The following is a 72,089-nucleotide window of genomic DNA, read 5'->3' on the forward strand; positions in this document are numbered from 1 at the left end:
ATGGCTTCCGTAAACATTTTTCATGTGAAACACAACTGGTTTCGTTTACACATTACCTTTTTGCGGCATTGGACAGTGGACTAATCATTGATTGTATATTCTTGGACTTCTCTAAAGCTTTTGATCTTGTTTCTCACCAGTTACTCTGTTTTAAGCTAAGTAAATTAAACATTGACCGCAATATATTAAGATGGATCGAATACTTTCCCGCTAACCGAACTCAGTTTGTCACCACCAACAATAACAATTCACAAGAGTCTCCTGTCACTTCTGGTGTTCCACAGGGGTCAGTTTTGGGCCCTCTTCTCTTTCTTGTTTACATCAATGACCTGCCTAATAATATTCTATCATCAATTAAATTATTTGCTGATGACTGTGTTATTTATAGAAATGCTTGCACTAATACTGACGCTAATTTCCTGCATCAAGATCTTAATGAAGTTTCTTCCTGGTGCACTAGATGGAAGATGCGACTTAACGCTAATAAATGCAAGGTAATGCGAGTTTCTCGCACCTCTAGTTCTATTGATGTTCCCGAATACCTAATTAACGATAGTGTTTTAGAAAGTGTTTCATGCTACAAGTATCTTGGAGTGAAATTTACCTCTAATCTCTCATGGCACACTCATGTCACCCACGTAACTAACAATGCCAATCGCACTCTTGGCTACCTACGAAGACACTTTTCAAGGGTACCTTCAGCCCTTAAACTCATACTATATAAAACCCTTGTTCGTCCTAAGCTCGAGTATGCAAGCGCTGTATGGGATCCCGGCACTAACACAATAGTTGAAACCTTAGAATCCGTCCAAAATCAGAGTGCACGTTTCATCCTCTCAGACTATGCACGCACATCTAGTGTATCATCTATGAAATCAGTTCTGGGCCTTCCACTTCTTTGTTCGCGCAGGAAAGTGTCTCGTCTTGTTCTTTTTTATAAAATTTACCACAATCCACAACTAAAACAAGACTTGTCAAAATGTACTTTTGGGCTAGTTGGTTCATAATCGTAGTAGAACAGCGCCGGCGAAAACAACAGACCAGACGAGGAGAGGGACACGTAACACGTGTCCCTCTCCTCGTCTGGTCTGTTGTTTTCGCCGGCGCTGTTCTACTACAACTAAAACAAGACCTTCTTTCCAAACCACACTACATGTCATATAGATGTGACCATCCCCACAAAGTACACATTCCTTTTTCACATACCAAGTTCTTTCACGATTCCTTTATTCCCACTACCTCGAACGAATGGAACCACCTACCCTCCTCTGTTGCCCAATTGACCGATGTCACTGCTTTTAAGGCTGCTGTTGAATGCGATGTTTACTCATGGCAGCATTTTTCTTTGTTCACTCTTATTTTTCCTATTACTATGTATACTCTTACCCACTCCCTTCTGTAACGCCTTCGGGCCCTATATATATATATATATATATATATATATATATATATATATATTGTAAAGGCGTTTATTAACGGCGCGATTGACGGTGACGATGCACAACGACGAAAGTCAAGACGGAGCGCAGACTCGCAGACTCTCACGAGCACGAGCACGAGGGGCGTGTTCTCCGAGAAGAGGCGAAGAGGGCGACCCACTAGAAGGCGCTCAAGAGGACGACCCATTACAGCGTTCCAAAGCTTCTCTACAATTACCCCGGGTACGAAAAGGGAGAGTCGCCGCACTCTGACGACCACGAATTGAGGGGCCCATTACTTCCGAGGAGCTTCGTCAGCGGCGATATGATAGTCACGAAGTTTCGGATGAAGCGCCGAAAGTAGGAACACAGTCCTACCAAACTGTGGAGTTCCTTGACGGACGTAGGTTTGGGGAACTCGGTCACGGCCAGAAGCTTGGCTGGATCGGGGAGAATACCGTCCTTGGACACGACGTAACCGAGTATTGCCAGCTGCCGTGCTGCAAATCGGCACTTCTTTTGATTCAGTTGCAGACCAGCGTCGCTCAAACGCGTCAAAACATGCCGTAGGCGTTGGAGATGCGTGGAGAATCCGGAGCGAAAACAACGACGTCGTCGAGGTAGCATAAGCATGTGTGCCATTTCAGGTTGCGCATAACGGTATCCATCATGCGCTCAAAGGTGGCGGGCGCATTACACAGCCCAAACGGCATGAAGTTGAATTCGTTCAAGCCGTCGGGCGTGAAAAGGCGGTCATCGGTCGAGCGTCATCAGCCATAGGTACTTACTACTTGCCAGTACCATGAGCGCAAATCGAGAGATGAAAATAATTCTGCTCCTTGCAGGCTGTCAATCGCGTCGTCTATTCGCGGTAGTGGCTACACGTCCTTACGAGTGATCTTGTTCAGTCGTCGGTTGTCCATACAGAACCGCACAGAACCGTCCTTCTTCGTAATAAGAACGACAGGAGACGTCCAGGGGCTGTTAGAAGGTCGAATAACATCGCGTCGGAGCATGTCGTCGACTCGCTCGTTGATTGCACGGCGTTCTGTGGGATATACGCGATATGGACATTGCCGCAGTGGCGGCTGGGCGCCAGTGTCGATGCGATACGTAACGGCGGACGTGCGGCCGAGAGAAGTTTGAGCGACATCGAAAGAAGAGCGAAATTCTTCCAACAGGCCCAAAAGCTGGGAACGCTAGATCGGCGTGAGGTTGTCAGCAGTGGAGGAACCAAATACATCAGCGGGTGGTGATCCAGCTGTCGAAACAGCACCGAGCGTACTGCAACTATGGCAGTGCATTGGCTGGATCGGGGAGAATACCGTCCTTTGAGCAAACGTCCATCATCACTCGCCATCATAATCAACGCACACGTGAGATTTCAGAGGCGTACCACATGGCTAAGTGCGATAGTGTTTGTATAAGTCAGCCATCAGTCTCATTATCGGAGCAAGAAATCCGTTTCATTGATCGAGTGTAATCTTGCGTGGCACGTGTGTTTCTGTATATATATATTTGTCTTTTCAAATAAAATCTTTCAGTTGAAGATCAGCGCTTGTCCCGTCCTCTTCTCTTGTGTCCTTGTCAATTTCGTGCGCTGCGCAAAGATGCATTTCATCTGGTTCGTCCATAACTTGTCCGTCTTCGAGGGGTTCCATACTGCCGAGACATTCCCCTCTCACCAACGGGACACTGTACGGGGATGGATTGATAACAAAAATAGAGGTGCTGCCCTGAGTGACTTGCACGGTCGCGAAAGGCACCAGCAAGCCTTTGGGTCCGGCGCACATGTCTAGTTGTAAGTTCAGCGTGGTGTTGGTGATTCCTTCCTTCGTGTGTGCGTCTTTTTTCGCTGGTTTTCTCATTATCATTAGTGAGCAATTCATAAAAGCCAGGATTGAAATGTCTCCTTTTTCCTGAAAATCTTCAGAGGTTGATGTGTAATTATTGTAAATACTGAAGTAACCCACAAACACCTAATTTAAACATGTGATTTATGCGCGTTTTTGACATGCAAAATTGTACTTTACAAATGTACCACTTATCACTTTCATTCATTGATTTTTTATGATAGTTTTTATCTAATTCCGAAACACCGAGTTCGGGACAGCTGATTTATTGACAGCAGGGGCTGGGCGAGAAGTTTAGTTCCCGGGGGGAGGGTGGGCATAGAGATACCGAACGCACCCCTGGCGACACCGCTGATTACAATCAAGGTACACGTGAGTAATAATTGCGGGAAATGTTTATTCATTGGTTTATGGGGTTTAATGTCCCAAAGCGACTCAGGCTATATGAGAGACACCGTACTGGAGGGCTCCGGATAATTTTTTTTCGGGAGGAGAGGAGGGGGGGGGGTTCAATCGTATTTTACGTATGTTTCTGCGTGTAATACACACAAGCAAAACTGAAAAATTTCGGGGTCTGAACCCCCCCCCCTGGCTACGCCAGTATTAACCACTGTTATCTCAGCGACTTCATTGAAGGGAAAGGTTAAAAATTGTAGGTCATAACGAAGAATGTGCTTTACGATGCAGTTGGGCATACTATGACAAGAAAAAAATTGGCCGCGTATCTGCGTGCTTCGCTGCAAATGTCGTGTAAAGACGATAGAAGAGGCGCTGCGTGAGATATGAACGCCATCTGGCAATACGTCGGGAAACGTGAGTGCTGTGTTGCGGGCTGTGTTGCGGGCTGTGTTGCGGGCAGGCAAGACCGGCGGTGACCAACGCGATCGGCGGGGACGCCAGCCAGCCCGAACACGCGGTTTGGCGCGAAGCGCCGAAGCAGAAGAAACGTCCGCACTCAACGAGTACTCTCCACACACTCTTTTATATTCACGTCGCCTGGGTAAAGCAGGAATGCCAGAGCGGCGCCCCATGGCACTCGTACAGTGCAATACTGAACTGAAACCGAAACACAACAATGAGCTCGCGCAGAGGGCACGGAGGAAGCCAAGTTTCGGCGCAGTCGCATTTTCAGCGCAGCTTAAGAAACTAGGGTCTCTAGAATTACGTATCTATGTATTTTCTATTAAAGGAACACACCACCTAATACTTGCCTAGTGATGTTGCGCCTCAGATATGCGTAATGTTTGCTTTTTGATCACCCATGTAGACAAGTATGAACCTAGTGAGCCGTTCACGATGGCTGGCCCTTGTGCAAGTGGTTCAACTTTGGCCGAGGGGCTGAATCGAGGGACGTGCCGACAAACAGAAAGACAGACAGACAGACAGACTGTACTGAACTGTTAGTAGCGTTCTGTGATGAAATAAACTTTTTCTAAACAGACAGACAGACCAAAATTTATGCGTTTAAGTTCCCCAAGAAAGACTATCGTCTTTAAAATCGCAGCATATCCACGGAGTGAATGATGAAGAGTGGGCGAAGCTGCGGAGGTTCATCGGTAAACCGTGAATCTTCCGTGAATTCTGCCCAGTACATTATCACCGACGTGAGATCGGGCGCGTGTATACTAAAGGTTCGATGAGAGTTATGACGACTTGCAGCTCACTTTAATTTTACATGTACGCTGTGAATTTTCATTGTTTAATCACGCACAGGAGCGATCGCACACACGCACTACCTTGGAGGTCAAAATCCAGTGCCTATATATACGGGGTGGTCAATGAACGGTTGTGCAGCGCGAGCGGTCGATTTTTTCAATCAAGACGCTGCCGCGACGCTGCCTCGCGACGCTGCCTGCGTCGGCGCCGCGAGGCAAGATGGGGGGGGGCGTAGGAGAGGAGAAAGAGGGGGAAGCGTTGGAGAGGAGAGGGTGATACATATCACGTACTGTGGCAGCGCATTGTTTTTAGGGAGCCTTCATGTGTGCACACGCCCTCCGTTTTTAAGACTGGTTATGGGAGAGGGGAAGTGGAGAGGGGAGAGGGAAAGGGGAGGGGGTAGGGGACATGGGGAATGGTGAGGGGGTGTGGAGAGGAGGTGTGTGGAGGGGGTATGCGCATGCGCAGTAAGGGTGGTCACGCCGCACACCACCACCACCGGACAGATACTGCCGTTTACTGCCGGCTGCCGGGAGATACGCCGGACAACGGAGACGTGACAAGGTTAGAATAAGAGGAGCTACGCCCCTAAAAAACAAAATTAGCTGAAAGGGTGTCGTTTCAAAACAGTAAAAATACAATTAAGCTAGAACATTGCGGTGTAATTTCAATGTTTAATGGTTTTATGAGAATGAAATTGTTTAAAAAGAAGAAAACACAGTAAACTAGAGCACGGAAATTTCACGAAAGTTTTTAAGAGTACTGATCGGGTCTGTTGGGGTTATGCCCCGCGTTGTAAGAGACGGCGCAGCTCTCACTGCGCCGTCTCTTACAACGAGCATCTCGGGTGCGCGCGCACCTGCTCGGTAGCCCCGCGCTCGTGGCTGCTGCAGTGACGAAATAATTTCAAAATTAACGTGTTCAGTGCCGGCGACACCTTTTTCGGTATCTGCTGGCCTTTTAATAAAAAGAAATTCAATCCTGCTTGCATTTTATACACTTGCTGGGCAAGAAGTCGGAATTGCCAATCCTTGCCTAAGGGTCTCATTGGAGGGGTCGTAACTATTAGTGCAACGACATTATGCAGCATGTTTTCAATGATTATGAAAGCTGATGTGGAGGAGAATGAGTGGACAAAGTTTAAGAAATATAAAAAATGGGTTTTTTTTTAAATGTCGTCAGAAGTTTCCATTGTCCGGTGTTTTCTTTAACTTAGCCCGATCATATCTCTTTACTGAAACGTTACATAAATGTAAGATACGGCAGTGTGGTAGATAAGCATGCGAAGAACGTAATGGGCAATTTTTGTCGCTCTGCTACAAGGATGTTTTGAGATAAAGACCTTCAAAGTAAAGAAAATAACGTTCCCTGGGCCAATTTTGAGGTTTTTTTTATAAAAACATCTACACTACACATCAAAACTAAAAATACCTGCGCAGAAGCAAAAACATGCATATATGTAGTTAAAGAAATTTCAGCTACCTAACTTTAATATATTTTGTGCAATTCAGAACGAAAGTTGGCCAAAACAGCAGAGCGGATGAGCGCTTCACTCCACCTCTTCGTCATTATTGATTTCCTGTGCTGCGAAAAAATTTTTGGCGGCAAAACAAATTGCGGATCTCTTCTTTCCACTCATCAGGCAATAATATATAAAATTGTGAAATAAATTTGAGAGGTCGACCAGCCATCGATTGTTCAATCTTACGTGGAATCACCCTGCTCACCGATGAGTGCCGGCGGGACATTCATGTCAAGTAGTAGCTCTCATGTCAGCGTTGTCTTGACGACGCTGACGCTTGGCCTCCGCTTCTCGAGCTCGAGGTTCTGCGTCATTTTGGCGTCGTTGATGCCTGTGATCGGCTTCCTGCGCTCGTAGTTGGGGATCCATATCACGGGGACGACGCTTCATTTCAGCTTCCCTTACTCTCAGCAAGGCATCTTCATGGCGTTTGACCTCCGCTTTCCGGGCATGACCACGTCGTGCGCGCGCGCGTGTGGGTCTGTGTGCGTGCGTGTGTGCGTGTGTGCGTGTGTGTGTGTGTGTGTGTGTGTGTGTGTGTGTGTGTGTGTGTGTGTGTGTGTGTGTGTGTGTGTGTGTGTGTGTGTGTAACAACATACATTAATAAGTATGCACTTAGTGGTTGAAGTGCGCACTAGGGGCCGGATTTCGCTATCGCGTTCAAGGTTCCCCCAATTTTTAAAGACGATAGTCTTTCTTGGGATACTTAAACGGAGAAATTTTGGTCTGTCTGTCTTTCTGTTTGTCGGCACGTCACTCGATTCAGCCACTCGGCCAAAGTTGAACCACTTGCCCAAGGGCCAGCCATCTTGAACGCCTGACTAGGTTCATACTTGTGTACATTGTGGATCAAAAAGCAAACATTACGCATATCTGAGGCGCAACATCACTAGGTAAGTATTAGGTGGTGTGCTCCTTTAATAGAAAATGCATACATACGTAATTCTAAAGACCCTAGTTTCTTAAGCTGCGCTGAAAATGCGACTGTGCTGAAACTTGCCTTCCTCCGTGCCTTCTGCACGAGCTCATTGTTGTGTTTCGGTTCTGTATTCCACTGTACGGATGCCATGGGGCGCCGCTCTGGCATTCCTGTTTTACCCAGGCGACGTGTAAATAAAAGAGTGTGTGGAGAGTACTCGTTGAGTGCGGACGTTTCTTCTGCTTCAGCGCTTCGCGCCAAACCGCGTGTTCGTCCTGGCTGGCGTCCCCGCCGGTCGCGTTGGTCACCGCCGGTCTTCGCCTGCTGTTGCGCCGGGACTACCAGCCCGCAACACAGCACTCATGTTTCCCGACGTATTGCCAGATGGCGTCCATATCTCACGCAGCGTCTCTTCTATCGTCTTTAGACGACATTTTTTGCAGCTTCTATTATAAACTTCATTAGTTCAACTCTATTAGCTGATAAAGCATTTGTGTTCTGAAAGAAAGGTTCCCCCTCACATGCTCTACACTGTAACGCCAGCCATCCATCTGCATTTGTTTACAAGACTGCAATGCTCTCTTATAAAAACCATTGTATGTAGCGCAACTAGACGGGATAACAGACACTGTTGTCCTGTCTAGTTGCGCTACTTACGATGGTATTTACTATGTCGAGACACTAACTCACCCAATATTCACGTCTTTTAAAATGCTCTCTTAACCTATCATTCCTGCAGTAGCCCATTTCCCGACATACTGCTTACCGCGTGAAAGAGGTATCTGATAAATGACAGCTTCTCTGCATTCCACAAACTGCGTCCTATGTCGTTTCTTGCAGGCAGTCGTCGTCTTTGGTGCTTGACTGTTGATTCTGCAAATCGATTTCAGCTTGCATGGAGCTGAAAAAACTACTTGTACATCAGCACGTGATGCCAACCTTTTTATTCTGTAGTTGAATAGCGCAACAACTCAATGGCGCACACAACACATTGGAAAGATTCACACACAACACGTCGCTCAAACAAAGGTGTTAGACGCAGAGGGCCCGATTAGGAAGTACCGCTCCATTCCTCTAGTTGCTGTTCCAACAGTGATGTCGCTCAAAAAGGAATAGTTGTTGTGCCACACTTGCACGAAATTTTGCACTACATAATACGGTTGGTGTCACTTGCTAATGTACAAATAGTTTTCCCGCTCCATGAAAGCTGAAATCTATTTGCACAATTAGCATTCAAGCACCGAAGAAGACAACTGCTTGCCAGAAATGACATAGAATGCGGGTTGTGGAATGTGGAGAAGCTGTCGCTTATCAGATACTTCTTTCCTGCAGTAAGCAGTATGTCGTGTAAACAAGCAGCTGCATGAACGGTAGGTTAAGATAGCATTGTAATCTTGTAAATAAAGCCAATGATGGGTGGCTTGCATTGTACTGTAGAGCGTGTGGGTGTGAACCTTTCTTGCAGAACTCAAAGGTTTTATCAACCAACAGAGCTTAACTAACGAGATTGATAACACCATAAGCTCCAAAAATTCCAAAAATCGGTATCACTTGTGTTAGCACTCTGTCCCTGTCCTTGTCGGATAAAAAATATACTTTCTGAATGCGCAGTAGTCTGTGAGCTTACGAGTGTTATGTATGTCTAAAAATGAAACGGAAAAATTACAAATCGCAGTGCGTCGCTTCTTGGTGCAGTGTGAGTGCACCGGCATTGTGTAACTGCTTGCCTCGTGTGCAATAAACCATTCTACTGAAAGTTAGTGCACATGTTGTGTCTCTCCATTTTTGTTCTTGTGTTGGTTATGCGAAAAAATTTTTAGCATGGTGGTACCAACTAGGGCGAATTTTTCCCTAAACCAATGTCGCCCTGTGCTACAGTGTTCGTTGTAGTTAAACTAAAAAACAAGGGGCTAGTTTGGTTATTTTTTTTGTTATGCTGGTGTAGGTGCATGCTTGACAAACAATTTCTTGGTTCATCGCGCCTTTTGTGTGCAGGATGAAATTAGAATTCCAGGTATTCCCAAAAACACAATATTATTGACACACACCACTGTGGAGGAACTCTAAATTTTGCCTGCGCAAGATTCTTTAACATATCTAAATTTACTTAACATATCTAAATAAGCCGTTGAACTGCTCCTATTTGCGTTTACAAATGTTCGATGATTTAGCAAAGTATTGCTGCTGTGCTTGTGTGTTTGCCAAGACAGCCTTCCGATCTTTGTTGAGCTGATACATGTCTGCTTGAGTGAGACACCTTGTACTTTACTGTGCCTTTTGCGTGCAGGTTCTTGAACAAAGTAATCAATTCTATTGCTTCAGCATATGTCAAGTGGCCAACATATTGTTTGGAATTGCTACAATAAAGGTTATGCATGACCAATAAAATTTGTTGGAATTTCGCATTTACTTTTAGAAGTGCGGCATAACGCATTCCATAAAACACAAGTAATGAAAATGGTTGATCAGGACGTCTTGAAGGGCTATTTAGTTCATACTATGCAGGATGCGCTCGATCTCTTGAAGTGTTCCTTCTTTGTGTTGTCCTTTTCTAATTTAGCGCAAATTTTCCTGCATAGTAATGAAAATGAGCCGACATTAAAATGCTTACCTTGTCTTGAGCACAATGGATTAAGCCAGTGTCATGTCTGAATAAACAGGATTAACTCATTCTTTGGCCAGAAGAGCACCAATCTTGCTGAGATAAAAAATTCTTGAACACAGGGTGTCACTGGAGCCGTTTCGACAAGCGGACTTTTCTTCGAGGCTGGAACTTGAAGACAAGTTGGTTTGTCAAAATGTTGGCTCCAGCAACACGCTAGTCAATTCGTTGTATCAAGCCAGTGTTTTGCAAACACGTTTTAGCTGTTCACTGTCAAGCGTAATAGGCTTCCCAAGCATTGCTTAGTGGCGCTGCTGCTCTTGACAGGCAGCGCCATCTCTGGCAGAAAAATAGAAACTGGGACCATGCAACACGGCCGGGCTAGACCGCACGCGCGCGCTCGCGCGTGCGGTCTAGCCCGGCCGTGCATGCAACGAGCATTCTCCGTCCTCGACACCGCGCCGCCGCTCGCTTCCGTGCAGAGCTCTCGCGGTACATTCGCGTCGCCTCACAATGTGCCGCCTGCAGCGCGGCTTCAAAAAGATCTCCGAGCTGGCAGGCACATCCGAAAAGCGAACTTGATAAAAGGAGAAAGGCTCATCAATCACGTTTAAGGTGAAGAGCAGAGGATCGACGACAACGACGCCCGACTCAAGGCCAAATGCATTTTCAAAGTCGCGATAACACCCTGTAGGACGTATACCTCGATGTACGACTCATTCTGTCATGTTGAAGATACGTAATGGTCCATATTGTCACGTGGTCGTGACGTCGACGAAGACAGCAGTCGGCGTGTTCAAGATGAAACTCAGTGTTGTACACGTTCCTCTAAAACAGGAACGAAAGCTCGTTCCCCGTTCCTTCCCAAATTAGAAACGAGTTCCCGTTACAAGTTCCCTCAAAGCGAAAGGAACGCGTTCCAGTTACATTTCGGACATTGGAACGTGTCGTTACTTTTACGTTACGTTTGATTTGTTAAGATTCAAACATAGTGTCGGATAATAATGAAGTGGAATGAGTGAACAATTTAACGCTGACATCGAACTACATATATTATACGATTTTGAACATCGCCGGCAGCAGGTTATATGGAGATAAAAGAAAATCTAAAGAAACAATCCTAGACGAATTTTTTAGAGATCACCGGCCATACTCCAGACATGTCTAACGGCAACTCGGGTGCTCGCCTATTAGAAGTGCAACACATGTGCCACTCTTCACGTCGTTGTTCAAGTGCAGAGTCAAGATACTACGCTTCATGTGTTCAAAGAAATTTCCTAACATGCACCAGTATGATTAAAATTCTTGGACATGAAATCGTGTCGAAAGGGTCAACTCAGGCGTTCAACGAGTACTGGTTCAATATTCCAGTATTAGCGGAAAATAATATCTAGGGTCCATATTCGCAACTTAATAACGTCCCTGTTTGAACTCAGCGAGAGGCGCATCTCAGTGTCGGTGTCCAACAGACGATCGTATTTTAGTTTGTTTATTTTGTTTTGTTTTAGACAATGCAGATATTTAATAAAAATACTACGACAGTAAGGCTGCTGTCGTTTTCGCACGTGAACTCTACTTCGAGGCGGAAATGCTTTGTCGCACCTAAAGTTGCATTGAAATGAGCAATTAAGAAAACTTTGTTATTTAGCTATCTAATTATTAATTTCTGGACAGTTGTTGATATAAAAAACTTTCATACCTAGTTTTTAGAAATACAAGAAACATGCGTAACTAGAGGTGTTAATAATCGCAATTGAGAGCCCCGATCCAGGCGATATAGAAACTGAGCGCGCCGGGCGCGCGGGAAATGCCACTGCTGTATTACGTCAGACCGGAACTTCACGCGACGAACTTTAAGAAAAGGCGCGTCGTAGTATAATCTGGTCAGCAAAAACAACAAGTCGTCTAAAATATGCAAGTGGACCGCTTATCTATTAAGGAAAAGCGGTAAGAAAAAGCGCGCCCCTTTCATTGCGGTGGCCTTACGATGAAGTTCGAATGTGAAGCAAAATCTCTCCACGGTGTGTGCATACTCTAGCACGGCCCATTAGTTGCTGTCAAACTGGCTGCGGCTAAACGAAACAAAAATCGGCTATTTCCTCTTAGAGCACTGCACGGGCCCGGCCCGGGCCCGGAACTCGTTCAAGTTTACCCGCCCGAACCCGGCCCGGTGACTCAAAATGAGACCCGGGCCCGGCCCGAACCCGAGAAATAATTTCGCCTACCCGGCCCGGCCCGGCCCGACCACAGATCAGGCCCGACTGCGGCCCGACCCAGTAATCTAGGTGATGGTGCCCGAACATGGAATCGACAGCAAGGTGTTTTAAGCGACAAATATCTGCGCTTTGTTGGCGCATGTTTCGCTAACAATTATTCTTTAACATACGGTACGGTAATTTCTTGTAAAAGGGGGCTCATGGTGCAAACTGTTGAGCGGACATACTGCATACAATGAATGTTTGTTCGGCAGTGGTATACTGTACCCATTTTTTCTGCAAATACATTAGGGATCATGAAGGGCATTTTGTAGCAGACATTGTAGCAAGGAAAGTGATTTGCAGCACGAGTTCAGCTTCGACAGGGAGCGCATTAACAACAAAGGATGAATTGATGGATGGATAAACTTCATTATGGTCCATCGGAACGCACTCTAGCACGTTGCGGGCCGTTCCGACATCGGAACAGAAAGCCCAAGTCTCTCTGCTGCCTCGCGGCCCGTGTGACTGCCCATATAGCTGTTCTAGCGCGGAGCTGGTAATAGCAGCCTCCCATTTGGACTGCGTGATGACTTCGCCGCCGTGTAACACGGAGCACCGCCAGGGCATGTGTTCTAGATTGGCTTGGCAGAAGACAAAACGCTCACTTCACTTTGTTTTTATTGCACTCTATAGCCTATTGAAATTTATAGCATGCTCTAACCACAAAGCCAATCGTGCACCCTTCTCGATATGTAGCACGTCTTCACCATTGTAGCACCTTGCCACAGCAAGAGAAACAGAGGGAAAAAAACCAAATGTGTGACCGTTGTTGTAAATACACTAATCTAGGTAAAGGTATGGAACCGCGTGCACTACGTGTATGCGTATATGCAGCCGAAAGGAAGAAAAAAACTATTTGTCATAGCATTATTTTCATATACCACACCACTGCTAGTATATACTAACCGTCTATAAGTTTCTTATGGCATAGTTTATAGTTTACTTCTTCACATGTTATTCTGCGAAAAAATCAAAGTATCAAAAGATTCCTGCTTTAAGCACGCCATGCCCTGTTGAATCACATATCCTGCCGCGCTAAAGCTTCTTGCACTGCTCGCGCTGGCCGCACGGGCGCACCACATCTGCCTTGCCAATTGCGAAGGCGTCGGCAGTCGTTGTTCTTAATTCCACCACTGGAGCAAATCTAGGATGTCTTTGTGGACCTCTGCAGAATGACCATAGCTGTCCAGCTCATCCCTTCACTTCTCTAGTTCCCGAACGTTGTGCCACTCTTCAATGCCATCTATAAAACTCCTCTTTGAGGGCTTCTCCTTGCAGTTTTCAGCAGTGTATGCTATGCACGGTTTGCACCGTGCTCGTTTTTTTCCATATTATAATGGTTTATGCCTTCTCAACGATGTTGTACCGCTAGAAGGTGGCCATTGGACTACGCGGTTAGGACTGGCAGGAGGTGGACGAATCCATTTCGATATATTTTCGGGGTTCGTTCGAGTTTTGTAATAAAGGCGCGACTAAGCTTCTCGAAGCCATATGCTTCGAGGTAAGGGGACATCACCCGGCACGGAATCTGTCATTGTCCTTTTTCAAGCCAGATATTTCCTCAAGCGAATATACTTCACCCCACGCCTTGTTTACTGGACCTATTTTATTACTGCACATTCCAACGCTGTTGCGGCAGTATCATGTAGCTCTCGCACTATATAGCGCACTGTATAGGGCCTCAAACACGCGGCTCGCGGACCTCTCGCTAGCGGCCCTCCGCCCGCACATGACAGGTCGAAAGCACATTTTTCGTGAAGCACCCCTTGCGGTCGCCGTGTGTTGATGCATAACCGTCAAACAAAAGCTATACTTCAGAATCGGCGTCCAGAGTTTAGTCATTATGGGTATCGATATGTTGTTGGATTCCTGCCGCCAAAGCCCCTTCAGAAATGATCGCGTATATGAGATATGGGATAGGTCTGCTGTGAAATGACAGTAGCTTTAAAACGACCTGTTCCCCCCTCCCACGCTCCTACCTTCGTCATGGCCCTAGCCCTTGCAGAGGTAATTTTCGTGAATGCAGCACGTTAGCTGAGGTTAGTTTGAGACCCCTGATATGGCGCAACAAAACGAAAGCTCAGACGTTAACAATGCGGGCACACAAAGCAGGCTGTGCATGTCCATCTCGCGCCTCATGACCACTGGGAGCCGTCACAGAGTCACGGAAGAAGAATGTACCTTTGTAGGGATTCTATGTATCAAGACTCCATGCAGTCCTTTCGTTTTAGAGGGGGGCTTTACTTTCAGCAACGTTTCCCCGCTCTGGAGCTCTGATTTTATATTATTACATTTATCACTGAGATTACAGAGTAACATTTGGGATATAAAATAGTAACGAAAGCAAATAAAACACGGAATAACGAGTTGTTACATATAAGCGCCTGGTCTATTTACTTTTAGCTCGCCCGTTTCAGATAAATGAAGTAGCTCATATGCAAGAAGCAAAAGAAGTTCGGTACTTATCCCTCATAAAACATCTCCAAATAGCTTACCCCACATAAAAAAGCGTTTTTTCGAGATAAAATGTCGGATATATGTATGCACAGCGCATGCGGAACGAGGCACATTAAAGAGAAAAAGATTTTTCTATTATCAGTAAATTACTCTTTTACCGTTCCAAAAGCACTACGCTCGCCGCGACAAGACTCTTGGTAAGAGAGAAAACTCGCAAGAAAATGCAGGTAACGACGCCACCTTGAAATTCACGCAGCAAACGCCGTGACGTCATAGATTCTGACGGCATCTACTGGGCCCTACGTAGTTTATAGTGGGTAAAAATGAAGTACATTGACCTCTGAGGGGGTCATAGACATAACACACCAAGTTTTTGAAAATTTCGTTGAGCCAATGTCCCCAAAATACGACGAATACAGTTTGAAATCCGTGACGTCACGTGCGGAGATTTCAGCGCGAAATTTCAAAATGGAACTTTGACCTTGATTTCCTCCTTTATTAATAAACTAATTTATGGTGAAATTAATGACATTCGAATCCTCAGAGTACACTTTATCCGTCTAAACCGATTCCGTGTGCTCACTTTAGTGACCCTTTAGGAACGGAGCAAAGTCCAAGCCCGGCCCGACCCAAGCCCGCCACCTCAAACCCGGGCCCGGCCCTAAGCCCGGAGCTTCAGGCCCGAGCCCGGTCCGGGCCCGCCGTGAAAGCTACTTTACCCGGCCCGGCCCGGCCCACGGGCCGGGCCGGGCCCGGGTTTTCGGGTAGGCCCGAGCCCGTGCAGTGCTCTATTTCCTCTACACGTGGTCGGTCAAGGCGCCGCGCGCTTCCCTACACCCCCGGCGGGCGCCTTGAAATGAAAACCATGATATAACATAGTCAAGTCACAGGCGAACAGTATAGTTTCTCGCACCTCACGCGCTCGCCAACAGCCCTGCTCCGCATGATGTGCTGCGTGGGTGCGCCTCTTCAACGCAGTGGAACGTTTGCCGATGGAACGCCGTTCCCTCTGTCGTTCCTTCGTAAACGTAACGAGTTACCGTTACAGTTCCACCTATCCGTAACGGAACGGTGGCGTTCCTCCGTTCCTCCAAAAAGGAACTAGTTCCTGGAACGTCGTTCCTTGGAACGCCGTTCCGTACAACACTGATGAAACTGTTTATTTGGCCGAACTTGTGGCCGGGAAATAAAAAAATGGCCGCGTATCTGCGTGCTTCGCTGCAAATGTCGTCTAAAGACGATAGAAGAGGCGCTGCGTGAGATATGGACGCCATCTGGCAATACGTCGGGAAACACGAGTGCTGTGTTGCGGGCTGGTAGTCCCGGCGCAGCGGCAGGCGAAGACCGGCGGTGACCAACGCGACCGGTGGGGACGCCGGCCAGCCCGAACACGCTGTTTGGCGCGATGCGCCGAAGGAGAAGAAACGTCCGCACTCAACGAGTACTCTCCACAAACTCTCTTACTTACACGTCGCCTGGGTAAAACAGGAACGCCAGAGCGGCGCCCCCTGTCATTCGTACAATGCAATACTGAACCGAAACCGAAACACAACATGAGCTTGTGCAGAGGGCACGGAGGAAGACAAGTTGCAGCGCAGTCGCATTTTCAGCGCACCTTAAGAAACTAGGGTTGTAACATTGTAGGGCGAGTAGGGCCAGAAGGACCGTCACGACGAAAACCTGCCTCCTCAGTCGTATTCGCCTGGAACGTTGGTGTGGCTTCGCTTTCCCTCCTCCGCTCCTGGCCTTTCCACAAAGCTACTGCCTAAGTACGAAGGCCCCTACCGCGTCCTACGTCAAGCATCCCCAGTTAACTATATGGTTGAGCCTGTTCAATCATCTACGGACCGCCGTCGTCGCGGCCGCGAGACTGTTCACGTCGATCGACTGAAGCCGCATTATGACCCACCAGTTGTACCTGTTCCTTAGGTCGCCAGGATAGCTCCTTTTCCGCGGGGGAGTGATTTGTAACATGGTAGGGCGCAGACAAGAACGCCTGCGAAAGAAGAAGACGAAGACGGTTGTTGTTGGCGCTCGCGCTTGCTCGGCTTGGACCGCTGATCGCTTCAGCTGTGGCAATCTTTTAATAAACGCGTTACTGTCTCAACGTTAAACGCATACCATCAAGGTCTTTAAAATTGCGTATCTATGTATTTTCTGTTAAAGGAACACACCGCCTAATACTTACCTAGTGATGTTGCGCCTCAGATATGCGTAATGTTCGCTTTTTGATCAACAATGTACACAAGTATGAACCTAGTCAGCCGTTCACGATGGCTGGCCCTTGGGCAAGTGGTTCAACCTTGGCCGAGTGGCTGAATCGAGGGACGTGCCGACAAACAGAAAGACAGACAGAAGGACAGACAGAAAGACAGACCAAAATTTCTGCGTTTAAGTTCCCCAAGAAAGACTATCGTCTTTAAAACTCAAACTACAGCAATACACGCTGTACACTGATGGCGACGAACAGGGCGTCGATAAAAACTGCTCATGGCTGGGGCGCGCCGTCTTTTATACATCACGCATCAAACTTTCCAGTCTTATCACTGGTGGTCGCGCAAACTCTGGAATAATCTAGACTATTCGCGTCCTGTGTGCAATCTTAACAAAGTGATCTATATCAATCGCGAAGATTCTCAAACAGTGCGGCGCGGTCAGCGTCCTTGCTGGTCAAATGCGAATACATAAAAATAAAACAAGAAGCGGGCGTGGCATTGCCCCCCTCTGAAAAAGCAACGTCCCGATGCTTGTGACAGAACATAGAAGGGAAAAAAACAAGTGGAAACACAAATAAATTACAATAACAAAGAAAAAAATCACAGCATATCCACGGAGTGAATGATGATGAGTGGGCGAAGCTGCGGAGGTTCATCGGTAAACTGTGAATCTTCCGCGAATTCTGCCCAGTACATCATCACCGACGTGAGATCGGGCGCGTTTATACTAAAGGTTCCATGAGAGTTATGACGACTTGCAGCTCACTTTAATTTTACATGTACGCTGTGAATTTTCATTGTTTAGAAAACCATTGCTTTAGAAAACATCTGGCGTCTTTCGTTAAGCAGTTGGCGTCTTTTCGTTTTGCTTTAGAAACATCTGGCGTCTTTTCGTTTTGCTTTTAGAAAACATCTCGCGTCTTTCGTTGGTTTATTTCATCAATCAACGGCGTTTTGAACAAAATTGACGTAGCCCAGAACGATGGCAAGACTCCTTTTCCGTTGTAGAATAATTAGCTTCTGCCTTGGATAGCGACCGTCTAGCATAACTGATTACCCTTTCCAGTCCGTCAGCCTTCTGTACAAGGACGGCACCGAGTCCTACGCTGCTTGCGTCGGTGTGGATTTCCGTATCGGCGTATTCGTCGAAATGCGCAAGTATCGGTGGGGGGGAGGGGGGGGGGCACCTGCAGACGTCGTTTCAGTTCCTCGAAATGCCTCATCTTTCATACATCACACATCGAACATTCCAGTCTTATCATTGGTGGTCGTGCAAACTCTGGAATAATCTAGACTATTCGCGTCCAGCGCGCAATCTTAACAAAGCGACCTACATCAATAGCGAAGCTTCTCGAATACTGCAGCGCGGTCAGCGTCGAGCGTTGCTAACCGTCCTTGCTGGACAAACCCGAATACATAAAAATAAAACAAGAAGCGGGCGTGGCATTATGAACTGCGAAATGAAGCCGTGTAAGCTTCGATGTTGTGCGTTGTGGAGTATGAATCATATGATTATTGTTTTCATATGGCATGCTTGCAGTAGCCGCCGTGTACTTTCGCGAAGAAACGTTTGCGGCGTGCGAAAAAAAGAAATTATACGGCCATAGTACTAGAAAAGCCTGAGAAGGTTAGAGTCAAGTCCTCCGTGCCGCTGGAGCATCACCCGCCTATTTAGACGCGAGGCAGCTAGCTGAGCTTTAACCACTGCGAAGAAAGTTAAACTGCTCGCCTCAATTTTTTCGGCTCTCGCGTCATGCTTGCTCTCTCTTTTTATGAGAATGTCAACTTTACAGGCGTATAAAACCTGCTGCACGAACACGTCCGTTCCGGCGTGAAAAAGCAGCCTTCCCGAAGCGTTAATTGCAGGCGCCGGACTTTTGACAATGTGCCGAGTTCAGTTGAATTCAACCAACCGCGCAACGCTAACCGCGGTATAACGCTAATGTGAACGTTCGACAACGACGGGTAGGTCTCACGAACACGGGGAATCAAAACACAAAGTTGTTTTAGCCATAACCGTAACTGGACTTTCACAATGCGAGAAGACAGCGAGTAATCATTACTGTAGTCGTTGCGTGCATGCGCCGCGTTACGTACTGATAGAGGTAGTCGAACGAACGAAAGCGGTGAATTGAGACAGCCAAAAATGAAGGCGAGACAGTGCTATCAACTAGGACATACTTGATTCTCCTTACTGTGGTGATCCACGCTTGTCGCCTTTATTTCTCGTGCTACACGCCCGGGAACCGATACTGTTTCACACGTGAATCGCGTGCCTTGGTGTTGTCTGCACTGTTGTGGCAGCCCACGACACAGCAATACTTCGGACCTCGCTTCCGCGGGGTCGCTTCTGCCAACGCGGAAATGCAGCTTTGCACAGCAAGCCTCTCGGTTCAGCGTGCCAAGCTGCCAGCACGGCGCCCCAGTTCCCCGCACCGATTGAGGAACGCGCGCGCGAGCGTGTTTCCGCTGCCGACAAACAGGCTGAGTCGGCCGCGCATGCCCCCAATTTCACCAGAGCTTCTCTCTGAAGCTGCAACGCGGCGCTGTCGTCGCGCCGTAAACTTGAGCTTGGGTTCCCTATAGGTAAAGGGATGCCTGCGTGAAGGTAAAACTGGTAAGCGCAAATAAACAAGACAGGGACACAGGGAGAATGAAGATGGACAGGCGCTACTTTCAAGTGGGGTCAGCACTTCGACAAGCAAACGTGTCTTCTTCAAAGCTGTGAATTGACAAGTCCACTTATCGAAATGGCTCCAGCGACACCCCGTGTCCATGATTTCTCATCTCTTCAAGCTTCCATCTTCCCCTGAACTTCTGCCTTTTTTGAATTATCAATTCTGCTCGCTAGAGAAGCTCCAGAAATTAATCTGACGTCATAATACGCAGGCATCCCTTTACCTATTACGCTTGACAGTGAACAGCTAAAACGTGATTGAAAAACGCTGGCATGATGCAACGAATCGACTAGGGCAAGCTCCTCAACAAGCGGGTTTGCATGAAAAATAAATGTCTAAAAAAAGCTCTTAAAAAGATCTAGCAAGAAGTTTTTTTAGAATTCTTGCAAGCAGTTTTCTAGACTTCTAATAACGTGGCGTTAGCACAGCTACAGGAAGTTTTCAAGCTGCTTACGTCCAAATAACATCTAGACTAAACTTCTAATATACTTTTGGACTTTCCTTTCTGGATGTTTACTGGAAGTTTTCTAGCTTTTCTTGCCTTTCGTGGGGGCTTTTGGCATTCGCTTTAACGCGGTGGCGTGATGCTTAGCAATAACGATTAATTAGTAAGATAGTAGGTAGTCTCCGAGTATGAAAGCATCTAAATACAAAATATCAGTTATAGAGAACCACTGTATGCCATGCTAAAGGGCGTATTGCAAATAAGTGCTAATTGCGGAAATAGATTATCGTTCAGCCGCTCAGAAGGCGCTGTTGCCCCTGCGTGCAGCTCGCACCAGTGGGCGCGCTTTAAATGCACCGAATCTATGCGCGTTACAATATCCTTGTAACTGTGGGGTCTGCGTGCGTAAGTTTTATACGCTATGGAAGCGGCAGTCGCGAGCGCGCCGACGGTAGAAGAGAACGATAGACACGGGCATGCTCGCGGCTCGCGCTCAGTGGCCGTTGACAGTGAGTCGCAGCCGAGTCTTGGAACGATAAAGACGTGTTGCTCAGTGTCTCGTCCTCGTCTCTGAGGGGTTCTGCGCGGCGGCTGGCCCAGATCCCTACAATGCAAACACAGACGGTCTCAGAACAGCTCAGAACACGCTGCTGCCACTGGACGCGTGCAGCACGCGACAGAAATTACTAAAATTGCCCCGTGCACAGCATACGCTCATGGAATGCAGATACGTTCGGCCAACTGAAAATACCTTTGTCACGCTGGTATCCACGAATTTCGGGTGAGCGAAGCATTGTCGAGTATATGGCGAAGCACTCATGAGGGCACACGTTTATCATTTTTATAACGGCACGACACGACGAACCGAAGTATTCGGAGCCGAAGGTGTTCACTTCGGCCTGCATGACGCCCCACAAATTATGCAGTGGCCTTACGTAAGCTTAAACACAGACAGATTGTTGTTCTTTGAAGGCGACTGGAAGCAAAAGTACTCTCCGTAAGTTGACAGTGGAATTCAGGTTGTATTATTTCGGCCTTACCGCTGAATCCATCTTCGGGATATCTTTGAAGTGAAGTGTATTATCCAAAGGTTAAATGATCGTGGGCATTCTCTGTCAAAATAATAATAGTGATAAAACCCTGAGCTATAATCCAACCCTCATGGTTCACGAGGGGCCGCTCTCCGGCCTGTTAATTAAGAACCTGCTTGCAACTCGATCTGTGCACGCACTGATCAAGCCAGCACGAATTCCGTGGCGTTAGAACTCAACGCCACACACAAATTTTGTAAGATTTGAGGCCACCTATGACATTCAAAACTAATTGAAACAAGCGAGGCACAAGAGGCTGCGATGCCGAAAAGGCAGTGTGGTCAAATTTAGGTTACGCTCGAACGTGCGGGGGCGCGCTGAGTTCAGCAGACGACAGTTGGCCTCTACCAGAATTGAGTCATCTCTTTGAAAACTCGCAACAAAGTTTTTCCATATTTCAGCCTGTTTACTTAACAACAACAACAACTATTGTACAAAGTGTCAACGGGAACAAGCGCATCTGATCCAAACACCGCTCTTGATTTATGTCGGCTGTTGGCCAATAAGGACGCTATGTCTCTTGCGACGCGGAAAACAGATCCGTGACGTCAACTGACAGACGCCCCCCCCCCCCCCCCCCCACCACCGACGAGAGTAAGAACCGCCCTCTGTTTGAAAAAAGGGCTTCTGGAAAAACAGCAACTACGCGCTCCGCTTGTAGACTTTACGCGACGCGCACGACTGCAGTATTTGGCTGAGCAGTTCATAGCCGTGTCAGCTTTCGCAGGATGGGTTTCTCCAACAAGCCCAATGGGTGTTTCATGACTCCTTTAAGCTATTGGCACCATAGTATACCCATAGTAGTTTCGCTAGCCTTAAAGTCAGAGTGTCTTGTTATAATATGCGAGTTTACTTTTATTGCGATAGCAATTACTCTCGAGGGGTTTTTGCCGTCGCCATCGCCGTCATGTTCCGTATCAAGCCCAAAATCGATAAAATCGGACCGCGCATCGTATGTTCTACCCGCGACTAAAAGCGCGCGAGCGGGGGCGACGAACGCGGCTGAAGCACATATAAAATGAGCTGGCCATTTTCGTCGCAGTGAGGGTGCATGCGAACACCACCCGTTGTGCAATGCCTTCTATTGCTACTCATGCTGAGAGGAAACGCCACGCCCGTTTTCGGACGAAGGAGCATTGACTCCTGGCGATGGGGGGGGGGGGGGTGCTGCTGGCGCCCGCGCTATCACGTGCTGTGCTTTCACCGCTTCGCGCGTTGAGACAACAGACTGCAAGAAAACCGCTTCTCTCACTGGAGTGGCTGTATTCTTTTACACCAGCGTTTTACAGCAGAGCTGTTAAAGCCCAGCATAAACGAGCGAAGTATCGTCCAGCAGACAAGTATAAACGGTGCGAAGACAACACGTAAGAACATAGAAACACGCACACACACGAAGCGCAGCGTTGTTGGGCCAGTTGTTTCATAGATTCAGCAGACAATTTTAAACTGCGCGAAGACAACGAACATAGAAACACGCACCCGCGCGAAGCGCTTCGTGTGTGTGCGTGTTTCTATGTTGTTACGTGTTGTCTTCGCGCAATTTAAACTTGTCTGCTCAATATGTGAACCCCAACAACCTGCCATACTGAAGTATCGTCCGCAGCCTAGCGAAAGCGGGCGAGGAGGGAAGAGAATAAAACAAAGCTAGCGAAGGAAGCTGAGGAGGAAGGAAGAGAGTGAAGCGTAGGATAGCCAAGTACAGATATGCAGGGGGTCCAGTGGAATGGAGGTTCTCTCACTGCTAAACCATACCCATGTTCGCCTAACCTTCTATCACTTTGTATTCATCGCTGAGGCCTCCGTTCAGCTCCGCTGTACATTGGCCTTTACGACGGGAAGTCAGTTAAAGCTACGCATAAATTGTATAGTAACGCGAGATCGGATCCAAAAAAGTTAGCGGCTAGCCTTACTTCGTATAACATTACAATTTGTCGCGATCGCGTTCATTGTTTCGCCGTTGCGGCGAAACTGTGATATTTTTTATTATTACCCTAAAATTGCTAACTTCAGAAGTCGCTGTTATCGGCATCATCGGGTCAAATGGCAGCTCCGCCGAAAAAAAAAATGTCATTCGGCAACTTACGGCCTTAACTACTGAATGTCATTTCTTGTGCCCGTGTGGCACAGGTATAAAAGCGAAGGCTGCGTTGCCGGGATGCTTATCAGATAGGGCGGCCTCTGTCCGTTTAGCCAACCGGCTTGACCTAAGGAACACTTGACTACGGCAGTCGAACACGCACACGGCTGAGGCGCAGGCGGCCTTGCGTTCCAGCCGGGCGTGCCATCGACGGGCGGCGCGCACGATTTGGAGCAAGGCCACCTGCGAAGCCGACAGCGTCTCTCGAAAACGTTTTCCGACTGCTGCAATTACGCCCCGCTTACTTGTGCTCGTCGAAAGGCGAGTCGATGACGAATTTTATTGCAGTTAGGTCGCCCAAATGTGGATCGCAGTTGCTTGTTTTTCTTTTTTAATTTTAACACGAAAGTGTTTTATGCCGGGGTCCACCAAGTACTTCCGTTACCGGATATGACGTTCATCAAAATGGACGACAACGGGTGAGAAAGAAAAAACCAAGAAAAACTTGGACCATCTTCCCGAAGGGAACCCAGACAACCCAGATGGGATGCGAACCAGCAGCGGTGCGCACGGCGTTGACCCGGTTGAAACGGGCGTCGACGCGGGTGCTGGAAGAACGGTTTGAAGCGAAACTCGGTGTAGCGTTTACTCGAGTAAACGTTTGTTTGAAACGCAAAGACACGGGAGGCGGGATAGTTTTCGTGTAAGTTTCATTAAAGCGTTTGGCAAGACTTCGTAGTCGTTGTTTCTTCAAAGTCGAGACACGGGCGCTGGACCGGAGCAGGCGCGCGTTTCGCCTTGACTACCACAGGTGAAGCGAGAGAGAAGTGACACGTTCAGAGGTGTTGCGAGCGGGCGGAGCAGCCGGCAGCTGCGGGCGCTACGGCGAGCATGCTGCGGGTGAGGGAGAGAGTGACGTCAGCGCGCACCTGCGAGGGAAGCGTGCGAGGGGAGCATGCCGTCAACGCAAAGCTGTGGCGTGACCTACTTGGCAACGCTCCAACACCTACGGCGAGGGGAACGCGTTGCGGCGCATTCGTACGGACGCACGTAACGTAAGGCGTTACACACGTGAGTCAAAGAGCTGCTTCGCATCTAAAAGATCCGCCGCTGGGAATCGAACCCACGATGCTGCGGCTGCGACGATAAGCGCCCGACGCTAAACCAACTAAAGGCCTGAACAGACGTATGCGTTGCGGCGCGTCAGAGCGTGACTTTTTGACGCGGCGTCGCGCCCTCTCCCTATGGGAGGAGAGGGCGCGCTCTCCATAGGGAGAGGGCGCGACGCCGCGTCAAAAAGTCACGCGCTGACGCGCTGCAACGCGTACGTGTGTTCAGGCCTTAAAGGGTCCCTGCAACACTTTTTGAGCAGGGTCGAAAAGCGCTGCCAATCGGTAGTCGAGGCTCCCAGAACACGCGAGCCAAATATTATAGCGAAGCGAGCGGCCTGGAATTTACTATAAATTCTCAGTCAGCTGAAAATCGCTGCACGCAGCTTTGCCGTGTTGAATACGATTCAAGCGCGAGCAGTGCGACGAGGCGGTGTATCGGAGTGTGGGTCGAAACTCATCTCAGCTGTCATTCGTTCCAAACGCGCACGCAGGTTTGCGTCCATGGTTGGCAGAGCGATGAAAACACTACGGCAGTTCGAGGTGCACACCCAACATTACCAAACCGACTCTCAGTTTTCAAGCACGCGCGATACACGGTGCGATGAACTCCGCTCGACGACGACCACGCAAGCCGACCGGAAGTGGCGCCATAGACCACGTGGTTGCGCCGAGACCACAAGTGTTGAAGATTGGGCGAGTTGGTTCGTCGTACTTGAAATGGTATAGCGCATTACGGGGAAGAAGAAACGGCCTAGCAGACCGACACAAGAGGACAGAGCGCTAACTTCCAACTGAGCTTTATTGTCAAAATGCATCAAATATGTAGACTTGCGCAAGCATACAAAAACACCCTAACGCAACGCCAAGAATAGACACCATCGCACGGTCACACACCACAGATTCACAGACGGTTTCCCTGATTAAGAAAGGCCACTTCATGTTCAGATAAAGCCAAGGAAGGAGCGCTGATACACGTGATGCCAGCTCTGGCTATACAATGCGCTTCTATTATTTCTCGAGTGATTTGTGACGGGTGCTTTTTTAACACTTCAGATTGATCAAACATAGGGGAACATCCACAATCGCGGCAGTGAATTCCAATATGGCCCTGGATTGCTTTGTGAACATTGTAATGGTGCTCTTTTAGCCTTTCATTAAGGCAGCGTCCCGTCTGGCCGATATACCTCTTACCACATGAAAGTGGTATCGAGTAAACAACCCCCACTTCACATGGCACAAACCGAGTTTTGTGCTTGGTTGAGCAAACAGTGGCACGTGATTTGAGGGGATTGACTGCTTTGCAAAGCCGCTGTAACTTATCCGGCGCCGAAAACACCACCTTCACGCTGACTTCTCCCCTATCTTTTTTCTCCCCTATCTTTTTTTTTTGAAGGTGGTGTTTTCGGCGCCGGATAAGTTACAGCGGCTTTGCAAAGCAGTCAATCCCCTCAAATCACGTGCCACTGTTTGCTCAACCAAGCACAAAACTCGGTTTGTGCCATGTGAAGTGGGGGTTGTTTACTCGATACCACTTTCATGTGGTAAGAGGTATATCGGCCAGACGGGACGCTGCCTTAATGAAAGGCTAAAAGAGCACCATTACAATGTTCACAAAGCAATCCAGGGCCATATTGGAATTCACTGCCGCGATTGTGGATGTTCCCCTATGTTTGATCAATCTGAAGTGTTAAAAAAGCACCCGTCACAAATCACTCGAGAAATAATAGAAGCGCATTGTATAGCCAGAGCTGGCATCACGTGTATCAGCGCTCCTTCCTTGGCTTTATCTGAACATGAAGTGGCCTTTCTTAATCAGGGAAACCGTCTGTGAATCTGTGGTGTGTGACCGTGCGATGGTGTCTATTCTTGGCGTTGCGTTAGGGTGTTTTTGTATGCTTGCGCAAGTCTACATATTTGATGCATTTTGACAATAAAGCTCAGTTGGAAGTTAGCGCTCTGTCCTCTTGTGTCGGTCTGCTAGGCCGTTTCTTCTTCCCCGTAATGCGCTATACCATTTCAAGTGCGCCGAGACGCCAGAGAGAAAAAAATGAAGAAAAAAGATGCCGCCGGCGCTGACGTAACTCTTCGGCGCCTCCTCGCACCTCCGCCCTCCCTCCCTCCCTTCACGCCCCGCGCAGCTTTCCGCGCGCTCGCAGCGTTGAATAGAGGGAGAAAGCTGCGGAACGTGATCTCTATAATTTGGTAACACCACTTAGACTTGACGGATTCGAAAAATTTTTGCGGCATATGACTCGTGAAGAGTCATACGTCAATAATGAGACTATTCCAATATAACTAAGAAAGGTGTTGCGGGGCCCCTTTAAGCTAGCTTGGCAAATGCTGGACATATCACGAACGCGCCTATCTTTTACATATTCTCTCTCGCACGGTGCTCTCTGTTGGCGGTGTAGATAGGCGAGGCGGAGCGGGAGTGGTGCCGCCGTCTGTGAGAGGTGAAAAGACGTAATGCGTCATGCTCGACACTTACTAGCGTTTACTCCGAGATTGCGTGCGATATCGGAGGTCGTGGTTAAAGCGTCTCGATACCAGCGAGGGACACTGGCCGCGCTGGCGTCGCCGGGGCCCCCTAGACGCAGTTACGGTTTTTGCCTTTCGCCTCGTGTGAGCGTGCGCCGGCTCATCGGAGTAGTGCAGCTTCCACATGCACCAACGGTATTTCTCCGCCGCCGACTACTTCGATTGAGAGAGCACCGACTAACAAAACTGCTGCAATACGTGTTGCACAAAGAACACGATTTGGACGGGCGAATGTCGTGCCTTGGTGGAGCGAGACAGAGGCCAGCGGGACGCACGCGTTTGCGGCGCAAGCTAAGAACCTCTACGAACTAGGCGTCAACATGGGTGCATACACGACAATCGGTGCTATAGCTGCAAAACGCGAATAGAAATTGTACAAGCTCTCATATATCATTACAGAATAAGCACTACTTCTCTGTATATACGTTTCACTTTCGTGTTATACCGATTCCTATGACGGAGGGATCAGTCATGTTTTTTTCCATTACTATTCTAAATAAAAACACTGGTGTCGAGAACCCTAGAAAGAGTATCATGGTGCTGCGGAGCGCATTGAGTCTATTTTCTACCACCGGTAGCTTACAGGGGCAGTGACACAGTCGCCCAACAATTTGAGGTTTTCAGCAAAAAAAAGTCGCCCGCATCTTCCCAAATGCGTCGCAGAGTGGTGGGGGTATCACACGAATGTTGCGTAATTGGGTATGGTTTGGGAATGCTTAATTGTTACACGATGCGCACACCAAGTACGACTTGAACGGCTCCAGCGTGCACGAAGTTCCGGGTCCGCAGCTCGCTTCAAACGCTTGCTTTCAGCGTCGTATGCTCGTCTCTTCGCAGTCTTGTCTTCTGCGTTGCTTGCTGTTGTTGACGCCGACGACGGTGAGGGTGGGGCAACGTTGCCTTCAACGAGTGGTGGGACGCTGATTGAGGGTACTGTTGCTTCCATCGCATCTACTCGAGTCAAGCAAAGCGTCAAGTCAAGCGAAAGCCAAGTAAAGACGCCCTTGACTGAATACGAGATATGCAAAATTGCTCTGTGGTCTAGCAACCCTGAAATTCCGCCATCTTGTGTTTGTCAAGGATGCGACGGACGCAGCTTCACGCATGCCGGCATCATAGAGTGTGTTAACGCGAGGCCAGAAAAATCGAACAGTCTTTTGGAGTAATATGGCAACAGGACAGCGTTTTCCCAGCGTGGACCATGTTATGTGGCGGAACAACCTAGAGGACCTGCCACAGGCCGTCGGTAGCTCATTAGAGAGCCTGCTGCAGGCGTCCACGCCATCGTTTCGGCAGCGAGCGAAAGCCTATGCCCTTGCCGTCGAGTCCTACACGTTGCCGTCATCGGTGGAAACTAACGCGTGCGATTCAAGGTACGTGAAATAGCTGTCTCATGCATTCCATGGAAAGGCTATTATTACAGCTAAAAGCAGCATTCAAGCAGCTTGTGTGAGACGTCGTTCATGTTCGTGTTGTGCACTCCTGCGCTGTCAGCTTTGCAACATCGTATGAACTGTCACAAGAAAGCTGCCCTCCCCCCTTCCCCCTCCTTCCTCCCCCCCAAAAAAGCATATTGTCATAATCGGGCAGCACTATTGTTTGCGCCGAAAACTGAGCGTATGTTACATACGGCGTGTACGGCGGCGACGGCCGAGATATCGCTTGCAGGTCGGGCAGTGTCAACATACGTGCCTAAGCTCCGGAATGGCGGTGCGCGAGTGCTCTGCGCTGGTGGACATGGTAGTGTCACCTGAGTGTGGGTACCTCAACAAACGATAATCATGAGACAGTAGTCGTCGCCTACGTGCGCCGAAGGGGTTGAGCACGCGTAGGAGTGAGACATGGCACTTACTAAAATCCTACCGATTAGCAGCACACGTCTGATGTCAACCCGACGAGCGTATTGATTGATTGATAGGTGTTAAGCCAACCTTATGCGAAATGCGCCGCTATTTTCAACTTGCGACCGTTGTAAATGTGCTGTAGCCAATGTTATCCTTTCGAATAAGCGCAGATACTGAACGATATCGCATTCATGGTATCAGTATATTGATTGCGTTTACTGCAAATGGCGGAATGTACTCGATAGACATGTTTATTGCCTGCAAGTTATATGTTGTCCACAGCTTCACCTTAACCATATTTCCCACTTTTGTGGGCACCTGTTATTGCTTAGTAAAAAAATTTAGCTGATGTGGCAATTTCTGCTTTTGGGCTTTTCCCGCAGACTTGGCCTTGTCTATGCACGGGCCACGTGCTATAGAAGCCAGAAGAAGACTGGCCGGCCGTACAAGGTACGCCTGACTTTCAAGTTATCAAGTGGTGCTGTTGAAGATGCAACCTGTGAGTGTCCTGCCGGAGAAAGCGGGTCATGCAGCCATATCCTGGCCGCACTTCAACTTCTCATCTTTATGAGAAAACGTGGCTACAAAGAGGCTCCACCCGAGTTGAGCTGCACAGAACTGCCTCAACAGTGGCGGCGACCTCGGCGACAAGGCATAAGGCCTGTGAGTGTGCAGGAAGTGGACTGGAGGAGCCCACGTGAAAATGGTGTACCAGAGCCGACACCCACACGGTTGTCTGATGCTAGAGCTGTGAAGGATGATGAGAAAGAACAGCTGGACAGTCTCCATCAGCTCGGAAGAGTCCTTAAGTAGCTCGGCAACGATGACTTTGGCATGGTTCTGATGGCAGCCAAAGGTCCATTTGTCGAAACAAAGCTTGGACTGGCACCTGTTGGCTCACCATTGTCCTACCAGAGGGCAATCGTTCCAGGAGGCTTCAAGACGTGGATGTCATCTAGCATCTCAAAAGGAACGGGCGATATCACTCCTGTCCCAGAGCTCCTGCTTTTTAAAGAAGCGTTGGCGCATACCTTGTGTGGCACTTACACTGCAGATGAGCTCAGGATATTGAATGCAAGTATATTTTGAAGAACCTTGCAATATAAATTTAGTGGGAGCAGCTTGGATACTGCTGTGCAGACAACAATATCTTGTTTTTTTTTTACCTTGCTCTCATGCACTACAAGTAAATGGTTGCAGAATAGGCATAAGCAAGGTGCACTGACAGGTTACGCAAAGCAGGCTGGTCATTATAATGCTACGTTTTATCTTTCTTTTATTTAGAGTACTGTAAGGAGTCTGAAAAACTATACAAATTTACAACATGCAATGCACTATGACAAAAAAAAAGCATACTTGGGGGTGTCATTCTGACACAACAATAATCGTCATTTTCATGCATGCTTTGTCCTAACCGCTGACCAAGTACTTGGTGGTTATGAACAGTGTGTGGCCATCAGTATGAAAGGAAAATGACTTAACAGGAAAATGGTGAGGTGAGCGCACAGTGTTCAAGAAAGGAAAATCAAGAAAGCGAGGTGTTGATTATGGCTGTGCGGTACAAAGGTGCCTCAAGTACTTCTGCTTGCCTTAATGTGTAGTGCATATCGTCGCATGCCTTTATAGACTTAATTTGATGTGTTCTGGTTTCACCCGCAAAGACTGTTAGCAACGCTCAGCGCAGACCACACCACTATGCCTTAGAAGCTTCGCGATCGTTTAACATCATTCCGTTGAGATTACGTGCAGGACGTGAATAGCCAAAATTATTCGATAGCTTACACGAGCACCAGTGATAATGCTCGAATGTTTGATGCCGCATGTGTAAATGTCGACGCACATCACTGTAAGTCAGATTATTGAAGGCCGGTGTTCTGGTCCCCGCTATCAGTTTACAGCATGTATCACTTGCACTTTGACTTCTCCTTTTTCGGGCACAGGTTCGCCCAAATAAAGCGCTTCGTCTTGAACCCGCCTAGGGCTGCCTTCTCGAACGACCACAGAAAAATATCTACGCCGCAGATCAGTAGTAGAAAGGAAAACAGTAGTTGAAAGATCAGTAGCAGAAAGTTGTCCTCACATGCGTATTTTGGTATTTTAAGTTTAGGAGACAATCACAAGAGTGCCCACACATAGGTCGATGGGCAGATAGATAAAAACCTTTCATCTGCTGAGAAATGCACCAAATAAAAAAAACGAAAATCAAATGTTAGTTCCATAGTCATTCTACCTTTGTGTGGTGATCTGTTAAAAGTTTTGCACTGTGCACCCTTCCTTTGCAACCATGAACCAAATAGCCCATGTCACAACACTGGTGCATTTTGAAAAAGCTAAATGCAAAAGTATTGATTTGCCTCACATTAGGCACTTAGTAACAAATTCCAGCTGGACAAATTGTTTAGTAGCTCCTACCAGAGTGCACTTCATAACTGTGTCACATTTTTGGTTATATACATGTTCTTGCTTTATTTTTCTAGGAACTTCAGGTGTCTGCACAAGACGCACAGGAACTTGAACAAAATTCAAGGCAGCAGAGCCACAGTTCACACTGGAGAGATGGACGTCGACATAGATTAACTGCATCGCATTTTGGTCGTGTAATTAAGAGAAATTAGTGGACAGAAACAGGGCTGCGGAACCTCATTGAGCCAAAGGACTTGTCTCGCGTTCGTGCTGTGCAATATGGAATCGCCAAGGAGAGTGTAGCTGCAGATCGTTATGCAAATGTAATGCAGTCGTATGGCCATAATGTGACACTACACCATTCAGGATTGGCTGTCAACCCGGCCTTTCCATGGCTTGGAGCTAGCCCAGATAGATTTGTATATGACCCAGAGGAGCTGACATATGATGTCCTTGAGATCAAGTGCCCTTACTCCCTGAAGGATAGCCAACCAGAAGAAGCCAGGAGCAAGAAGTTCTGCATGATTTTTGAAGAAAATGATGAGCCACAACTGGACCGTGACCACGAGTATTATGCCCAGGTGCTCAGTCAAATGGGCATAACAGGCTGCCTATGGGCGGACTTCGTGGTCTGTTCGGAGAATTGGATAGCCATCGAGCGTATTCGCTTTGATAAAATAGAGTGGCTTAGTATGCGTAAAAAACTTGACAAATTCTTTTTCGAACACATGCTGCCTTACACGAGCAGCCAGCACTGAGAACTGAGACTAATCCTTAAGGAAGTGCAACACCATGTCAGGTGCAGAATGCCTCAGGGAACCGTTTTTTTTTTTTAACACGAAAGTGTTTTATGCCGGGGTCCACCAAAATTTCAGTATCGTATTTCCGTCACGGAAATGACGTCGAAAAATTTACACAATCAGATGGCAAAGAAAAAAAGTTCCATCAACGGGCATCGAACCCACGACCGCTCGGTCCGCAACAGCAGATGCCGAGTACACTATCCACTGCGCCACGGTCACAGACCCTAGAGGCTTTACAAACGCGCCTTTTATATCTACCACTCTCCCAGTTGGCAGGGTGGTGTTGCCCTCTGGGAGCGGTAAAGTAATTCGTTATTACTGTGGCCTCCGTGATTGGCACCTGCAACGCGTTACACGTCCGTCCCATTCGGCGCATTTTCAATAGTTCAATTTTGTCAATGCCTTAACACACCACGAGGTGACGACCTTAGCCCAAGCGTCGTAAAGCGTCGGCCTCGCTCATAGCATCACGCTAATCCAAACCAAAAATAGCTCTGCGACGCGCGCCTGCCTCACCTGGCTGTAACACCGCATTCCCCGCTCACGTGCTCGCCCCAAGAAAAATCGCGGCTGGGCTACCGGGGCGGCAGGACGCGCTTTGCATTTCCCTCTAATCCAGCCATGGTGTTCAATCACATTTTAACATGCCACAGGATGGCGACCAAGTTCTGCATCCAATATGCGACGCTTTTCTGGCTATCACACCTCGTTCTCTGATTACGCTTTCACCGTTAACTACTACAGCTACTCCAAGGGTTTGTTTAATAATTTAACATGGACGTTAGTCGTCAGGATGGAGATGTACCACCAATCATCCATGTGGGTGCATCCACGTTAAACGGTGCTATAGCTGGCAGACATCAATATACATTGTGCAAACTTTCTTATATCACTGTACAGTAAACATTCAGTTACTTCTGTAATTGCACGCATTACTTTCGTGTTATTCCGATTCCTATGACGGAGGGATCAACCATGTTTTTTAAAATATTCTTTGATAGAATTTTAATTGTAACCTGAGGCCGATTTCAAGTCTGAGTAGCTGCTGGTTGTGTGTGCAGGAAATCAACCGTATCGCATGGCAGCAGAATTTGTAGCAGTGCTGGCATGCTTCGTTTAGTTGCATAGAAAGTGAGTTGGTAGACACACTTACGTGCACAAGTTGATTGGTTGATTGACCTGTGTGGGTCTTTACATGTGGAGCCTTCTGTAGCAATGATTATATTAAAGCACTTTTTTGTTTGTCATTCTGCCATAGGGCCTTGCCTTTCACTTAGTAGGACATGAATAAAGTTTTGAAGGTATAAATATACAGTGCACAAACCTTGGCCTGAAGTTCTCTTGGGCTAGATTTTATTGCCTTATGTGTGGCAATTTTTTTGTTTGCCATTCACTTTCTTGGTTGAATGAGGCTTTGTGATGTGTATCGCACACTAATGCATCCTAACCAGTGAATGCAAGATTTCATTGCAAGCTGTTTTTGCTATTTTACTGCATTAGTTTTGGATCTCCACCTTGCACAAGTGTGTACTTCATGCTTATGTGTAATTTTTTCAATTTTAGTTTCCTTAAAAAATTTTGGTGATGCGTTGTGATATGAGTGTGCCTAGATATCACTCTCATTTGCTCTCTTCGTGAAATGATAATGTTTCTATGTAGCGCATGTCAGAGCGAGAGGTTCAGATGAAAAAATCTTGTGGAAACATCATTTTTATAGCTTTGTCTGTAGGAATTACCGCATTTGTTGTGTAATTTGTATTTGTCCTGTCAATTTGGGCTAGTGAACAGTACAAAGTTGACTTCTACCTCATGAAGCTTTTCATTTTGGCTGGTGTATTATGTGCAATTTACATAATTTGTTACATTCAGAGTAAAGGAGCCTAATAGGACTGTAGCAGATACATTTGGCTTATGTTGCTTTTGCTGTGATGTGCACTGTGCATTTGTTTCATTATTATATTCACATCTGTTCATGTTTTCTAAAGCGATGTGATATTATACATCACTGTGGTAATGCAGTGAAAAAAAACTAGGAATTCTAAACTGTGTTACTGTTGCTAGTTTGTTCAGTCAGTGCAATATGTGTTAAATAATAAAAATGTTTATTTTACTTTCTCAAAGTGGTTTGATACTTTGCACATAAGACAAGAACTTCTTTGAATCATGTGTCTTTGTTGTAATGGAAAAATTTTCTACTCTCAAAAGCATGAAGTTCATCTTGAAGGTGCTACTTTCATTGGAGATGTAAGCGTATTTCAGTCAGTGTGGTTTTAATTTACAAATGATACTGGTTAGGTGCAGATGGGCATATTTCCTGCTCACCAGCACGTTCAGATACCACACACCACTATTTAAGAAATTTCGGGGCACATGGCTAACTGTGCCTTAGGTACAGTAATGATGACAGCATCTAGTTTAATCTAATTATGACTGGAGTTTAACATCTCAAAACCACGATATGATTATGAGAGACGCCGTAGTGGAGGGCTCCAGAAATTTCGACCACCTGGGGTTCTTTAACGTGCACTAAATCTAAGTACACGGGCCTCAAACATTTTGACCATATGGTATTTTTTAACATGCACTGACGTCGCACAGTACACGGGCCTCTAGCATTTTGCTTCCATCGAAATGCGACTGCCCAGATTGAACCTGCTACCTCCGGGTCAGCAGCTGAGCACACGAATGTCTCATTTTGCCTATTTTCACACTACAAAGCCACTAATAGGAAATCCTTACAGCAGCATGCTCATGTTCATTGTCCCATAGTAGAAAAAGCTGCTGGTCAACATAGGCTTACAAACGACACGATAACCATGTGTAAAAATGACATACATATATTTTATTTATTGAAAAACACGTATTACAAGGAGCTTGATGTGGGCGAGTTGGTGTAAAATACTGGATGAAAAAAGGCTGCACGAAAAGCACAAGGACTACAAGGCACACTTACAACAGATGAGCGCAAATTAACAACTGAAGTTTATTTGACGAGACATCAATACTTATACATGAAAAAATAACAAATCAAAGTCAACCCCATCACGTGTTCAGGTTCTATCGCAACATGAAGGCAGTCTCTTTTTCATTAAGTGCCACTGACGGGCAACTAATGCATCTGTCACCTGCACGTGCAATGTAATAGGCTTCGAGGATCTCCCCTCTCCAATCTATCCCCGGATCGAGCCAAGAACTTTGATTAAGAACTGGATGGCAGTTGCAATGATTACAGTGCTCTGCCATATGCCCGCCTGCCGTATTTACTCGAATATAGGCCGGCCCCGACTCTAAGCCGACTCCCTAAAATCGCAAGGCCAGAAAAAAAAAACTTAATCCCCCCCCCCCCCCGCTTTCGCACATCGTTTTTTTTTAAGAAACATCGGCTTAGATTCGAGTAAACACAGTAACTGTCCAGATGTGCTCTCGTGCCCTCTCGTTGCAGCAGCTTATCGTTTCTCCAATGTACACCTTGTCGCAACTTAGGGGAACCTCGTAGATAACTTTTTTGCATTGAGTGTACTGAACCACGTGTTTCTTGGTGCAGGGATCCCATTTTACTTTTGTGCATCAGTGGACAAATCATGGACAGTTTACACGGGGCACTGAAGACAAGATTCACATTATGTCTTTGCGCAACTTTCTTCAGATAGTGCGAAATCCTATGCCAATAGGGGATAACATGCACCCTCCTCTTAAAGGGGCCCTGCAACACTTTTCGAGCATGCTCAAAAAGCGCTGCCGATCGGTAGTCGAGGCTCCCGAGAACACGCGAGCCAAATATTATAGCGATGCGCCCGGCCTGGCATTTACAATAAATTCTCAAAGTCAGCTGAAAATCGCTCCCTCTTCTCTCGACAAATGATGTATTAGTCCGCAAAATATGACGCGATTGTCGGCAGTTCCGCCATTGGCTGATGTTATAATCACGATAACAGCCTCATTATTACTTTCGTTGTTAATTTTGAGTTCAATAAGTAGATAATATGTATGTTTATATTCTGTTATCGCGTTAAAAACACCGAGCAAACATTAATATTAGCACTTCCGGTCTCACCGACAGCTCGTCTGCTCGTAGTTGCGTGGTTCCGTGGTTCCGTTTTCTTCGCCATGCGCAGTGCCGAAAACGTGAATATTTCTGTGCTTTTGACCATCGCCGGTTGCCTTTGAGAGTGGCAGCCGTTCGAGTGTTGCCTCGTCAGCTGGGAACTGCATCGTCGGCACGTTCTCACGACCGACCGAGGCAGCCGTGCAGCATGTCTCCGATAACAATGCTGGCGTCCGGTAATGGCGGCGCTTCGGGGTCGTCTGCCAGTGCCGTCTTACGAGGCGGTGTATCGGAGTATGGGCCGAAACCGATCTCAGCTGTCATTCGTTCCAAACGAGCGCGCAGGTTTGCTTCCATGGTTGGCAGAGCGATGAAAACACTACGGCGTTCGAGGTGCACACCCAACATTACCAAACCGACGCGCAGTTTTCAAGCACGCGCGATACACATCGGCTCCGCGCGCTGGCTCCGCTCGACGAGAACGACGCAAGCCGACCGGAAGTGGCGGCACAGACCACGTGGTTGCGCCCAGACGTCAGAGAGAAAAAAATGAAGAAAAAATTTCCGCCGGCGCTCTTGGGCGGAGCCTCGCTCGTCTGCGCTCCCTCCCTCGAGTCGCTGCCTAGCTCTCCGCGCGCTCGCGGCGTTGAGTTGAGGGAGAAAGCTGCGGAACGTGATCTATATAATTTGGTAACACCACTTAGACTTGACGGATTCGAAAAAATTTTGCGGCATATGACTCGTGAAGAGTCATACGTCAATAATGAGACTATTCCAATATAACTAAGAAAGGTGTTGCAGGGCCCCTTTAAAGGGACACTAAAGAGCAAAACGATTTTTCTTATATTAGTGAAGTAATCTTTCACGATACCAAAAACATCACGCTTGCTGAGAGAAGACTCTTAGTAAGCGACAAAACGCGCAAAAACAAAATGTAAGTGGCGACGCCACCTTGAAGTTTCCATACCATTCGCCGTGACGTCACATGTTTTCACGGCGCCTACTAGGGACTACGTTGCTCCTAATCGGTAAAAATGAAGTACATTATCCTCTGAGGGGGTCATAGACTTAACATACCAAGTTTGAGGCAATTTTGTTGAGCCAATGGCGCCAAAATACGATACACTTTGAAATTTGTGACGTCACGCGGGGAGATTTCGGCGCGAAATTTAAAAATGAAACTTTGAACTTGATTTCCTCCTCTATTAATAAACCTATGATGGCAAAATTAACGACATTAGAGTTCTCAGAGCACAATTTATCTATCTAAACCGATTCATTGTTTCTCTTTAGAGTCCCTTTAAACAGGAAAGGCAGGCGGGTAGCGAAGAAAAACCAGCTGATAGTTGGTGCTCCTCTGTTTTAAGCGTACCTTGCAGTCCTTGTGTTTTTCACGCAGCTTTTTTCATTCAACAAGTAATACATGGCAATGCACTTCATTAAAACAACTAAATGTTCAAGGGTTTGACACGTCTACACTTGGTTGCAGAGGCAAAACTGTGCACTGAAAACCAAACCATTCCTATGGTCCAAGGCCCTGCACATTCTTGCGAATCAAAGGTGTTTGAAAATTTGTAAGTATTGTGGTTACACTCCAGATTTGATTAATTATGGGGTACAGTGTGAGAGGTATCGGTCGATCATATATGTGAAACGCCTTGATTCTCTGGATCCTTCGCTCCACATGAATTCTCAGAGAAGCAATCTCACGCGTTTCCTGCACCTGGTCGCTCGTAAATGTACTGCCTCGGAGAAATGGCGGCATGTTTAATTTCACACCCTTCTTTTCTAAAAGATCCTCGATACGGAATCCCTTGTCTGCCATCACAGAATCACCACCTTCAAAATTCAAGTTGAGGAATTCACTTTGAATGACACACTCCCTGTCGGATATCGATCCTGTGTACAGGTCTGACACAAAGGCTACAAGGCCACATGGTAAAACACCCACAAGTCCTTTCAAAGTATTGCACGACTTATATGTGGAGTACGTACTCGATTGCAGCGACAAGGAAGATGGTACTTCACATCTGATTTCGGTTGCATCCAAGATTACTCTTGTGGTTCCGTACTTTTCTGCAAACTCTGGTGGCATAGTCGCATCAACGACTTCTCTCGGTGGCCAAATAGTCATGCGGGCCAATTTCGAATGCATGAAATTAATCCAAGATGTAAAGATTCTAGACACCGTTGATTGTGCAATATTGAACCTATGCGCCAAATCTTCCTCTAGCAAACCCTGGCGCAATCTCACCAAAACTAAAAAGAGTTCATTCTCCATGGAAAGTTTTCTCCTTCGGCCTTTCGCCGATCTTCTAGAATCATTCTCTGTGCGCAAAACATTGCATCCATTGTGTCCTGGATTGAGAAAGTTCATCAAAGCCAAAAAATCACAGCATATTCACGGAGTGAATGATGATGAGTGGGCGAAGCTGCGGAGGTTCATCGGTAAACCGTGAATCTTCCGTGAATTCTGCCCAGTACATCATCACCGACTAAAGGTTCGATGAGTTATGACGACTTGCAGCTCACTTTAATTTTACATGTACGCTGTGAATTTTCATTGTTTAGAAAACCCTTGCTTTAGAAAAATCTGGCGTCTTTCGTTAAGCAGCTGGCGTCTTTTCGTTTTGCTTTAGAAACATCTGGCGTTCTTTCGTTTTGCTTTTACAAAACATCTGGCGTCTTTCGTTGGTTTATTTCATCAATCAACGGCGTTTTGAACAAAATTTTTATTGTTTAATCACGCACAGGAGAAATCTCACCAGGCACTACCTTGGAGGTAAACAATGGCTGCTAATGGGAATGAGAGACAGAAGAAGTCGGCTTTTAGCTAACACTTACACTTCTACTTCTCCTAACGTTTCCTACTGGAACATGCCAATGGCTGCTAATGGGGAATGAGAGACAGAAGAATTCGGCTTTTAGTTAACGCGCACGCTGCGAATTTTTTATTGTTCAACAACGCACAGGAAAAATCTCCCACCGGCACCACCTTGGAGGTCAAAGCGTAAGACTTGTTACGGACTACGACTACTACTACTACTACTACTACTACGACGACGACGACGACTACGAGGGACGAACGGGTGCCGCCTTAAGGAGCTTCGCCCCTAAAAATGTTCATACCCAGGCAAGCCTGTATAAAATAGCACAGCCTCATCTTATCCCTTGAATCTGTCAATACAAAAGGCAGACGTCCTCTCTCTTTCTGCTTCAAGCTCATCGATGAGATTCTGATTTTCTACTTGGAGTTTTCGAATAGTTGCTCTTGCAGTCTCCAACTGCTCCTTGAGATAAGGACACTCATCTCTTAGCTTTGAAAGTTCAGCCCTTTGCTCTGAAATGATTCCCAACAGACGCTTAACCTCCCCTCCAGTGACCACAATTTCACTGTTTGGCACTACTGATGCTTGTTCTGCCTCCATTCTGCTGTCGCTGCACACGGCTGCCTCTTCCAGCGCAGTATCCTCGTTGCTGCTGTCTGGTCCCTGTGAAGACGGTGCCTGACGTGGTCTCTTTGCAGCTGTGTTCGTCATCTGTTGTGCACGTTGTTTCGGAGGCTTTCGCACTTTTATCTCTTTAGCGAAACTGAATACCGATGGCACTGCTGTGTCTCTCAGAAGCCTGTAGGCACTTGCTACACCAGGGATATAGTCACATTCCTTAAAGTGCTTGGAGCAGACTTTCGTTGACTTGGTAACTTGAAAGTGAGTGCCTTCGTCCCTCTTTATGGCAATAATCCACTTCTTGTAGGTTGCAGGATCACGTGGAAAGCGATGGAAGGACACCTAAAAAAAAAAACAGTAAGTACGCGGGGACTGTTTGTGAAGTTATAGGCTTATCTGCCTTGCCTTGGGCTTCGCATGTCTATCTGGCATTGTATCAGTCATAGTTCACTTGACATATTTGCGGACTGACCATGTAACTATGCAAATGATTATTTGTTAAAGTTAGCCATATAAAACCTGATATGTAATGCTGACTTGGACATACCTAAAGTAAACTGGTCTGTAAATGCAACAGTAAAATGTAGTGCACGCATTTTTTTTATTCACGTTTTTAGCCATTCTTTATGTATAACTGGGGTGCAGTCCTCGGTGGGAAAACCTCCAGAATAGCTATGTCCTACTGAGACGCAACAGGTACAGAATCCCGAAATGTTACTCGACTGGGCAATCGCTTTTACTGGACGACGCGTCGTTCTGCCTCAAACGATAAGACACCACGCCAGCAGGTCACAGGTGCGCGAGCATGACACCGCGCACGAAAAACAGATGAATTAACGAAAATATATTGACAACCGCCACCTTTGATACTGCGAAGTCGCATATTGTATCAGTACAACTTAAAATAAATTCTGGGTTATTAAGTTCCAAGATGACATCGTCGTGAAGCACACCGCAGAGGGAGGACCTGGATTAACTTCAACCAGAAGGGGTTCGCTGACGTGTGTGCACAAAATTCACAGTACACTGAAGTCCGTGCATCTTACCCCCGTTGAAATGCGACCGCCGCAACTGGAATTCAAACCAGGCAACGCGACTGCAAAGCCACTACCACATCGACTAAGCAAAACATGAAAATCAATAAGAAGCGCTTAAAACACTCGCGCCGAATCAAGGTGTAACGTTGGCAAATATTATAAACCAGTGTAATCACGCTAAATCGCAAGCAATGCTGCTCAAAGCAGCGTGACTGAGTGACGCGAGCCCTGTGCAGCTAGCGGTGCTATTTTACTACGATGTATCAGGAACGCCCGCTTACCTTGTTTCCATCGCTGTCAGTAACTCCACGTTGATTGCAGAGTGGGACGCAGCAGTGCACTGCCATCTTAGCGGCAGCGAGGCGTGTAACCTACTAGGCCCGCGCGTACGCCACGCTTGAAACACGCCTAGGTTAGCCCGGCCGCGCGTGCTGCTTGGTACGCGCCGTCAAACACGCACGACAAGCACAAGATGGCGACAGCAGTAGATCTTGCAGCCACCAGATGGCGCTGGCTATTTTGCATATCTCCTATTCCGAACGCGCGCTCCGCCGCTTATATAGACCGTTTTCACGGAGAGGAGGAGCGTAGCCTCGAACCGGTGTATTTTCACCGCTTTCTCTCTCTCCACCTCGGCCGACCGCTGCCGCTGGTGTGTGCGGATTCCCGAGTTTTGCACTACGTGGTGCGTGAGAGGTCAGCGTGTTTCCATTTTTCGACGCGCTGAAACAATTGTGCGGCCGCAAATCGAAATGTCGGACGAGAACAGGTCGACAAGCTACCACTGCGCTGTGTTTGGCTGCGGCAACAGCTACGGAAGCCTGAAAGACTGGCAGCCAAGGCATGCGAAGTGCACTATGTTTTTAAATGACTTCGCTTCTCCAGGTCGCACGCCTTCTCCGACAAATAGTATATTATTATATGGGGTGTCTGCACTTATGGCCATTTCCCCAAGTCACCACACCAGCTTGTGATTGTGCTTGGGTGCTGCTACACTTTATCATCTGCATCAAAGAGAACCAATGTCAAGGCTGACGATTAATACACAAAATGTTTGGCCAAGAGTTGTTCTCATGAACCTCTCTGATTTCTATGCTACAGCACATGATTTACAATGGCTGCGGCTAGAAAATGTTCCATCTTAGTGCGTGCAATTTCGAGATTATTGAATGGGCACTTTTCAATCTACATGACAGAAAGGCCTGCATGACATGTGTTCTTTGGCGTAGGTACGCGTTTCTAACGTTTCGTCGAGAGCACGTTCTTTCTCGACTTGTCAATTTTGTGACGATAACTGGGGTAGCGTTATGACAACCGCACTTTTTTTTTTTCGCGCGGCAGTCTGGGTGTCGTGTATAATCGGCCCACGTTCGTTAAAGCCAGGTCGTTACCTGGACACGTGCGCTTGTCGTAATGCTTCTGAAATACTCGCCAGAAAACAAATTGACAGTAATGTTACCAAAAACGAGCGCCCTTTCGGCGTATCGCTAATGGCGGCGGCTCACGCCGAAGCGAACTCACGCCATGCCACGCTTCCAGATGTGCAACAGGCTTATTTTTATTTTATCATCGGCGTTGTTTCTACGCCGAACTTTGAGCTCACCCGTCGTACTTCGGTTCCTTATCCTGTGCAACGATCAGAGGCCACAAGCTACGACGGCGACACGAATAAACACAGGCATCGGTGTTTGTGCTCCTGTCGTTCCGTGAACATTGTATTGCAACGTGCCAAGCGGAACCAAAATGGTCTGTTAGGGATTAGAGTTACGTTGAACTTGAATAATCACGGCACGGAAACCCGGGAGCCATCTTAAACACTAATCCGCGCACCTAGCGCGCAGCCAGACAATGGCCTACGTGTTCGCTCGTCTCCATTTACGTTTCTCCGATTATACTTCGACAGTTGTCCTAAGTGTTAACGCTCTTTTATAGTGATTATTCCAAGAACCTCACCCGGCCAGCTATAACAAAACATACAAAGCAATTACCAATTTACACATGCTGCTTAAGAACTGCATGGCATTATTCTCATCGTTGGCGCCGCTGCGGGAACGTCTCGTGGGCCGCCGCAGCTTGCTGTTTCAGCCATTTTGAAGCTGTAAGCTTAGCGATTATTTATCAGCGCCTTTACACTCGAAAAGCGTTGCCCTGTTTTGCCCGTGTACCGCGAAGAACAGCAATACCTTGTGAACCGAGCGCATACGCTGCATACACCGCCGCGGAACCCCACACACCGGAAGGGCGGCGAAACGTCGCAGACGATAGACGGCGCTGCGGCGGTGGAGTGCTTTAAAAATGGCAGCCTCCTTGTGAAATTTGTGTATACACACCGCCCGCGTTGGAGGGAGAGGAGGGAGGGAGAGGAGAGGCTTGCTGCCGTCACGAGGCGAGCCGAGCATGCGCAGTGAGTGTGTGGACGGCGCCGCCGACGCCGCAGGTGCGACTAAGGGTACGAACACACTGGCGGCGCGGCACTCTCCCGCCCGCCGCTCACCGCTCGCTCCATGCCGCTTTTCTCTCTTTCTCCCGCGGAGCGTCAAAATCTTTCTCCCGCCGACTCGATCGCTCGGGGACCTATTTTCGCCGCTACCGCCGGCTGCCGCGCAAGCAAACCACCAATCAGCGCCTGCTTTACCTCCTCTTCCTTCTCACACGGGCTGTCGTCATAGCAACCAGACACTGTTCTCCTCACCCGCGCAACTCCTCTCCGTCTTTCTGGGAGAAATCGCGAGCCGGCAGCAAGCCGGTGGGTGCGCGCTCCTCGACATGCCCGTTCTTGTCTCGTGATTCTCGCGCCGGCAATGTGGACAGCGTGTTGCTGCTTGCCGCGCGGAGGCGCCGACGGGCGGGACGCCGCCGCGGCATGCTTCCCGCCAGTGTGCACGTACCTTAAGGCAGGCCCGAGGCATGATGGCAGTTTGGCGTCCGGGCCATGGGGCGTCGCTACCGTCGAAACGATTGCAGCGAACCTGGTAGGGGCGGTAATTGAAGGCCCCAGTAAGCCTAATAAAAATAAAATAACGCGGCCACGGTAGTACGCAGTAGTAAACAAAAACGTGCTTCTGCATTAAACTATAACCAGCCACGAGTATTACAAGGCAAAGTTTTAAAGAAGTTTTGTAAACATGACTGTGCGTGGCTCCGCTAGGTACCGCCACCATCACGCCTGCGCAGCGCACAAGCAGACGACGCGCAAGCACGAAAGCGCATAGAAACGCAAACTTTACCACCGCAGCGAGGAGCAGCGATGTCGCACCTTTATTGCGGCGCGAAGTGGTGCGATTCTTCGGGGAATGAAGGCGAACACTTCTTCAGAATCCCTGCTGACCACAGGTATTTATACGTTCACTATTATATATTTCCCAAGATGTTCACAAAGTTTTGATTTGACTGTCGTTGACCGTTATGATTTGAAACTGCTGAACGAACAGCGAATTTTCTTGCTGTCATTCGTTACTTCAGCTATCTGTTTGAGAAATGGTTACGATAATAAGTTAAAATTAGTGGGCGGGCTGCAGTTTGTGGCTCGACGTGGCATCACCTCTCAAAAGCGGAGCTGTTCGCTAGTTATGGTTGCTCACATTAGTATATATGTGCGTGCCTCACTGCCTGACGTTACCTCTACTATCTCGTGAAAGCTAACCAATTCGGATTACCGTGTCATGCAACCGTGTCTTCAGAGTGTTTTGTTACGTGTTACTTTAACTTATGCGTGCTAGTAACATTAACGGAGTGGGATAGTTGTGCTCGCTGCAGCTGTTTTTTTAAGCGCTTTAATGCGTGCGTATACATCACGTCCGTGTAGTTTATGGGTGGTGCTCGCAGCCGACGAAAGTATCGCTCACAAAGTTATTGCGGAGGCCCCAGTAGCGAACTCGGGACACTGCCCTCAGATTCGAATGTGTGCCCAGTCAAAAAAATTCAAGTGGTCCAATTGGAAAAATACCAATTAGCCCCAATTGGTTGAAAACCAGTAGGATTTTCGCCATCCGTTGGAACGTACCAATTACATCCAATTGGTAAGCCAGTTCATATCCAATTGGTAAACCATTTGGGTAGAACTTGTGGTAATGGGTTGACCAGTTGATATAGACTGGGGTCCAATTGGTCCACCTCTTGACACGCATGGTCGTCCAATCGAAACTAAATGGTGCCAAAATGGCTAACCAGTTAAAGTGAACTGGTGTTCCAGTTAATCATGAATGGTCTCCCAATTGAAACTAGGTGGTGTTTAATTGGTTAACCAATTGAATAGATGTGGTCATCCAGTTGAAGCCAGCTGGTGCCCAAATGGGTAACCAGTTGAAGAGAACTGGTGTCCAACTGGTCAGCCAGTTGAAGGTAGGTGGTGTTCAACTGGTTAACCAACTGAAGCTAGCTGGTGCAAATGGATAACCAGTTGAAGAGAACTGGTGTCCAACTGGTCAGCCAGTTGAAGGTAGGTGGGGTTCAATTGGTTAACCACTTGAATAGATGTGGTCATACAGTTGAAGCTAACGGGTTCCCGAATGGTTAACCAGTTGGTCACTTATGGTCATCCAGTTGAGGCTAACTGGTTAACTGGCTGAATGCATATGGTCATCCAGTTAAAGCTAACTGGTGCTCAACATGAAGAGCCTTTATTACACAGCAGTAGTTTGGTGAAAACATCTCATACAGGGGGGGGGGGGGGGGCTTCATAGTACAGCTCTCCGATTCCTGCTACGAATGTTATTCCTTGTCAAACTGTTGCCCGTTCTGCTTCAGCTTCAGGGAACGAGGTCACGGATATATTCTCGTTGCTTAGGGTTCTTTCTTTGTTCCGCGTTGCATCAGCAACCAGACAGGCTGCGTGAAAGAAAAATATGTCAAGACAGTGAGGAAAATGAGCAACATGGCTGTTGTTCCGCGTTGCGTCAGCAATCAGACAGGCTGCGTGAAAGAAAAATATGACAAGACGATGATGAAAATGAGCAACATGGCTGTAGTACGGAGGTGAACACACTTGTCTAGCATGCTGTAATGGCACGCTCCAGAACGAGCAGTTTGAGATAGCCCACGCTCGAGCATTCACCCTAAGCGGCCATGCATGCATATGTCGTCAGTGCAGTCCGGAGCACGCCGTTCGAGTGTTCTAGACAAGTGTGCTCCCATCTGCACGAAGGATGAAATTGTTCAATAAGGTGGTATGCTGGGCCAGTTGGTGCAACATATTGTAGACTGTACGAGCGGAAAACAGCAGGAATAGAAGGAAAGAACTTGACAGGACAGACGCTCAACTTACAACTGCAGTTTATTGGAAATTTTTCTCACACGAGAGCATAGAATCGCAGATGTGCAGCCATCTTATCACAAGAAAGACCAGGCCTACAGAAATTTTACTTATCCGAACTGATATGTGCCGCCCTTTAACAATTTTGAAAGCCTGTTTCTTTATCATTCAGCACTGCCGAGGGAACACTGATGCACGTGGTTGAGTTTGCTTTACTCTGTACAGCTTCCGTTATCTCCCTGGCGTTTTGATTTGCTAAGAACATTAGTGCTCGCAAACTGCGGATTGCACCCGCAATCTCTGCAGTGCAGAGACGAGTGCGTGCCACTGCGAGAACCTTCAATGACGATTCATGTTCTCTGACTATGTCATTTAGACATCGGCCCGTCTGGCCGATGTCGCAGCTCAACGGAACTCTGTACACGACCTCATCGGTACAGGGAACAAAGTGCATGGCACGTTTTTTTTTTTTTTTTTTGTGCAACCTTTCTTGTTCACTTTTCCTTCCCTTGCCATGTGTGCATTCTGTGTCGCAGAAGTGGAAGTAGATTGGTCGCCAACACGGGGTTGACGTCGTGCTCACAATCCCCTGCAAACTGGCCAAGCTGTGCTCCATGGCTGTGCTCCATGCTGCGTTACTCGCCTCGCCTCGTCCCTTTTTTTCATCTGACCGACTGCCTTGCGGTACCTTTCATTTCGTGAGTGAAGTGTTAGCAGCTTCTTTTTGGTGCGAAGGGTATGCACAGAGCTGCGTTTTCTTCGCCCACTTTTTGGCGTTTCTTGCATCTGCTCTGCGCTGCTGCCCTCCTTGGAAAATTGAAGAGTGGGCGCGCAGCTTCGCGTAGCCGCGCGCCCTCTCCTCCCATAGGGAGAGGGCGCGACGCCGCGTCAAAAAGTCACGCGCTGACGCGCTGCAACGCGTACGTGTGTTCAGGTAAGGTCCAACCACTGGCACGCGCCTGCACGCGTTCCACGCGCCTAGGCGTCAAATGCGCCTCTCGGCGTCGGTCGCGGAGGGCTGTACGCGTCCATACGCCTCGAGGCGCGAGGAGTCAAGACGACTTTGATATTTTCGCCTACGTCACCACGCGTACGGCGCGCCAACCAATCAGAGGCCGCGATACCTCTGAGCGCTATGCCTAATGGCCGCCGCTTCGAAGGCACCTCCGAGTGCTGGGCAAGCACGGAAACTACGGTCGCAAACGCTCCTAAGTGACCGCGTCGTCATCCAGTACGTCGACGACACGGCGAACGACCGCGAGTGCTACCAGTGGGACGCGGTTGGTGCCGAGTTCGAGCGACGCCGACAAATCCAGCTAATGCCTGCCGGCTGCCCTTGCGCCGGTTTTGAGTGCGATCGTCGGCGGAGTGAAAATATCGTGCCTACTACTGCGGCATGTTACTGCTCCTGTGCTTTGATCTGTGTTTATCTGCGCTCGGAAATAGTGTAAACATGCTTCGGAGGTTTGAAGTCTTGAGCGTGAGCCCTCGCCTACCGCGAAGTCAATTCAGAGTGGTGTCGTCTGCATTCAGCGTAGGCCTCTACCGTCGAGTTCGTGTCAACCAGCTCATGTGAGGAACTTTGGTCGAAGGAAATTGACGGTAGTTGTTTCCGTCGAAACATAGACACTATATATGACGTCAGAAACATGGCGTGGCGCTTACGCAGGAGTTTTTATCCGCAGTGTGTTTGTTTTCAACATCGGCATTCGCCTCATCATTGCCTAAATCGAACATCGCACTTGCCAACACATTTCGGTGATGTGACAACTTACATGAGGAGGATTTGCGGGTTTTACGACGCTGAAACATTGGTTGACTTCGGCGCAAATTGTTTGCATGTGTTGCCAAGCTAACAACAAGCGTGCGCTTGTTGGTAGCAGTGTGACGTGATTTCGTGCCGGGTACCAGCGACGCCGACACGTTCAGCTGTCAGCGGTCCCATTTACATTCATGTATAGAATAGAAGCTCGAACGTGCGCGAGTGTGGTGATCGGAAAAGAAAGTTGAATGATTACGTGCTGCTTGTGTTGCCTGCTATTTCACTTCTTGACTCTTGGTCTGCTTCTCTGCCGTGCAACTACACCTTAGCACATGCCCAGTTGCACATACCTTGTTTTGCAGGTTGTCTATTCTGACACACATTCTCCCTAGTCTATTCTGATACTCATAGACGGGAGATTGCGAACAATGGCACTTCTCCATCGTTTTACAGTTTACTTAAATATAACACCTGTTTTGTTTACAGCTGGACAGCTAATTTGCCAAAAAGCTTGTAAGTGACAAGCACCTCAATTGAAATCTGAGGTGCACAATGACACGATAGTAAGAAGAGAAGAGCATGTCACCACACGTATGTGGAGAAGGAATGAAAGTGCAATATTACTGTGCTGCTCTTTGTTTAGACGGAATTCAAACGGTGCCTCATCTGCAACCTCAGACACTTGTGAGACCATTCTAAACTGCGCACATATTTATCTCTTCCTCCAGACTGATTCCAGCTGAAATAATTATTTGATGGTTTCAAATGCCAAATCCTTGGATGTATTGCAAGGACCATTTCATTTCTGTTCAGTTCTTTGCATATGCACTAACTTAGACTATGCGTGTACTTAAGCATAATTGAAATATGAAGGCATTCAGTTTAGCTAGGTTAGACAACTTGCCAATACAGTGCTCTGGTGCAATCCTATGACCAATATCTGTTGCATCATGAAGTTTCAGGCACGATTTATTATATTAGAGGGTATTTTGACTACTAACGACGTGCAAAGGCCTTCTACACAGTGCTTGGTTCCAATCCTATGACCGATATCTGTCGCATCATGAAGTGTCAGGTGTGGTTTGTTGCGTTACAGGATATTTAGGCTACAGACAACGTCCAAAAGCCTTCTACACAGTGCTTGGTTCCAATCTTATGACCGAGTTCTGTCGCATCATGAAGTGTCAGGTGTGGTTTGTTGCGTTAGAGGATATTTAGACTACAGACAACGTCCAAAAGCCTTCTACGCAGTGCTTGGTTCCAATCTTCTGACCGATATCTGTCACATCATGAAGTGTCACGTGTGGTTTGTTGCTTTAGAGGATATTTAGAATACCAAGAATGTGCGAAAGCCCTCTACAGAGTGCATGGTTTCAATCTTATGACCGATATCTGTCGCATCATGAAGTGTCAGGTGTGGTTTGTAGCGTTAGAGGATATTTAGACTACAGGCAACGTCCAAAAGCCTTCTACACAGTGCTTGGTTCCAATGTTATGACCGATATCTGTCGCATCATGAAGTGTCAGGTGTGGTTTGTTGAGTTAGAGGATATTTAGACTACAGACAACGTCCAAAAGCCTTCTACACGCGCACAGCTGCAATCACAATCTTAACATAACCCATTTTTTGTGCAACTAACAGGTTCAAATACAATTTTTTTTCTGAGATTTACGAACACTGGAATGATCTACGTGGTTCGGTTCGTGAAGTGAATCTGATTTTTGGAGGCACTTGTATGATATTAATGTTCTATTTCTCTCATTTTTTGCCCAGTTGCACTCAACAGGTGGCGATATCTGCTTTTGTTGAAGCACTTATTGCGATACTACTTCCTACATTCTTTCCTTTTGCATTTATGTACACCACTCCTGCAGTAGTCCTGCATTGGGCTGCAGTATTTGAAAATAAATAAATAAATAAATAAATGTTATGACCGATATCTGTTGCACTATGAAGTGTTAGGTGTGGTTTGTTGCGTTAGCGAATATTTAGACCACCAAGAATGTGCGAAAGCCTTCAATGTGCTCAGCTGCAATCTTATGACCGATATCTTTCTCATCATGAAGTGTCAGGTGTGGTTTGTTGCGTTAGAGGGTATTTCAATTACATACAATGTGCGAAAGCCTTCTACAAAGTGCTTGGTTGCAATCTTATGACCGATATCTATCACATCATGAAGTTTCAGGTGGGGTTTATAACTTCAATAGATGCTGTAAAATATGAAGCGTAAACATGCACTGGATGCACCAGCATATTCATGATAATTTTAATGAATATTATTGTGTATGTATATGAGCCTGGTGGTTTATAAACCTTCATGCTACTTCAATTTTTGCTTTTTAGAGCCTTTAGAAAGTTTTTTGGTGTTAAAAGCTTCAGGAACAGGACGGGCTTATGATATCTTCACCAAAAGCGCTGCTCGCAAATTTACTTTGTGAGCCATTCCTAGCAACAATTATGCAATAAGTGTACAGACACCATCATACCACCCATTTCATTTCACTGAAATTCAGAGAAAAGATCTCTTGCACATCCCACTACATGAACCAAATGCTGTATAAGTCAATTATAGGTCAATTATTTTTTTATAGACCTGAATGCCTTTCTTAATCAAAACATCACGCTGTACAAGTAAACAATAAGCAGGTATCTGAGTATGTTTTGGGCACTGCCTAGAAGTGTATAAGGCGTGGGGATAGACTGTTTAATTATGAACTCGATGCGTATTTTGTGGTGAACAGTGCATATTCATTTATTAGAAAACAAAAAAGTCAGGCCATACTTGCAGTGCTACAGTTTACCTGCATTTTGTTGCTAGAGGGGACATAAGTAACTGTGAGTGAGTGAGTCAGAACTTTATTGTGGTCCAAAAGTGGCAGAAGCTGAACGCGACTGGAGGTCCCGCTAGCTCAGCCAGGTGGCTCCACCCAGGAAGGTGCCGGAAGCTGGAGCCTCTCGGCGATGTCGCGGGCCCTCTGGACTGCCAGGAGTTGTTTGTTGAGTTCCATGCTGCGCATGGCAGCCTCCCAGGAGGGTTTGTCCGATAATCCTGACCCCGAATTAAAGGGGCACAGCCAGAGCATGTGTTCGAAATTGCAGTGCTCGTGATTACAGTGCTGACAGTGAGGTGTAAAGTCTGGATCGATTCTGTTTAGCATGGCTGGAGTGATGTACGTTTTTGTCTGTAGTTGTCGTAGTGTGACCGCTTGCGCTTTATTCAATTTAGGGTGTGGAGGGGGGAAGAGCCTGCGCCCTAGTTTGTGAGCTGAGGTGATCTCGTGGAACGATATTAATGGATCCTTGAAGTCCATGCATCCCCGTTCCCGTCCCGTCTGAGATGGCCGGTCACCGCCGCGGGTAGCTAGTTCACGCGCTAGCTGGTGAGCCCTCTCGTTAGGGTTGCCGGTTGGGGAGGATGAGATGTCACCCATGTGGGCCGGGAACCATATGATGTGTGTTAGGGGATCTTCCCCTTCGTTAGCCTCAGCAGTCGTCTTATTAACAATGTTTGCGGCTGCGGCGGAGACGAAGCCGGATGAAAATGACCTGATGGCAGTTCGTGAGTCTGAAAAGATGGTGACGTCCCTTCTTCGTTCTTGCAGAGCTACCGCGATAGCCAGTTCCTCCGAACTCCTCCTCCACAAGCATTTCCCGAGACGGGGGCCGGAGATCGACGGGGCGTCTATTTGCCTGCGGTCCAAAAGCGGAAAAACAATCCCCATAAGTAACTGTGAGTTTCCAGTAATGTTGGTTTCTTGTTTCCATGCTATTAAAAAAAATTTTAGTGTGTATGCTTGCTCCAGGATTCGAACTTCTCAATGTTGGCCCATGTGAAAAACTGTAACTCATATTAGGTAGCTAGAATACTAGTCATAGTGACACCCGTGGTACGCGGGAAAGCCGTCTTTTTGTTAATATGAAAAGTATTAGTTCTTATGCGGCGAACTTTTAGGGCACCTCAATTGGACTTTGCAGCAAACGTCTATTTCCTTCTTTTTTTCGTAACTAAAGTACGCGCCAAGAAACGACGTCAAGCCCACCGACGGTGCAGGCGGCGCCGCTCTCGTCCGCTTCTTTTTAGCAGCAACAGGAGCAGAACCATTTTCATGAACAGGATGATTATATTCCTGTTGGGCACTAATAGCATGGCCGTGAACAGGCGTCAAAAGGCGATCGCACAAGCGTTGGCGATCTTGCAAACATCGTTGGTTGTGTCCCGTGATGCAGACGCGAAGGAGCAGCGCACGCACCAATGTCGATTACTTGTGCATACCGTGGTTGTTCTTCTTAAATAGTCAAAACAGTGGTGGGTGAAGCACAATAAATATTTTAACGACATTCTAATTCGCTTCGATTGATAACGCACCGTTCTAGGCTGTACGTGGACAGTTTTAAACGAAAAGATCAAGCAACACTGTGCCTCTGCCAAAAGCGAGCGCCGACGCGGTTAGTACACTGTAACGCGGTCGACGCTTGCCAGTGGTTGCGCGCCCTTTTCCTCCACGGGGCGCGACGCGACGCATTTGGCGCCGGCGACGCTACGCCAGGCGCAAATCGGTCTCCGCTACACCCGAGCCGCCCCAACGCGCCGGTGCGATCAAATCTTGAGGAGCGCATGCGCAGTAAAGCGATGTCGTCGTACTCGAAAGTAGGCATGCAGTCATGCTGCATTGTGAACTGTCACAAAAGTTTAAAAATGACGAAGAGCCGAAAACTTCCTGTCATGTTCTACCGTTTCCAATGCAAGCAGTGCGAGGAGCAGAGGCGTCAAGAGTGGATTATGGCAGTTCGCCGCGATGCTTTCGCGGTCTTGTCACCTTGAAGCAATTTTTGCCGTGCACAATATTACGAACTATTAACGGGGAGAAACGCGATGATCGTGCTCATTTGAAAGGGAAGTGCGTTTGTGAACCGAAGCTACAACAAATAGACAGCCGCTGTACGTTTCGAGATCGCGCGCTGGCTTTCCGAGTCAACCATTTGTAACGTGACAGCAGCGGAGCATGTGGGCTTAATACACCACAGTTTAAATAACGTACCGTGAGTACTAAGTGTTTAATTCACCTGATCGCGGTACATTTCCCGTCGCGGCTCCCTGTAAACAGAATTAAGCTGCATGTTTGCACTGAGCGTGTATATTAGCCTTGCATGCGAGACGCCGTGATTGCTTAGCAGGCTGAAGTGTTGCGCTGCTAAGATCGTGGTCATGGGTTCGACTCACGCATACGGCAGCTGCATTTCGATGGGAGCGAAATGCAGTAAAACCGGCGTACTTAGATTTACGTACACGTTAAAGAAACCCAGGTGGCCGAAATTAATCCGAAGTCCCCCACCAAGGCGGCAATTAAATTTTCGATGACTTCGCGAATTCAGATGCGCTTATCATCGGGCACAAATCTCCGCATAATCATAAACATGCGCGGTCCCAGTGGGTATTGTATAGTATCAGGGGCGTAGCGAGAAATTTTTTTCGGAGGGGGGGAGGTCCAACCATACTTTATTATGTTCGTGCGTGCGTTTATATGTGTGCGTGTACATATACGCAAGAAAATTTTCGGGGAGGGTTTGAACCCCCCCCCCCCCTGGCTACGCCCCTGTATAGTATGATGCTGACCAAGCGAGCTGTCGAAACAACCAAAGCGACATTCGAATAAGCGTTACGGTGCGTGATCAGGCGTCGATGTTATTCGAAATGAAACACGCCTCTGCAAGAAACATGCATGGTCGAAGTGGGCATGATTTTTTTTTTGCGCGTATCATTATGCTGTCAAAGGGCGCTCTAAAAAAATTCACGGTGACATTAAACTTGCGATCCGACGTTGTTATCATTCGATGCAAACCTCGGCAAAAGTGAAACTCCCACGAAACTGAACACTGCGCATTGCGACGCAGCCAGTGACTCAACAGGGCAGATGTAAATTTATGCTCTTCACACTGAGCTCATAAGAAATTTGAAGCCGCACGACAAACTTGGCATTCATGCAATCGAAAAGTTATCAATAGAAAACGCACGCGAAAGCGTGCTGGATGTTTGCTGACAGCTCCGAGTAGACACGACTGCCGCAACGAATGTGCGTTTTACCGGTAACATAATTACATAACTCGCGCAGTCACCTCCCTATTCATGTAAAAAAAAAATGTGCCCGTTCAGTATCGGCACGCACGTAGCGCTCGCACAAACAGCATCGCCCTTGACGACCTGCTCGGTCCCGAAAAGGTGGTCGATCAACCGTCCTCCTCTGGTGAGATTCCCAACGTGAAAACGTTTTTTTTTTCATCTCTGGGATCTTTCTAAACCTTAGAGCGAGCGACACGTGAAGCTGCACGTGCACGGCGAGCAGAGAACAGCGCGTGCAGGGTGCGGGAACGTGCTGAGACAGCGCAGTCAAAAGGCAGGTGCGAGAAGAGGAGCGACCGGTTTTTGCAAGAAAGGCGGCGAAACGCGTGCGACGCAGCGCCTCCTGGCCGAGCTTGGTCGCTGCTGCTTTGAGTTGTACTGGTGGCGCCACCAACGGCGAACGGTGGCGAAAGGTGGATACGCGCGGCTCATAGAAGCCGTGGGCAAAGCGCCCGTTACTCGCCGTTTTTCTATTCATTTTTCATTCTGGTTTGATATTTGTACTGCCGGCGCTGCTCCACTAGACAACCATGCCATCTGTTACGTCGATTGTTCCATATTATTTGTTTTAAAATGACAGGCCCGTTTTCTTATGCGTGCGCGCGATGCACTACGTACGTTTCTTACGCGCATGTGTCCAAGTTGTTTGCGTGATCTCTTAACACAGATGAAATAAAAACTGTTGCAGTACAAAACAGCATTCTTGTTTTATTGAACACCCCAAACAGTACAACAACAATGACTGTTACGGCTGTATGCCTGCTTAAGAAACGCACAAAAGACACGCGATTTTATCTTCGCCCAACACTCGTAGCACTCAACTGGGCCAAAAAACCGAAATCTAACTCGCTGAACGTTTTAACAGCCGTCACACAGATGCATAATAATGCGTGAAAGTACTTTAGCAAATGACCAACAAACATTCACACAGCGTTTTTTTTTTTTTGTTCACAGACCGTGTTGGCATATGAGAAAGTTCTAACTGCATTGCAATCACATATTTCGGAATATCTAATCACTTTCACCATTGAAGCCACAATCCTCTAGCACATGCGCTTTTAATTGAGCATGGCATTACTCAGACTTATATAGGAAATGCGCACGCGTGGCATTACTCAGATTTATATAGGAAATGCGCACGCGTGTAATATATCTCGTATGCTAGATTCTCCTTTGGTACGCGCAGCTCAACCTAAAATGCGATTCTAGAAGTAATGTTCGTGGAGTAGCGAGCATATAGAAGGGCAACTACTTACAGCTTCACTTACCTTTGCAAAAACGGTATTCCAATTGCAATTCAATATTAACCGACGCAACAACGATAACAACACACTTGTTGCACACAGGCGTACCAGGTTGACGCGCGAGGCCAAGTGCGGTATTTTAAGTGAAGCACAATCGTGCGCGTACAGTACGCTAGACTATTCTGGCACAATGTCGTCAAGCTTGCAGTCACTTCAGCGGTTCCCACGATGTAGCACCAGTTGACGTCCTCGCGTCATGAAACTGCTACGACGCCGAGAACTACACACACAGCTGACTTGGAAAAACGCGGTCTTGCAGGAGGCCATCTTGTCCCGAAACCAACGGACAAAAGTACACAACTGGGGCGTCTGAAACATTGCCGTTGATGAGATGGCAGCTGAACGAAATCAGGGCCCGTATTATCAAACGATCGCAAAAGGCGATAGTATCGCATTTGGTGACGTAGAATTTGATGCGTTCAATAAGTAAAAAAAAAAACACTTGCCTGTGACGTCATTGTTGCAACTGGCCGTTGGTGGACGAATGCCTCACAACACAGGAGTGAGCGCACCGTACGAGCGCAGAGCAACCCGAGTGCGGCGTTTTCGAGCGTGTGCTGCTGCTTCTACGCAGTGGCCAGGCTTGGCCGGCTTGGCTGTGGCTACTTGAAGTATAAGACGTGTTGAAAGTGCTTTCAACGTTTTTTTGTTCGATTATTTATTGCACAGTATAATATTTAAAGAATGCAACTTTGCGTGAAACGTATTTTCGTTGAGAGTTTAACACGGCGTACTCGGAGAGTTCAGCTGTAGCGTGCTGCCGCAGCGACATCGTCTCAAGATCTCAACATGTTGCCAGCTCGCGATAAGCCACGCGAGCAACGCACGGTTCATGTTCCTGGGACGTTCAAACCACGAAAAAACACACGCTGGCAAAGAACGAGTGCTGATAACACGCCAAGGTAATGCTCGATGAAAGCTTCAGCGTAAAAAATGCTGCGCATATCCACCGAGGATTGAATACTAGAAGCTACCGCCTACGTCACTGAAATGCTAGACTTCACCACGAACCGACGGTTAACGGTGCCTTCGTTTATTGCAAATATGTCGAGAGCACCGTCGAGCACCATGACGCAAAATTGACGTCGGTGGAATTACCAGATGGTGCCCTAACTTTTCCGGTTTGCTCAATAGCCAATCAGCGCACACCAAAGGCGATACTTTTGCGATTGTCGCCTTTTGAGAATACGGGCCCAGGGCTCATCATCCGACGTGTGGCCACCGCCTTAACACAATATTAACGCTCAAGGAAGACGCGACGAAAGCGACGAGCCCAACCGGTCTTGTCGGGTGCGCTACTGCACAGTGCAGACAGAATAGAGTCACTAGAAAAATTCACTAGAAAAAAGACAGAGGTGCAGAGCGCGCGCTCTCACGGCCACCGAAAGAAATAGAAAAAAGTGGAGAGGGGGTCACCTTGGAGCATGGCATGTCCGTGGAAGCAAGAGGAAGTGTTGCGTCGTCGATGTGGCGTATTGTCGAGAGATGGCGCTAGTTTGTTTTTGCGCAACGAAATCGCAAACTCCAATAAGACTTCCTCTTGGGCTAGTTGGTGTTGTATCTCAGACGTCATATTTTTTAGCGCAAACAGGAAGAAAAAGATTGAACTGGCTGAGAAGAGAAGACAGTGCACAGGGCAAGCGCTAAACATCAACTGGCTTTATTTAGAAAAAACCACGGAAAAGACAGATCACCTAAAGCGCATGCGCGCAGTCGTAGCATAGCTAATCGAACATCGACCTGAATAATCTGAACTCGTTGCCGTACAAATGTATAGACGTATCACTAATACACTCTGTGCCCTTGCTCTTAATATGGAAAGCTTCCAGCAACTCCCTTCCCAAGGTATCACCACCCCTACCCAGAATCTTTATCTCGCTTAGCCGCGGTGCACACGTGCAGGCTGCGCAATGAACCGGTAAATGCGCATTACTACCATTTTTCAACGACAACTCATGTTCCCGCGCACGATCATTGATGCACCTCCCGGTCTGACCTATGTAGGTCTTTCCACATGATAGTGGTATGGCATACACCACGCCTATTGCGCACCTCACGTACGGCCTGGCATGGTTCTTTTTGCATCCATGCTTCTCTTTTTCATCGCATACGCGTGCGCACAGGCCACCCAGTTTCCGAGGGGCGCAGAACACGACAGAAACGCCGTGCTTGCTGGCGACCTTCTTAAGATTGTGGGACATCCTGTGGATATACGGTACCACTTCAGGTCCCCGCCTCACTCGTGCGTCACTGGGAATTTTCGGTTTCATGCCTCTCATCTTCTTCAAGATGTTTTGGGAAACTGCACCAACGACCGCGCACAGATAACCAGCTGCCCGTAGCCTTGCTAATTGAACTTGAAAGCTGTCCTGCATAGTGTGCGTACACGACTTCACCAGAGCAGACTCGAGGCAAAGCTTCGCAATACCCCTTTTCACTAGCTTAGAGTGCGCCGAATCATAAGGCAACAAATCTTTTTGCGCACCTGGGTTATACTGCCAACAAACATGGTCTTCTCTAAGATGTAGTTTCAAATCTAAAAACTGTATGGAACCATCTGATGGCAGTTCATGAGTGAAGTTCAAGCCTTGCCCATGTTGGTGAAAAATTGATAAAATGTGGTCAACGCAGTGATCCAGGGAAGAATCCATGTTAGTCTTTAAAATTATCAAGAAGTCATCAACGTATCTAAAACCCTTCAGGAATACCTTGTCGTCAAGTACACTAAGAACATTGTTATCAAAAGCCGCCAAAAAAATGTTGCAGAGCACAGGTGCCACACAAGAACCGATGCAAACACCTTGGCGTTGTACGTAAAGTTTCCCTTTAAAAGATACAAACGTTGATTTCAGGTTAAACTCTAATAAATTAATAAAATTGAGCACAGACATCCCCGCGGAGTTCTGAAATTGGACCACGCCGTTATTATCAATACAACCTTGAACAGCAGAAAGCACTTCTCTTTGGGGCACAGAGTAAAACAAATCTTCTACATCTACTGAAAAACACTGACCCATTGCCTCCCCACCCTGGATGAAGGCAATGACATCTTGAGAACTTCTTGTTAAAAAAGGGTCGTCGATAACTAGGGAACTTAACTGCTTCTGCAGAAACCGGCTGACGAGCTGTTGCCACGAGCCACGTTCGCTTACAATCGTTCGGAATGGAATTGCCGGTTTGTGCGATTTCGCGGCGAAAAACACAGATAACATCTTAGAGAAGACCATGTTTGTTGGCAGTATAACCCACGTGCGCAAAAAGATTTGTTGCCTTATGATTCGGCGCACTCTAAGCTAGTGAAAAGGGGTATTGCGAAGCTTTGCCTCGAGTCTGCTCTGGTGAAGTCGTGTACGCACACTATGCAGGACAGCTTTCAAGTTCAATTAGCAAGGCTACGGGCAGCTGGTTATCCGTGCGCGGTCGTTGGTGCAGTTTCCCAAAACATTTTGAAGAAGATGAGAGGCATGAAACCGAAAATTCCCAGTGACGCACGAGTGAGGCGGGGACCTGAAGTGGTACCGTATATCCACAGGATGTCCCACAACCTTAAGAAGGTCGCCAGCAAGCACGGCGTTTCTGTCGTGTTCTGCGCCCCTCGGAAACTGGGTGGCCTGTGCGCACGCGTATGCGATGAAAAAGAGAAGCATGGATGCAAAAAGAACCATGCCAGGCCGTACGTGAGGTGCGCAATAGGCGCGGTGTATGCCATACCACTATCCTGTGGGAAGACCAACATAGGTCAGACCGGGAGGTTCATCAATGATCGTGCGCGGGAACATGAGTTGTCGTTGAAAAATGGTAGTAATGCGCATTTACCGGTTCATTGCGCAGCCTGCACGTGTGCATCGCGGCTAAGCGAGATCAAGATTCTCGGTAGGGGTGGTGATACCTTGGGAAGGGAGTTGCTGGAAGCTTTCCATATTAAGAGCAAGGGCACAGAGTGTATTAGTGATACGTCTATACATTCGTACGGCAACGAGTTCAGATTATTCAGGTCGATGTTCGATTAGCTATGCTACGACTGCGCGCATGCGCTTTAGGGGATCTGTCTTTTCCGTGTTTTTTTTCTAAATAAAGCCAGTTGACGTTTAGCGCTTGCCCTGTGCACTGTCTTCTTCTCTTCTCAGCCAGTTCATTCTTTTTCTTCCTGTTTGCGCTAAAAAATATGACATCTGGGAAATCGCAAACTTCATTCAAAATGCATGGGATGCTATGGGGGGTTGGGAGAGGGTGCAACCGCCTGAGCCGAGCGGTGGCGCCACCATACCGATGCACGATGCGGATATGACGCGTGCGCGTCATCTTTACGCTGGAGTATATCAGAACCTTAAAGGGGTGGTGCCATCAAATTTCGAGGCTATAACAAGCCTGTTGTGGGTTTCCTCTGTATGCAAGGACATTCCACACGAAGGGTCGGACACCAGCAAACGTTTAGAATATATTTTAATTCACTTCCAAAGTGTACCTAAATGCTCATTCTCCCGATCGAAACCCATCGCTAGCGCGCCAACAGTGACGTAGATCTGTAGGATGGGCAACGAAAGTTGTAGTGACGTCACACCAAATCTGCTGTAGTAACGTGAGTGACCTCCGGACCTCCGCCACTTCCGCAACGTACGTACCGGCTGTAATGAACTAGAATACATTCTAGTTCACTGTAGTACCGTCAAAGCATCGGTTGCTACATCACTCCCCGAGTTTCGATCGCTTCCTGGCTATGTGCGTCACAGCCTTGTGTGGTCACGTGACCACGCCTCCTACACTTCTACGTCACTGCCCAACCTCGGCGCCCAGAAACCGAAACCGAAAGTCGTCCAAATCTAAAGGCGATATTAAAGACCAACTCCGGCGATTTTTTGGCCATGTTAAAGTAATGCTGCTTTTATGTTCCTGAGATGCTCCTGTCACGGGCTCGATAGCAGAAATACTCGGCAAATTGGAGAATAATTTTAAATAAGCAAAAAAGCGCTACACCGAAACCGAAACCCAACCGAGTGTACTGTCTACGTATGACGTAGACGTTGTTACGAACGAACCGGAAGTCGTGCAAGGCATGCCGGTCACGCCGGCGCGGAGTATGAAAACTGTGACAGCCCGGACGACCAGCGAAGCGCCGGCCAAACCAACACTGTCTGTCGCCTTGTGCACAGCAGACGCTCGCTGTAGCAGCCGAAGCGCCGAAGTTAGAGGCACCGTTACTAGAACAAACTCAGTTTCAAAGCTCCGTATCTCCGCCAGCGGAGGAGGGTGGTCCGAACGGCGGTCGCGAGAACTAGCGGCGCTGCAGTTCCGTCTTGCGCCACTATCGGCGCGTCGTCTGCTGCCGCCGCGCAGTTGCTCGCGGCAACTGCGTGGCAACTTTCTTATTGTACTAGTTGGGTAGATGCTTAGGTGGATATGCATTAGGTCGTCTGTATGTATTGGCCCGCGTGCGTTGTTCATTAATTGGCTAAGAATCGATGTTCGGTCTATATTGCCACGACCACTTCTTGTTTTATTTTGATGTATTCGGGTTTGACCACTGGTCTGTGGGTTTGACCAGCAAGGACGGTTATCAACGCTCGACGCTGTCCGCGAAGCAGTGTTCGAGAAGCTTCGCGATTGTAGTAGATCATTCTGGTAAGATTGCGCGCTTCACGCGAATGTTCCAGCTTTGTCGAGAGATAACGCCGCCCTAGCGATATCGCTGGAAAGTTCGATAGCGCCTGTATAAAAGCCGCCGCGCTTGACTGCTTGTCAGTTGATCGACGGTCGACGCTCTGTTCGCCGCTATCAGTGTATTGCTGTAGTTAACTTTCAGTTTCCCGGCCACAAGTTCGGCCAAATAAAGTTTCATCTCGGACCTGCTGACTGCTGCCTTCGTCGACGTCACGACCCTTTGACAATATTTGAGCTGTCTACATTGCGCTTAACTTCCAAGCATACACTCTAAGAAAAAATCGAGTATTTGGGGAGTATTTCTGCCACACAACAATAATCGTCATCCACTTCGCTTACTTTCCTCGCGTTATCACCGTAGTCCCGGCACTTCCCGGTCACGAACCGCGCGCGCGTTATCAGGGCGACGTAGCATTCTTGATAGGAAAGTGACGAGAGCCGGGTTTTCAAGAAAGGAAACGCGAGCAAGCCGCATGACAATTATTGTTGTGTGGCAGAAATACTCCCCAAATACTCGATTTTTTCTTAGAGTGTAGGTGTTTCTAAGCGAATGAGGGTTTTCAGAGTAATTTTTATAACTACTACCACAATTTTAGCCGCTGCCATCTTATCTAGACCAAGAACAACCCATTTGTAAAAGCCTTTATAGTGCACAAAGAAGCGTACTTACTCGAGATACAAAAACGTTCTAGATAAACAGTACTCATGTTTCTACAATTTATTGAAAAAACCTATCTCGAAAAACATCACCAATGCTTTGCAATGTTTACAAGACACGTTTTCGCGACGGTTAAAGGGATACTGACCCAAAATCGGAAAATTTTACGAGAACTCGCTAAATGAAATCTCAGTGTGCGATTACATCGAATAGATGTCTTCTCTGAGCAATTTTTTCAGCGGATAGTTTATTTTCGGTGTCTCATCTTTCTACGTCGCATCCTTCTACGGCGCCTTAAACAATTCGAACAGATCGACCGTGATGTGAGCACCGAGCAGTTATTCGCGCGTACTCTGTCGCTAGAAGAGTCGTCAGTATTCAACTTCACCGAGCAGATGTTCCATGCCCACAGCACTTTAGACTGTACGACAGCCGTTTGCGTTTCGTGCTGTAGCCATTCACTACGCAGTTAAACTGCTCGTCAACTACAATTATCTTTTGCACAAGTAAGTCTCCCTTCCCGAAGCAAAGTGTGGGATCGGGCTAGATGGTATTCCATTATTAATCTGCTCAGCGCAAAAAAATTGACACGGTACACATAGAAAAGACGAGGACCAGCGCTGGTCCTCGTCTTTTCTATACCGTGTCAAATTTTTGCGCTGAGCAGCCCGTTCCCGAGCCGGCGAGTGTAAAATATTCCGCAGATCTTGTTCAATACCTCGTCGTAAAATCTCTCGAAAATCCACTGCTTTGAAGGCATAGCGACAGCTGACAACTGATTGAATGTCAGTGTGATGCAACTCTCATTCTCGGTAGCGTATATATGCAATCGCCTGCCTTTCGTTTTGCTGTTCTATTTCTGGCGGCTCCTCCAAATTGGGCACTGGGCTTTCGCGGGACGCCGTGCGTTTTGGGGGGGATTTGCGCCTAAACCCCGAACATTTTGGCTTTGAAATGTGGGGTGCAAGTGCTGGGAACAAGCGCGGCACGGCACCTGGCGCGAGTTCCCACTTTCCACGTGGGATCGAAACTTCTTGTCCGGCAACGACACGACGATAGTGCTTTACAATGTCATCACTCTCAAAATGAACGTCACAGACCTTGCATTTCGCAGTAAGCTTTCTATCTTTGCGATGCAAAGCTTGAATGGCGTAGGGTCTTTTGTAGGTCCGAAGAAGTGTCGTGAAGCGGAGTCGTCGTTGCGGTAGCCGCTCTTGTAGCCCGGCGCAAAGCAAGTCGGCATACCGCACTGTGAATCTGTTCGCCCTCGTTACGCTTCGTACATCACTTCGTACAAGACGCTAAGCCTGGTCAAGAACAGTCGCAAAAATGACGAGCTAACAAAGCGCAGACGACGCTGTAACCCACGTGCGCTCGTACATCGGCGGCGCCGGGCGCCGATCACAACAAACGCCAGCCGCGGGAGCTAGACGTGACTGTAGCGCCACTAGTTCTCACGACCGCCACGCGGACCGCCTCTCCGGCGGAGCTTTTAAACTGAGTTTGTTCTAGTAACGTTGGTTAGAGGTGCCCTTGGCTGCATCACTTCCGCCGCCTTCCCAATACTGACGTCACAGGCGCAATGTTGCCAATAATTGTGGGAAGCCAGGAGGGCGTTTGCAGACAATCTTTAAAATTCATTTGCAAACAATCTGCGCATGTCTCAAGCCTGTAATTTGGCATAAATGACGGAAACGTGCAAAGGAACGTACCCAGCGAATTTCATTGAGATCCATCGACCTCGAAAAATCGCCGGAGTTGGCCTTTAAGTTATTTAGCGAGAATACATGAATCCTGGTGCGTGCATCATGCTTCCTGGAGCTATAGGAAACGCTTACAGCAAAGAATGCGCAAGCCACAAATTTGGTGGCACCACCCCTTAAAGGAGTACTGACATGAATTTTAAAATTTTTCGAGTTGTTGCTCTAAATGAAAGCACGGGTGTCGAGAACCCTAAAAAGAGTGTCGTGGTGCCTGGGGATGCATTGCATATATTTTTAATGCCGCTTCTTTCAACCAGCAGTTTCGGTTTCGGTTTCGAGAGGACGGCTTCATAGTGACGTGTCAAGTCTGCCCGTGACGTCACGGGCAGACTGCAACCCAGGAAATGTGCACCTGCTGTCCTTTGCTGTCAGTCGAACGTGGTTCATGATGAGTGAACTGTCATCCAGTGCCTCCGACAACGATTTCTGTGATTTAGGCTGCATGCAGAACCCAGACTTCGCAAACCAAGTGATCTGACTTGAAACGTCATAGGGCTCTCCATGCGGTGAAGCTGCCTTGCAGATGCTGGGAGATGTTTTAAATATTTATACGTGTTTCCAGGATGCGGTGTGGGGAGAGCGTTAACACTACACGCCAACCCAAGCAACCACGGATATCCGCTCAGTATCCATGCAAGAGCCCAACGTCCAGTGCCAGTGTGGGACATTCACTGGATGTACATTAGAGATACCATAGCGGATATCCATTTTTGGAGTTGTGACGTACAGACGAGTTATAATCGATTATGGATCTTCAAAGGATATTCATGTATGACTTTGTGAAGGAGTCCACAAATGAACGTGTATTCACTACATAAACTGAAACAGCAGCTTTCTTAGACATGGCAATGCGCATCGTCACAGGTCATAACCAGAAAATTATTTACAGTGGAACCCCGATTATACGACATTGAGGGGTCCACGCAAAACCGTCGTATAATCGAAAAACTAAGAATATAGGCAGTGGCAATCAGTCTTGGCCAGAAAAGGGGAACAGACCACCCGAATAAGCCCACGACACGACCCTGTGCTTTTCCAAGGAAGGTAGATTAAATTATTTTTGAAAATGGCAGCGAACGGCAGCATTACATAGTTGAAAGAGGTATGAGCGAATTGTCATCCTCAACTTCAAAAAATTGAATCCAGTGCGCCTCTTCCTCCCTCTAAATCGACTTCGAAAGTTGCCTGTGCGTGAAAACGAAACCGAAACCGCGTTGGAAACAGCCTCCCGTCAGGAGAGTCAGACACAGTGTCATCGCCATCACATAATGGCGACACTGTATGCATCGTATTTGTGTAGTATTTGTGCCCCTGTGAAGTGCAACTAGTGATGTCCCGCTGTTATTATGAACGTTCATGTCTAGCGAAAGTTATTTTGCACGGTGAAAATAGCTGCGTCGCGTCCTTTTCCGTGCTCAAGACCTGTGACTGCGAGTGCCGCAAACAAGGGCAGGAGACCAGCTGTATGTCGACCAGGAAAAGTTTCCACGGACCGAAAACGTGAAAATATCTGGATCTCAATGACCTGTCAGCTGAAGCTACTCAGTGTGGAGAGAGCTTGTCTAGGTAACGACCCTGGATACGCGCGCAACCGAGGCGATCCAGAAGCTATCTTAAAAGCCAGGAAAACTGGATTGCAGAAGCGCATGAACTGCCAGGAGAATAAACTTAATGTCTCACTCTCTACTTTTGTAATTGTCAACGTAGGGGAACGAGAGTTCTTATTGTGCACTCGCAAATACTTGGTCAGCGTTCAGATACGAGTAAAGGAGGTGATTTTTTTTCTCGGACGGAATCAGAAAGTCGTCGTAAGATGCGGGGTCGGTGTAAAATTGCGTCGTTGTGAAGGTTCGTGGGCCCAGGAACTCAGACGCGCAGAGTCGAGACAATAGACATAGAAAATTACTTTATCATTTAGGACGGAGCACAATTCAACGACATACAAAAGTGACCCAATACACATAAACTTAACACTATTGAAGATGCTGTTTAAGCCTTGGCAGAGTACCAAGCACGTCCTTCTATGCAAATGTCTATGCACAGCACAGCACAGCACGCTCATGACCCAATGCGAAGTCGTCGACCACTCACTCGTACCGTTGAGACGAACACAGGCGCCGGGCAGCACGATGAATTTGGCCGAGTCGGACTTGCACGTAGCCACGTCCTGGAGACGTCGACAATCATGCCACTGCGGCGAACACAGGCGCCGGGCAGCACCTGGTTGCCTCGTTCTTGCAAGAAGGCACGTCGCAGGTGCTCGTGATGGCTACTTCTGGTACTGTGCCGGCGGCAGTGTGGTACCGTTCCGTCGTCCTCGCAGGCGTGATGACGCCAGCATTGCGCGACTGGCCTAGCCACGGGGTCCGAAGCCCCAGTAGATGGAAACAACTTTATTGAAAGTCCGGCGATGTTTAATAACCCGGGCTCAGGTCTCCCATGAGGGGACTTCGAGGCCTTGCCTCAACGCCGCCTCGCGGGCCCGCTGGACTGCCCATTCTTGTGTCTTGAAGTTGGAGCTGCGCAGTGCGGCTGCCCACTTCGACGCGAGAGCATCCGGAGCTACTGCCATCTGAGCTGCTGTGACAGGGCACTCCCATAACATGTGTGAGAGCGTCGCTCTGGTTGTCTGGCATAATTTACAAGTAGCATTCGGGTACTGGGCAGGAAAAATGTGCCGCAATCGCACCGGACTGGGGAAGGTGTGTGTTTGCAGCTGTCGCCAGACGACTGCCTGGCGTCGTTTTAGCTTGGGGTGAGGTGGGGGCAATATCCGCCTGCCTAACTGGTAGTGCTTGGTGATGTCGTTGTACCTGACCAAGTGTTCTCGCGTGTTTTGAAGCCCCAAGCGCCTGATCGAACACGGCGACGGCCGCCCACCCAACTTCGTCTTCCTCTTTCTTCGTGTAGCTCCTTGGCACTCGAAGGCGGTGAAACGGAAACTGACTCATCACAGTCGTATAACGAAGGTTTTTAATACGTTATTTCTATGGGGATTTTGCCGCGACCAAACCGATTCGTCGTGAAATGCGGGTCGTCGCAAATCCGGGGGACGCATAATCGAGAATCCACTACTAGGTTTAAACCCAGAAACATCATTGAGGGACCACGTACAATAAAATATTTTCATGTATACCCCTTACTAGTCGAAATATAATATTGACTTGTTCGCTTGATTTTTCTATTATACTGTTACGTGAATGACGACTGGGTAGACCGTAGTCCGTAGACTATTTACACGATATATCTACAGTAGCGGTTGCAGCGCTGACCGGTTCAGCTCAGAGCCCGAGTGGAGAGAGATCTTCCTTCTCTTCGTCCGGCGCACACGCGCATGGTTCGAGGGGCTGGCAATATGCATGTAGCAATATGACCTAATTGCCAGTAAACAGTTTAGTTGTGTAACTGCACATATGGCAGCCCAAATGACTGAAATAAGAACTAGTATATGCATCTTCTGCTGGCCTTCTACTTCATTTAAAAACCCTGCACAACATGACTGAAGACCTATGAAAATGTTACTGCCTTGCGTTACACGCAATGCCTGTGCATTGTTTTGTATTGTATTTTATTTATCTTTAAATATATATATATATATATATATATATATATATATATATATATATATATATATATATATATATATATATATATATATATATATATATATATATATATATATATATATATGTATGTGTATATATATATATATATAATTTACTTGCCTGAGTGCACTTGAGTATCAATTGCATTCCTTGGTGAGTCGCTCTGGGCCCGCACCCTTATGCCTTCCATCACACTTAGGCATGGTTCAGCGCTCACAGGTTGAAACTGTGCAATTTAAAGCTAAGTTATGAATGAAATTTCATTTCTAACGTCTTCAGTTCGTGTCGTATTGGTGTAAATTCAACTTTAACTCTCATATCAGAGGCAATATTACTTTTGGCAGCTGCATTTGTAGCAACATAACGCACTTAACTCGAGCAATTGTGCATACCAGTCGTTATTGTGACGCAGACACTTGGGCTAGTTGGTGATAAAATAACTTGGGCACCTGAACAAATGTAAAGGAATGCTCGAGTAAGGAACAGACACGTAGACGCCCTTCCTGTGTACGTGTCTCTTCATTATTTGGGTGTTGCTTTGTGCTTGTTGTTTCAATCTGTGAGCACTGTACATTCAGGCACAACATACGTATAAGGTCCATAATATGTCCACGACAGGATCCCCTACTGGATATCCTGTGAATCTGCAAAAATGTTTTTTTTCAACATCTGTCGGACCTCCGATTGAGCTCCAGCGGAGATTTACGGATCTCCACTGGATATCCATTACATCCGAAACGGATATGTACTGGATTCCTTCTTCCCGTGAGTGCCCAACTCGAGGTGTCCCACAGTCCTTTGATGCATATCAAGTCCTGATTGCACCTCTGACTTCATACACACTACTGAGTTCCCAAATGTAAGTCCCTGAACTATTACACCTTTCCACGAACCTCAAAGTACCTCATACCTACTGTATCCCCATAACGTTCTGTGCTTCATTATTGCAGCATTCCTCTTTCCATTTATGGTGGTGGATTTTCGTGATGCTTTCTGTATCACCCTCAATAATACACTAAGGTACTTGTATTCTCTTACCGTCGCAATTTCCTGGACCTGTATTGATGCGACCTGATTATTAGTATCGTCCATTATTATCAATCTACATTTTGTTACACTAAATCCTAGTTCTACACCTTCACCTTCCCTTCCGCATGTGTCTTAATTTCATGTGCTGTTTTACAAGTTACAATGAGCTGTATATCATCGCGGTTATCCGCGAATAAGACAATATCCTTATAACATAAACCTGGAAGCTGCTGCTCTTCAGTCACACTCACCTGTTATTGTGGCATATGGGAACCAGTGTTGTTTCATTCTCACTTTTTTCCATCCTCACCATGTATAACATGAATAACAGCTGAGACAGCGGACATTCCTGCCTCAGCCTTTTGCTTATGTCAATGTTCTCTTTGGTACTTATTCTTTCTCATTCCTTGCAGGCTATGATTTCTCGGTGTATCTTCCTCAGAAGCTTATACAGTCATTACGTATGCCAGCTTCTTTCAATACAGTCCTTAAGATTTCCTAATTAACGTTTTGATGCACCCCAGAGATGTCTAGAAAAGCCACGTTTAATAATCTGTTTCATATTCCAATAGATATTTCTCTACACTGCGTAAGAACAAATAGGTTATCCTCTAAACGCCTGCCGATTTGGAATACGCTCTGAAGTTGCTGCAAAAGACCGTTATCTTCTACCCATGTTTATATTTTTTGTTTCATTGCTTGCATTGTCAACCTTTATGATACCGATGTAACGGCCAGTCATCTACGTGAGCAAATGTTGTTTTTCTCTGCCTTGCCTTGATAAATTAAGTGCTGCATGGTTTGTGTAAGCACCCCCCCAATGCTGTGCAATACGGTCATGTCTAATGGTGCACATCTGCCCATGCAGCAAACAACAGTAAATACGTACAAGTTAACTTATTTTAAGTCTATTAAAAGTAGCTTACAATGTACATTGATAACCGTTTCATGGTTCATCTAGCCAACCAAGTGGGCTGAAGGCACACCTTAAACTGTGCATGTCCTTTGCAAAACGGGCTGAGGGCCATTATGGCTTTTGCTAGAAATGTGTTTGATGTGTTTATTGTTCTACTTTTAACTTACTACGCATAAATATTTCTTTCAGGTGGCGTACAGGAACATGTGCAAACACATTCTACATCCCAAGATATGTTGCTGGAAGCGTTCAATAAATGCTGTTAAGTTTCACCATCATACTACTTTTGCTGTGCACTGTTCACTGGACCAGCAGGTCCTGTGATTGATAAAGTAGGAACCACGTGACATGCAATAGCAGCCAGCTAACATCTGTGCGAGATCTGGCCAGTCTGAATTGTACTTGGTATAAACATTCGTCGAGGGATTTCCAGTTGGAAACAAGATTCTAACTGGAAATTATTCCACGGGGGTGGGGGGGAACGGGGCAAGTGGGACTACTTCAAGTGGTTTCACTTGCTGGAAATTTTTGCCTCGGAAAGCAATCATATCCAGTAAAAGTCTTATTTTGTAGCATATGGTGCAATTGCATGGGTCCATGCACCTAAAAATAAATGCCATTTGATATATCAATGTTATCTGTGGAACTGCTGTGGACAACCTATGGATGTCCACTCTGTTCAAAATGGACATCCTCTGAATATTTTATAAATATTAAATTAACTTTTGTGGACATCCTCTGAAGATTAAATATCTCATGGTTGATATTTATGTAATGTCCACTGGATGTGAGATGGTTGGCTGGGTAACTACCGAAAGGGAAAAAACGAAATAAGGAGGGAAAGGTTTTATGATAATTCAAGGGGAAGCGCTTTACTGTTTCAAGCAAGGTCGGGCTGCCTTAGAACGCGTAGTTATAAAGCAAGATTCAGTAACGAAGAAGAACAATGTACATGCTGCGGGGGAACTAAGGAAACGATGGAACATGTACTGATTTAATGTGGCGATATTCACCCAGGTATACTTGTGGGCACGAGTCTACAGGAAGCCTTGGGTTTTAGGGACAACAATGGAAAGCTGAGCACGTCCGCAATAGAAATAAGTAAGAGACGGTTAGAGTATTGGTGGCAGAAAAGTAGAGATAAAGTACAAAAATAAATAGTGGGGGAAAAAAAGGTCATTCTGCCTTAAGAGGCAGAGAGATAGACCGTGAATTTATAATTTTTTGGTATAATAACATAGATTTAATCAATGTAGATAAGGTATTAGGCCAGCATGAAACAAGGAAGTTTTTTCTTTTTTCTTCGAGCATGGTGGCAGACATGTCACCGCCCCGTTATAAAGGGGACGCTCATAGCATCCATCCATCCATCCATCCATCCATCCTCTCCGAATGGCTGCTGCGCCGACTGCGCGGGGATGCGCGGGGAGCGAGCGCCTCTCTCATTCTCCTGGATCGTCGCCGTACGTGTCGTATCGTTGGCGGAGCATGAACGATGCGCAGCGGCGGGCGCTCGCTTGGCGGCAGCCAGGCGGATTCCGAGACGGTGCGCACCAGGGACGCCGCTGCGAAACGGGCTCAACGAGAAGCCGATCCCGAGACCATGATTGCTTCAGGAGCTGCGCCCAAGCTCTTCATCATTCACCCGTGGATATGCTGTATTTTTTTTAAACGCTCCGTTCACTGCGGTCAACGGAGCGTTTTTAATTTTTTCTTTGCCATTTAATTGCATTAATTAATTATCTTTGTCAGCGTTGAAGGCGCCAACGCTGAGAAAGATAATTTTGGAAGCAGTTCTTCTGTGCGAGAAAGCTAATCTTTATGTGCACTACATCTGCACGGACGGCGGATCATGGAACCGTGCCATGTGGCACAACATGGGTGTTCATGGAAATGCTAAACATGTACGACGTAAGGTTACACATCCATGCGACAACAAGAGCTTCCTCCGTTTTATCTCGGACTTCCCTCATCTTGTGAAATGTGTGCGAAATATCATGATTAAGCATGGCTTCAACACACACAAGGGCCGAGTAATACTTTATTCTCATAATATTTTGAAATGTAGGGTACCTGGTAATGCTGGTTTACTAACCATTATGAACTCTTGCAGGTTCTTTGGGAACATGTGGCAACGACTTGGAAGGTCGACAGCAGTCCCTTCACATTGAAAGTTGCACCCAAGTTCACACGTTCTCACATATATCCCAGTAGGTTCGAAAAGATGAGGGTCAATCTGGCTTTTTATTTTTTCAGTAGCGTACTTGAGCACGCGATGGATTTTCACAAAGAAAGAATCGAGCAACAGTACCCAAATCTGGAGCCAACAAAAGTATTCATCAACATGATGGCTCAAACAATTGACGCCATGACGTCGCGGTTTCCAGCAGAAGCTCTGAGGTATGTACACCAACTGGGCTCATTTTCATGTGACGACGTAAATACTTTTCATGTTGTTTCAGACGTGGCAGCACTAAAGAAACTGCACTTGACAACATGCTGGAATTTCTCGACCCGTGGGAGGCCCATGCAGGAGGGCTCGGCTTCTTAAGCAAGAGCACGGCAGAAGGTCTGCGTGTGACGATCCACTCTGCAAAGGACCTATTGAAGTATCTCACTGAAATGGTTGGATTTAGATTTTTGATGACCTCCCGTCTCAGTCAAGACTGTTTGGAGCGTTCCTTTGGTATCGTCAGACAGGCCAGTGGAGCTAACGATCACCCCACTCCTGCGCAGTTCATTATCATAATCAAGTATGCTCGTGCATTTTCAGTCCTGTACATTGAAATACAAAGCATGTAATCCAAAGTATCAATTTTTCTAATTTACATGTATATATGCAGGTGCATAAGCTTTTGCAGCTTGGCGAAAAGCCCCAAGGGAGCAAACGTATCTTCTGGACTTTTGGAGGCCCTGCTGTCCGAAAACCATCTGCTGTCTGAAAATGAAGCACCAGCTTGTGACGACATTACACTACCTGTCGAAGCAGCAGAGGTTGTGATTGACCACGCTGATTACGTTGAAGAACACAGTGATGACCGCCTGACCTATTATATTGCAGGATATGTAGCCAGGAAGCGGATCTTCTCAACTCATTGCGAAGCTTGCAAGGACGCCTGCCTCGTGACGCGTGATAGTGTATCAGCTCCCAACTGTGCCGCTTCTAGCGGGAGCCGCAAAGGCAGCCCCGGCAGGCTCTTGCCGTTGGGGAAAGGTTACGGCCCCTCCCCACGCGCAGCGCGGTTCAAGGGCCACGCTGGCTGGCGGTGGCGGGCGATAGGCGCGCGCGGCGAGAATGTCGCCTTGAATGCGCTTTGCCTCAGCGGCCAATTCCTCTAAATCTCGGAAGCGACTGCCGCGCAGGTACGCCGAAAAGGTCGGATGCGCCTGCCTAATCACCCGTTCGACGCGTTCCTCGTTCGAAGCTCTAGGCTCAGCGATAGAGAAAAGGTCTTCTATCGCGCGTACGTACTCCTGAAGCGACTCATCAGGAGCTTGCGTGCGGAGCTCGAGCTCGCGTCGCATCCTACTCTCGTAGTCAGCGGGTAAGAATTCGCGCAGGAAGGCCGCACGGAACTCATGAGGGTTGCTGCTCGGTGGC

General features: G+C 47.4%; 1 protein-coding gene and 1 pseudogene across 1 annotated transcript; one reads left to right on the plus strand and one right to left on the minus strand.

The window, feature by feature from the left end:
* Positions 1-28,009: 28,009 nt before the first annotated feature.
* Positions 28,010-31,909, plus strand: LOC119397722 (uncharacterized; annotated as a pseudogene).
* Positions 31,910-37,367: 5,458 nt separating this feature from the next.
* On the minus strand, positions 37,368-40,845 carry LOC119397723 (uncharacterized). The gene is made up of 3 exons (XM_037665138.2): positions 40,705-40,845; positions 39,105-39,728; positions 37,368-38,317 (listed from the first exon to the last, which is right to left on the minus strand). Exons 1-3 carry the CDS (start codon positions 40,768-40,770, stop codon positions 37,460-37,462), a joined length of 1,548 nt encoding a protein of 515 aa, XP_037521066.2. The 5' UTR covers positions 40,771-40,845; the 3' UTR covers positions 37,368-37,459.
* Between the last annotated feature and the right edge of the window lie 31,244 nt (positions 40,846-72,089).

This window comes from Rhipicephalus sanguineus, chromosome 6 (genome assembly GCF_013339695.2).
Source record: "Rhipicephalus sanguineus isolate Rsan-2018 chromosome 6, BIME_Rsan_1.4, whole genome shotgun sequence".
NCBI lineage: Eukaryota > Metazoa > Arthropoda > Arachnida > Ixodida > Ixodidae > Rhipicephalus > Rhipicephalus sanguineus.

What these genes read in the sequence shown, in the direction of transcription:
- LOC119397723 (XM_037665138.2), bottom strand. Translation starts at nt 40,770, where the DNA reads ATGGCAGTGCACTGCTGCGTCCCACTCTGCAATCAACGTGGAGTTACT. An exon ending in CTGACAGCGATGGAAACAAG is followed by an intron (nt 39,729 to 40,704) that starts GTAAGCGGGCGT and finishes TTTTTTTTTTAG; the next exon opens with GTGTCCTTCCATCGCTTTCC. An exon ending in GTATTGACAGATTCAAGGGA is followed by an intron (nt 38,318 to 39,104) that starts TAAGATGAGGCT and finishes GATTTTTTGGCT; the next exon opens with TTGATGAACTTTCTCAATCC.